At 34.9% G+C, this 72089-nt stretch overlaps 5 protein-coding genes across 5 annotated transcripts; 1 reads left to right on the forward strand and 4 right to left on the reverse strand.

Moving 5' to 3' along the window:
- Positions 1 to 22181: 22181 nt before the first annotated feature.
- On the reverse strand, positions 22182 to 27481 carry LOC110696997 (protein FAR1-RELATED SEQUENCE 7-like). The gene is made up of 15 exons (XM_021874333.1): positions 27443 to 27481; positions 27272 to 27278; positions 26114 to 26506; positions 25399 to 25978; positions 24842 to 25057; positions 24034 to 24748; positions 23810 to 23953; positions 23631 to 23732; positions 23391 to 23537; positions 23218 to 23310; positions 23075 to 23137; positions 22884 to 22991; positions 22724 to 22789; positions 22581 to 22643; positions 22182 to 22295 (listed from the first exon to the last, which is right to left on the reverse strand). The coding sequence occupies exons 1-15, from the start codon at positions 27479 to 27481 to the stop codon at positions 22182 to 22184; spliced, it is 2850 nt and encodes a 949-aa protein (XP_021730025.1).
- Positions 27482 to 31190: 3709 nt separating this feature from the next.
- LOC110697010 lies at positions 31191 to 40056 on the reverse strand. Its single transcript, XM_021874344.1, has 6 exons — positions 39838 to 40056; positions 38441 to 38784; positions 37838 to 38348; positions 37607 to 37713; positions 35128 to 35199; positions 31191 to 31689 (listed from the first exon to the last, which is right to left on the reverse strand). The coding sequence occupies exons 2-6, from the start codon at positions 38766 to 38768 to the stop codon at positions 31313 to 31315; spliced, it is 1395 nt and encodes a 464-aa protein (XP_021730036.1). The 5' UTR covers positions 38769 to 38784; positions 39838 to 40056; the 3' UTR covers positions 31191 to 31312.
- Positions 40057 to 42232: 2176 nt separating this feature from the next.
- LOC110697011 (lysine--tRNA ligase-like) lies at positions 42233 to 49756 on the reverse strand. The gene is made up of 14 exons (XM_021874345.1): positions 48781 to 49756; positions 47878 to 48031; positions 47646 to 47763; positions 47450 to 47535; positions 47178 to 47284; positions 46803 to 46856; positions 45220 to 45345; positions 44818 to 45100; positions 44630 to 44735; positions 44375 to 44531; positions 43983 to 44126; positions 42963 to 43031; positions 42676 to 42813; positions 42233 to 42582 (listed from the first exon to the last, which is right to left on the reverse strand). The coding sequence occupies exons 7-14, from the start codon at positions 45253 to 45255 to the stop codon at positions 42523 to 42525; spliced, it is 993 nt and encodes a 330-aa protein (XP_021730037.1). The 5' UTR covers positions 45256 to 45345; positions 46803 to 46856; positions 47178 to 47284; positions 47450 to 47535; positions 47646 to 47763; positions 47878 to 48031; positions 48781 to 49756; the 3' UTR covers positions 42233 to 42522.
- Positions 46696 to 48798, reverse strand: LOC110696998 (lysine--tRNA ligase, cytoplasmic-like). Its single transcript, XM_021874334.1, has 7 exons — positions 48781 to 48798; positions 47878 to 48031; positions 47667 to 47763; positions 47450 to 47535; positions 47178 to 47284; positions 46803 to 46856; positions 46696 to 46758 (listed from the first exon to the last, which is right to left on the reverse strand). Exons 1-7 carry the CDS (start codon positions 48796 to 48798, stop codon positions 46696 to 46698), a joined length of 579 nt encoding a protein of 192 aa, XP_021730026.1.
- LOC110696999 (endochitinase At2g43590-like) lies at positions 48981 to 50700 on the forward strand. The gene is made up of 2 exons (XM_021874335.1): positions 48981 to 48984; positions 50300 to 50700. The coding sequence occupies exons 1-2, from the start codon at positions 48981 to 48983 to the stop codon at positions 50698 to 50700; spliced, it is 405 nt and encodes a 134-aa protein (XP_021730027.1).
- The last annotated feature ends 21389 nt before the right edge of the window (positions 50701 to 72089 follow it).

The raw sequence follows: 72089 nt of genomic DNA on the forward strand, positions 1-72089 counted from the left end.
AGATAAGAAGAACGGAACCGTTGCTTCTGAATCAGGTATATTCGTTATAGAATTTAACTTCACTAGCTTAACATCATGGGTATTAGATACCGGATGTGGCTCACACCTTTGTTCCAATTCTCAGGGACTAAGGAACGCTAGAAGGCTAGAGAAGGGAGAGATTGAACTCCGGGTTGGCAATGGAGCCAGAATTGGTGTCGTATCCGTAGGAACTCTCAGTTTGTCTTTTGCCCACCAGGCTAGTTTTGGAACTCGATAATGTTTATTATGTTCCTAACATTACCAAAAACATTATTTCAATTTCGGCGTTGGACGCCAAAGGTTTTGAATTTCGAGTAAAGGACAAAGAATGTTCGTTTTATCTCGATAATGTTTTATATGGTATTGCACATTCTGAAAATGGCCTTTATGTGCTTTCTTTAGACAAAAAAGTTTATAATGTGAATAATGATACCAAAAGAGCTAAGACCATAGAGTCAAATCAGACTTAATTGTGGCATTTTCGTCTTGGCCACATCAACATCAAACGCATCAAGAAACTTCTACAAGAAGGTGTTCTTGAATCTTTCGATTTAGAATCGTTTGAGAATTGCGAGGGATGTCTATTAGGCAAGATGATTAAACAACCATTCTCCAAGTTGGGAGAAAGGGCAAGTGACTTATTGGGTCTTATACATACCGATGTATGTGGACCAATGAGCTCAACCACAAGAAATGGACATCGATATTTCATCACTTTCACAGACGACTATATTAGATATGGTTACGTCTACCTCATGTCGCATAAATCTGAATCATTTGAAAAGTTCAAAGAATTTCAGAGTGAAGTTGAAAATCAGCTTGGCAAGAAAATCAAAGCCCTTCGATCGGATCGAGGTGGTGAATACTTGAGCCAAGAATTCGATGACCATCTGAAAGAAAAGGGTATACTTTCATAATTGACACCTCCAGGAACTCCACAATGGAACGGAGTATCCAAAAGGAGAAATTAAACCTTGTTAGACATAATACGATCAACAATGGGTCTTAGTGATCTTCCTATCTCTTTCTGGGGACACGCACTTCTAACTGCGGCACTAACACTGAACCGTGCTCCATCAAAAGCTGTAGAAAATACTCCATATGAATCATGGACAAATAAACCTCCTAGGTTATCTTTTCTAAAGATATGGGGATGCGAAGCATATGTCAAGAAATTGATTTATGACAAACTTCATCCCAAATCTGACAAGGTTTACTTTGTGGGCTACCCAAAAGAAACCAAAGGGTATTACTTCTACAATAAATCGGAGAACAAAGTGTTTGTTGCTCGCGATGGTGTCTTTTTGGAGAAGGAGCACCTTTCCAAAATGACAAGTGGGAGGAAAATCGAACTCGACGAAGTTCGTGAGGATGAGCAACAAAATCATAATGACAGTCAAAGTGCTCAAACAACATCTGTTGACGCAGGTTAAAATGATCAAAATGTGCAAAGTCGAACCGACAATGCAAATGCTCAATCCATTACCCTACGTAGGTCTTAGAGGCCGAGATCTCAACCTGATAGATATCTTGGTTTAGTATTAACCGAGAATCAGGACATCCTGATTATGGATGGAGATGAACCGGCAACCTACAAGCAAGCGATGGCAAGCACCGACTCTGCTAAATGGAAAGAGACCATGAGATCTGAAATGGATTCCATGTTTGAAAATCAAGTTTGGGACTTGGTTGACTTACCCGAAGGTTATACACCTATTGGATGTAAGTGGATTTTCAAGTTGAAAACCGACAAAGATGGAAATGTATTCATTTACAAAGCTAGATTGGTGGCAAAAGGTTACAGACAAGTTCATGGTATTGATTACGATGAAACCTTTTCACCAGTCGCAATGCTTAAATCCGTTCGGATCCTCCTAGCGATTGCTGCATATTACAATTATGAAATATGGCAGATGGACGTCAAAAACACCTTCCTTAATGGTTATTTGGAAGAAACTGTGTATATGACACAGCCTGAAGGTTTTGTCGACCAAAACAATGCTAGGAAAGTTTGTAAGCTTAAGAAGTCCATTTATGGACTAAAGCAAGCAAGCAGAAATTGGAATCTGCGATTCGATGAAGCCATCAGTAAGTTTGGTTTTATCAAGAATCCAGATGAATCTTGTGTTTACAAGAAGGTTAGTGGGAGTGACATCACCTTCCTAGTCTTATATGTCGATGACATATTGCTCATTGGAAACAGCATTCCGTCGTTAGAGTCTATAAAGGCCTGGCTTGGAAAGTGCTTCTCAATGAAAGACTTGGGAGAGGCTCAGTACATACTAGGCATCAAGATCTATAGGGATAGATCGAAAAGGATGATTGAATTGAGTCATAGTATTTATATTGATAAGGTACTTGCTCGATTTGGCATGAAGGAGGCTAACAGAGGTCACCTGCCAATGTCACATGGCATAACCCTAAGAAAGAAGCAGTGTCCACAGACACTTAATGAGCGGGTAAGAATGAATAAGATTCCATATGCTTCGCTTATTGGATTGATCATGTATGCCATGATATGTACTAGGCCAGATGTATCGTATGCCTTGAGTGCTACGAGCCGTTACCAATCAGACCCAGGAGAGGCGCATTGGACTGCGGCCAAAAATATCCTAAAGTACCTGAAAAGGAACAAGGATAAATTCCTGGTGTATGGTGGTGCAGAGGATTTAGTTGTGGAAGGTTATATTGACGCAAGCTTCCAGACAGACAGAGACGATTTCAAATTGCAATCTGGATATGTGTTCTGTCTAAATGGATGGGCGTTTAGTTGGAAGAGCGCAAAGCAGAGTACAACTGCAGATTCTACAACTGAAGCCGAATACTTAGCAGCTGCTGAAGCAGCTAAGGAGGCTGTTTGGATTCGTAAGTTCGTTGGTGAACTTGATGTTGTACCCTCTATAAAGGGTCCAATAGCCCTCTATTGTGACAACAATGGAGCAATTGCTCAGGCCAGAGAGCCTAGGGAACATCAGAAGGTCAAACATGTCAAGAGGCGATTTCACATGATTCGAGAATGGAAATCAGAGGGTGAAATCAGAATTTGCAAAGTTGGAACAGATGAAAATGTAGCCGATCCACTTACTAAACCTTTGCCTCAAGTGAAGCACAACAAGCACGTTGAAGCAATGGAATCAAGCATGTAGGAGACTGGCTTTGATTTCCTTGTTTAGTGTTTTAGTTAATTTTAAGAAAAATTAATGTAAGACGCTAAGGAAAACCATTCAAGTTTTGGAGTAATATAAAATTTCATGCAATATTTTATTACTCCGTTATGCTATTTAATTGTGGTTTAGGATTAAATAATGAGTCCATTCGGTTATGAGAATATTCAAAATAGGGTATCAAGACCAGTCTTGGTAAGGAAACACCTATTAAGTGAACATTGAATATTATAATCGAAAATTATCCCTAATCAAGGTCATTTAAACGATGGACGATTAATAACCGATTGAGATTAGTGTGTAGTTTGATTTATAGCACCGTTTCATGTGCTACAAGGACATGATTGTCATAAATAATTTGCACAGGTATTGGTTTAGAACCATACTGGATCGACCTATGAGAATACTTTAAGAAATTAAAAAATTTGTCATAAGTATACTTCTCATTATGGCTATCGGAACCTATTTCCTCGACCATGAGTATTGTGATTTCTCTTGTTTGAGTACTAGTTCGCTTTGATGTTGTCAAACGTCTACCGTAATAGGGGATTATAACGGCAACACTCGGGCGACTAGGTCCTCTCAGTAAGAGGAGCTACATTACAAGACTGGGAATGTCCCCCCTACTAAAATAGGGAAGATGTCTTTGTTGTATACAAGGCCTCTTGTAGAGCGAGACTGTAAAATGCATGGCCGTGCTCGGATGGATTTTGAAAATCATCTATTTATTGACAGTCGGACTCGGAATCGGGAAACACTTATGGACGTAATAAGGATGACAAAATAAATCTTACCTTATAGTTCATGAAGAGACATTAAGCGACATAGGAAAAAGGTTGTACACAAAATGCGCACTTGTCCGGAAGGACAAGTGGGAGATTGAAAAGAATGGTGTCCTTTGAACAAGTGTACTATTCCGTTAGTGGGTTCAGAATTATTAGAAAGATAATATATTCAGTGAGGTCAAGTGATCGGAATGCCTGGGTGGAGGCCGCTTTCGATCAGTAATATTAATGAATAATTAATATTACAGCTTAATCTTGACTGAACCCTTCGGGTCACACCCAAGCATTCAACAAACCGAACCGACGAATTAATTCGGAAGGAATTAATGAGTCGACTGAGTAATATTTATTTAGACGTCGGAAATTCGAGCTTAGAGCATCGAAACCGAGGGTCGGAAGTCGAGTCGAAAAATAGTGAAAGACGAGACGAGAAATAGTAATAAATCAACAAAAGAACAAAATACCCCTAGCATCGGAATACCCAAGCAAACCGAGTGCTAAGGGTGTATGGCCTAGCATGGTGGCTAGCATGTACACCAAGCCGAGCCAAGGCTGGCTGGTGCGTGCTAGCGCACCCATGCTAGCATCGCAAGGCTAGGCGCTGCCTAGTGCGTGCTAGCATGCTAGGCGCAGCCTTGTGCGCGCAATGGCTAGCAAGATATGCCGCAACAAGCTGCAGCAGCTAGCACGCTAGGCGCGCAAGCTCACCACAACTAGCAGCAGCATGGCTAGGCCATTGCTTGCTGCCTAGCAGCGCTGGCCAAGGCACGAGGCCAGCAGCAGCCCGTACAAGCATGCTGGGCTTGCTGGCCTGTAGCGCCTGGCAGCCCGCATGCGAGTGCTGGGCCTGCTGGGCTTGCAGGGCGTGGCTGCCACGGACAACAGCACATGGCAGCCCACCTTAGCTGCCTTGGTGCCTAAGGGTGGGTGTCATGTGGCTTGTGGTCCTTGAGTGTGTATGGAGTGAGGTGGCCGGTTATGGGAGAGGGAGTGGGGAGCAAGTTTAGCCCCCCTTCTCCTAGTGGTCCTCACCTAACCACTCACATGAGCTTGCCACTTGTTGATTTATTACTAGCTTGATTATTAATTTTATTTTAGCTTTAAAATAAAATGGAAAAATAATACTATCCCACATTGATGGGATAGTAAATGATACTCCCATCATTTCCTATAAATACCCAAGTATGGGCATTGGGAATGATGCTTGAGTAAGAGTTGAAAAGGCATCACAATTAGTGAAAACCTTTGAACTCAATATAATTACTCGGGTTTTATTGGTCGGGTCTTGCTAACCCCAAGACATTGGACCTAGTCGGTTTTGTTGGTGAGGGTGGACTTCATTGGAGGTCTCCGTGTGAGCGGGACTTGAAGCTTTCAAGTAAGTGCTCATTTTGGAGTGAAGCACGCGTCAAAGGTAATTAGCTTATCTTAATCTTGTGATTAATTTAATTATGTTTATCGTTTTATTTATTGCGAGTGCGGTCTTGTTTTTGGGTTTGTTTCCGCGGTGAGTCGGACTCACCAAACCCCAACAAAATTAACCGAATTAAACAGAAAGCTGGTTAGTTAGACCTTGGGTGATGACTCGATAAATATTCCGAACTGTCGGCCAAGCGACAGGACTGGCGTCACACTGTGGAGCTTGGCGCCAGGCGACAGAACTGTCGTCAGGCACTACACTCCATAGTGTGGCGCTACAGCTCAGACCTTGGCGCCAATAGTGGAGCTTCGGTCTGGGACTGTTTTCGGTGTTATTAGTCAACTGGGGTATGCCTAAAGTCGTACTAGGTCAATTCCGATTAAAATATTAGACTTTATTGACTCAAATTAAATAATTAATTAATTAATTAGGCAAAGTTCTTTAAGTCATTAATTTTTATAGTCTCAACACAAGTCAACAGACGGTTAAGAGAAACATATATATGCACAACAAATGATGCACAATTAATCAAGAAGGCACAATATGATGCAATGCGTTCGCAACCTAACCATGGCTCTAGTTCTCTAATTCGGGATATGGTTTAGTCAAAGAGGGTCCATGGTTAATTGTCCGGATGCACCGTGCAGAAGCCTAACCGTGAAGGGTTGGCGCGAGTGGATGAGACACTGCGAGTTTTAGAAAAAACTCGCTTCCATGGTTTGGTGAATTCAACATCTAGAATGTACCCTTTGTTACACGGAGCGTTCAATCGGGCAGATGGAGCATGAATTCCCAGAGGGTTATGTCCATATGTAGAACACATATGGGTTTCAAAAAAGTGAGAAAAAATTCAATCAGGAAGTAGGATCGAGCAAACAATACGAAATACCGGTCGAAATTAGAACGCATATTTCTGGCTCGGTATTGGGGAAAATTGGCGCTAGCAAACAGAGACTGGCGCCTACTTTTAACTGTAGCGCCTGGCGCCAATACTGGCGTCTGGCGCTACGACTAAAATGCTGGCACCAATGCTCTGGCCCCTGACGCCACTTCCCACATGCCTCAGCAGCTTTCTGTGCTCGATAAAATTTTCCAGTTTCGCGCGGTGTTATTTCAGTCCTAGTTGTGAAAGACATTCCTCAAATTTCCTACGTGTAAAATCCTATGTTTTTAAATCATTATGGATGGTCTTTCCAATGAGATCTTTTTTATGCATATGACAATAACGTTAATCAAAATTACGCACATGAAATACTTAGAACTTTTCGAGTCTCATCCACTAATTCTAAATCATTGTCGAAACAAATTCAGGAATTAAAATAGAAATCCTCCCCAGTGGAGTCGCCAAAAACTGTAGGGAATAATTTCAAGCTTTAATCCCACTACCTTGAACCCCACTGTGATCATACACTAAAGTACGGTGGCGTCCAAAAGGAAAGAAGATAGAGCAAAAGAGTCGCCAACAAGTTTTTAAGGAACTTGTAAACCGTTCATAGGATGAAGGTTACACCCCTTAACGATCCAAGAGATCGTCAACTCCATAAGGTCATGAACCAAATAAGGGTTCAGGGATGAAGGTACAAATCCAACCTAAAAGAGATTGAATCTGCCCTAATAATAGGCCTCTACTTTATTCTGACCGTATTCATGTGCGCTTTCTGATTAACATGCAATCATTAGGATTAGCCCTAAACCTGTTAATCTATGTTGGTTGAATATTAATGCACAAATAAATCTATTATTGGCAATCACTTGAATTATAATCACATTAACCCTAAACAAGATTATTAATTATCCTATTAAGCGTGATTACAAGTACCAAATTCCCTTTAAACATGTATAAAAGGTGTGATCAAGCAATAACAATAAAAATCAAGCAACATAATAATAATCAATATCATGAATAACAATTATAATAATATTCATGTTAAACATAATAAAAGTAAGATCTTGGACATGATACTAACAGGATTAATAACAAACCCTAGCATGTCACTAAGCAATAAAAATCAAATCTTTAGCCCTAACATGTTACTAACGTGAATAAAAATTAGGAAGAACATAGGAAGCATCACAGGAATCATATTTAATATTATAAATACCCTAAACATGATACTAGGAATATCATAATAACAATGTAAACATAATATCTACATCATAATATCAATTAATCAATTAAAGTACTTACTTTGATGCCTCGTACCTCTTTCTAATAACAAAATACACACGTTAGTAACTTCAAACTTCAAGGAAAAATATAAACAAAACAATTAAATTAAATAATTGAAAGAGAGAGTTGGGACCAAACCCTCAGAAATTAAACCTTTCACGTCTAGGGCGAAGGCAACTTCGAATATAGCTAGGTGCTTCTAGATCTTGTGAATGCGGAATTTTGTGTGAAAAACAAAGTTTTTGAAAAGAAAAAAAGAAAGAGATGAATGAATTAAAGAATGCTAATTAAAACTTGTGAATGAGGAGAATTGGTGAATGATAGATGTAGATGATGAATGGTGAGAATTGGTGAATGAAAACGGAGTTTTTAATACGATATTTATAGAGAAAATCAGCCAAAAAAGATAAATAAACAAAACAAAGTCTGAAGCTTAGAAAACAGAGCTGGCGCCAACCCTGGCTAGCTGGCGCCAGGCACCAACACTAGCGCCAGGCGCCAATGGCTAGCGCCAGGCGCCAGGCCTGGTTCCAGGCGCCAAGGCCTGGGGTTAGGCGCCAAGCCCGATACCAACGCGTTTTGAAAATCCGATAAGTTTACCGTACTGGAGGATAAAATCATATAATTTCTTCGAAAATGCTATTTGATTTTGATTAAAACTCTGAAAAGTCAACAAAAGTTAATTTATCAATGCTAATTGAATTAGGAATGAAAAGAACCTTATAGAAGATTCTTGAAGACTAAAACCATTCCTAATTGCATTAGGAATGATAAATCATATTAGGCCCTCCCCTAGATCATTGGGCCGCATATAAAGCTCAAACCGGGCCCAGTTTAGTAAATTGGTCATAATTTTCTCAATATTCATCAGAATTGGGCTTATAATATATCGTTGGAAAGCTCTTTGCAAGCCGCATCCAACTACACTACTATTGGACCCATATCATGGACCAAACAAACTATATTGACTGTTTTCTTAAAAATAAGTTTTCAAAAACAGAGAGAAGAGAAAAGAAATAAAAACTATCCGCAACACTAGACTTTCCACACTTTCGCTTCATTCGATTATGATTCGACGTGAAAGGTACTCATCACTGGGTTTGGTTTTGGGGAGACACAAATGGGTGTCTACACCTACAAGTTGCTGCGGTGAGAAAGCTACTAAAGAACGGAACCCGGGAGATACCTCCCCCCCCCCTTGGTAAGCTATCTTTGTTGACTTTAAATGCATTTAATGGTTTGAATCTCACTGATCTGTCATTTTTGTAGAGGACCCAGGGGAAAGTTACCTCGGCTCCGGTGGAGATACCCGGGCAAAGCTCTAGTACGGCTCCTGAAGATTACCAAGCTCTGTCTTCAACAATGCTAGAAGGCAATGACCTGATGGTGCCATCCCTCAGCGTCCACCAAGCCCCAAAAGGAGTAGGCGCAATGACGGGAGTGGCTCATCTAGTATGGCCTCGTTTTGGGACCTCGATGGCTCGGGAAAAGAGGCTCGTGCTGAGTCGGCTTTAGGTCACCATTATTCGACTGTTGATGCGGACCACTTTAAAGGCTTGGATCACGAGGAAGAGTTTAGGATTATGCAGCAATCATGGGCTGAGGTTTGTGACCCTCTTTCTTCTTATTATTACTTTTAATGTTGTGCCGTGATTAACATGCCTTATTCATCATCTTTAGTATTTGGTACGGGCCGCCGCGTTAGCACAGCGAGGGCTTATGGTCGTTGGCCTAGCTAAGGAAAATTATGCACTTGTACAAGAATTCAATTCGCTTAAGGAGCAGGTTGCCAATCTACAGTCGCAGCTCGAAGAGATGACGAGCCTTAAGAAAACTGCTATCGCGAAGAAGATCCGGCTCAAAAAAGAAAATAATCAGGTCAAGGAACAGTTGAAGACGGCTCTAGAGGAGTTGGAGTCCGCAAAGGAAAAGTTGGCAAATGTTGAGGAGCAGTTGAGGGCGGCTGGTGCTACTCAATAAATAATAATAAAAAAAAAACTTAATATACACTTTTTAATTTTTATTATTCTTATAAAATTACCAAAATACCCCATATATATGTAATTCTTTAACAAAAAACAAAATTGTGTATTTTAAGCATTTAATCTATTTTAGCTATATTACGAACCTATACCCAATTAAAATCGATGTACAATTGTGAATTGTGCATGTAATTTAGCACTATTTCATCGAACACATCAATGTATTTGACTTTCAATCATTTGGTCAAACCTCAACCCAATTAAGTAGATTCTATAGAAACTGAATCTGAATCTGAATCTGAATCTTCCCCTGAAATTGACTTTGTTCATTTTTATGTTAAAACACTTAAAACAAATAGATTGTCTCCTATTACGATTCGATGAAATTGAAAAATGAATTAATAAGGGCTTGTTTGGCATCGTTTTTTGTTTTCAGTTTTCTGTTTTTTTGAAAACTAAAAACCAAAAACAGAAAACAAGAAAAAGGTGATTCCACTTTTCTGTTGTCAGTTTTTAAAATTATAAGGATTTTAATAAGTTTGAATAATTTTTGAATCGTTATGTGACATATATTATATGGTTTTAAAAAACAAAAAACCAAAAAACAGAAAACCAAAGTGATGTCAAACGAACCCTAAGATAATAATAATAATAAAATAGAAAAAAAGAAAAGCATAGAAATTTGTTTTATTTACATGTGATGATGAGGAGGGCAAGAAAAGAAAAGACGAATTTGCCCCAATATTTAGTTTTATTATGGGTGGTGGTGTTGGCCAGAAGAGGAGTCGTCTGAGACTGAGTCTGAGTCTCCATGTATGGCAAAAGATCAGTAGCAAAGGAGGTTGTTGTTTCTGTTTCATGAAATTTAAGAGACAGAAAGAGGGAAAATGAGAGAGAGCCTTACATAAAACGTGGAGCTTTATAACTGGCATACACCTACTGTATTTCATTTTTATACTAGTATTTCCATAAAACCCGTTAAAAAAGGCTGGTTTAAATTAATTAATTTATTACGCATTTTACTTATGCCTTCAATTATTAAATACTTAATTAACGAATTAATAAGTGGGTTAGTTGGTGTTTTATTATTATTTATTTGATTTATGGACAACCTTTAGTTGGTACTTGATACAAGTGGGAAAAAGTAATACTCCATCCGTAAAAAATTATGTGCAACTTTGGAATATTTTATATCTCATAAATAATACCCCAAAGTTACACATATTTTTTTACGGGCGGAGTATGTGTAGATTCTTATTTTATTTTTTTCTTTTAAATGTAATACATCATGTAGTATTGTCATGATAATTAGTATAAGTGTATGTTCTATTCACTTGATTTTAACTTATCTGAACTTATTAAAACTTATTTTAATTATAAATTGAACTTGGATAGCTCTGATCAAAACTTATCTGAACTTATCTGAATTTATTGGAACTTATCTGATCTAATATGAATTTATCAGATTTAGAATAAGTGAAAATAAGGTGAACAGAACATGGCCTAAGTGTATAAAAATTCATTAAGTAGTTGGAATTGTTAGAAAAAGCACCCAAAGTTAAGATTTCTAAAAATATCAAATAGTGAGAGTGAGGGATAGCTTAAGTGGTTAGAGCTCCCCTCTCGATTCCAAAAGATCCTAAGATCAAATCTCGTCCCCACCCTCGTGGCTCTCTAAATACCACAAAAAAAAAGTCAAATAGTAACGAATATATAAAGAAAATCGAACAAAGTTTATAACCTATTCTTTACTACTCCCTCCGTTTTCATATGATGGTCTCATATGGAATCAATCAATGAAAATAAGAAAAGGATAATCTTTGAAATTTAACATTAAATTATTGTCATATTATAATTGTTTTTGTGATTTTTGGGAAACAAGCCGCAATAATAATAGAAATATTAGTGAGAGAATTAATTGTTGGCATGTTGTTAGCACTTTTAATGGAATGATGGGGGATATATTAAGAAATAAAAATATGATAAAGATAGGAATATATTCAATATGGGTAGAACTTTTTAAATTTATGCCCAAAATAGTATTTGGGACTAACAAAGTGAAACGAAGGGAGTAATATAAATTACAAGTAGATGTTAATTATTTACTCACAATAGTCACAAATATGAATAAAATTATATCTCAAATAGCTATATTCATGTTCATATAGAGAGACAGAATAAAAAGATTTGTTCAAACTTTCAATAGTCAAAAAATTTCAAATAGAAACATCATTATGAAACAATTTGAATATACATCACCATTGTGTAGTTAAATAGATTTTCATGTCAATAGCATACATCTTCATAATTTGAATATACATCACCATCATGAAGTGTTTGAAACTTCCTCAAAGCGTTGCAAACAAGATTGATTCTTTGATTACTCGTTTTTGGTGGTCTAATAATGGTAACAAAGGTTTACATTGGGTAAGTAAAAGTGTGATACAACTTCCAAAAAGCATGGGTGGTTTAGGGATTAGAGGCTCCTCCTCGCTGAATGATGCTCTCTTGTTCAAGCAAGCAACAAGAATGCACCATAACCCCCAACTTTTACTCTCCAGGGTTCATAAGGGGTTCCAGTTGTGTGGCATTTGCAACATGTCCAGACCTTTGGTTAGGAAAGGAAATCCTTCAATGGGAAGGTCGAGCCTTCAAAATGTCACACAGGTTTTCAAAGATGGTTTTGCTTGGAAGGTTGGAAATGGAATTAATATCAAGGTTATCAGTATGCCTTGGGTTAAAGGGGAAACACCTTTAGTAAATTCTAGTCAAACTCTAAGGGCAGCCTTGGAATGGAGAGTGAAGGATTTTATTAATGAGGAAACGGGCTCTTGGGAGGCAGGGAAGATTAGGAAGTGTTTTGAATGGAATAGTGCTAAGTCCATTCTATCAATGGAGCTCCCTCATTCAAGTGAGGATGATTTCCTCTATTGGAAATATCACCCTCGGGAAGGTACATGATTAAAACTGGCTACTACTATCTGACTAAAAATATGGGGCTAGAAAATGAATCTTTCTTGGCTAGGGACCAGGAATTTATAAAAATAATTTGGAAGATGGCTATTCAACCCAAATGGAAGCTCTTCCTATGGAGACTTTTTCATGATAGTATTGCAGTTAAAGCTAATTTAGCTAGAAGGGGAATTCAAATTGATGAGATGTGTGATCTTTGTGGGGTGGAATCAGAGGACAGCCAACACCTGCTTAAATTAGATTGTGTCTTCTGGCAAAGGAAGTATGGGAGATTGGCTCCCTTACTATTTGCCATGACTCTCCTGAATCCAACTCTTTGAAAGGATGGATTCAGCACTATATCCTGCTCTTTTATAGCGAGGATGGGAAGCGTAGTCACCGTTGTGGTTTGTTTATTGCAACCTTATGGGGACTATAGAAGGCAGGAAATGAAAGATGTTTCAAGGGTGCTATAGGTACGACAGGGCTAGTAGTGGAACTTATTAATTTAGCAATAAAAGAACATGAGGTTTTTACAGAACAGGGGAACTCGACTAATGTAGTGGAAGCCATAAATGAGAATGATCCAATCATCCCTCCTGGGTTCAATTATATTCATCTAGGGAAAGAGAAGGTAGGTTTTGATGACTTCATAGTGGAAGTAGATGGGTCCTGGGATAAAAATCTACAAGAGCAGGGATTGGTTGGGCGGTCAAGGCCAATGCCAAGGGCTACGATATGCAAGAAGGTGGGAGACATGGAGCAACCTCTTCAGCTCTTCATTTTGAAGCTTGGGCTTGTCTAGAAGCATTGAAATGGGCTAAAGCCAAAGGATATCAAGGGATCCTCATTTTATCTAACTCGATATCCCTTATGGATAACTTACAAGATGATCTAGGCAAGGATATTCAGATAACCTGGGTTTTAAAAGAGATAAGGGATATTGGGTTGACGTTCCAAAGATGTACAATATTAAAAGTTCGTAGGGATCAAGTTCAAAGGGCGGATGACATTGCAAGGAAATGTCCGCTAACCCTGTCTGATTATATGTAGTCCTTTCTGTTTTTCCTTTGCTCTTGTCAAAAAAAAAATATATACATCACCATTGTGTAGTTAAATAGATTTTCATGTCAATTGCATACATCACCATATACTTTTGCTAATTTTTTAAATTAACTTTGTCATTCAAATTGACCCTGTAGAACAATTGAGACACTCAAGTCCTAGCAAGTATGCCCACTTGTCACCATATAGACAATGTAGTTTTAATTTGTTTATAATATAAGTAAAATAAGTCTAGGTTTATGAAAATCAAGGGGACAAATAAATCATCATATTCATGGGTTTAAAAGTAAGAATACTTTTACTAGCTTAATCGGTGGTTGATTAGTAAGGAATACAACCGATTACGCAAGTCCTAGCAAGTATCTTTTTTATTGTGAATATGACATGAGTAGTGCTTAGCTTAATTGGTTTCTTTTATTGTACGTGACAAATTTAGATTGGGAGAGAATTATTATCTTTTTTTGGTATTAATAGTACAAATGGGTGAATATTAATGACATCATGATTCTCCTTGATTGGTCTAATTATATGATTTTAACGATGAATAAGCCGCAGATTAGTTGACCAATTACGAAATTAATATAACCAAAAGTGTGGTGAATTTTAAGGTGGTTTGGTGGACCTTCGAGCCGTTTTTTATTCAAATAATTTTGTGAAGTTTCTTGGGTTCCAATGGTGCCAATCTCTTCTAGTTAGCTCTCGAGATCTTTGTTAATTTGGTTTTCACTTCTTGCTTTTTGCTATGTTTGTTTTGTATTATCTTTTAGGGGTAGAGCTGGTCATGTTTTTGCATGCAAGCTAGCTCGACTTTGGGCATAAATTTTGACATGAAGTAATGTTGGACTCGAATTTTTAAAATTTTGGTACGGGCTTTGGACATACATTTTGTAAGATTTTAATTACTTTTTATGGCTCGATCTAATTTTGTGGGTTTAGACAAGTAATTTTAGCCTAAGCATTGGCCCGACCCGACCAGTCAGCCTCATTTTTCTTGCCTTTGCCCACCTCGTCTCGCCCTTTAATCACCTCTTTTTTTTTGGTCAGAAAACGAGCATAATTAAATTAAAATAGGGTCAACATACAAGTTTGCCACAACCCTTTAATCACCTCTTAACTTGGGGTGTTTTGACTTTTTCCCTCACTTTCACCAATAAAAAGGGAAAGATAGTGCTTAGTGGCATTAAAGGCCAAAGTGGTTTTATCAAACTAAAAAGTTATAGGCCTTGATGATTGGGCTTGGACTAGTTTGTAGTGTCCATTGGTATTAGATACACCATAGTGCACCTAGAAATAGGTGCACCAGCCCAATACGTGGCCCAACAAACAGAAGCCAGACACAAAACCCACGCCCAAATAAACAAAACCCGTCCAACTAACATAATACAGTTTTTATTTATTTTTTTTTTAAAAAAATAACCGTTCTAAACCTCAAAGTATAAACCGCCATTTAATTTTTTTAATCGTTTTAAACATTCTCTCTCTTCTCATAAATTATACACTTCCTTCAATTAATTTATTTGCATTTCTCTCTCCTCTTTTCAATTTTCTCAAACAACTTTTAATTTTCTCTCTCTAAAACTGCTGCACTTCCATGGCGAACGACGAAGGAACACCGAAAACACCTTCAAAAAGGTGAACATCACTCCATTTACTTTGATTATGATACGATTTTGTTAAATTGTTGTCGCTTTTAATTTTTTGAAATAGTTAATAATCAATATAATTATGTTTTTTTTTTTTGTAGAAAATCGAAACAATCTCCGTCTACTGAAGAAGATGAAGATATGTAAGTGATTTATTGTTAAAATTCATAAAAAAAATGAGTAATTGAAACCCTAATTTTTAAAATTGAAAATTAATTTGAAACAAAAATATTTTGAACAGGACATTAAGTCAGATGTTCAGACTCAAAACACCAAAAAAGAAGAAATTAGAAGATATAAAAGCAAGTCCAATTGTTGATAAAAATATATTGGAAGAATTAAACAAACAAGTTTCACAAAGTCCATCAAACAGGTATATTTTGATTCATATATTTCCTGTTTAATGTTTATATATGTTGTTTGTATGAACAAAAAATTCTGAAAAAAGCATTGAACATCTATTTTAATCAACTGAAAAACCCACAATTGTGTATTTATGTTTCTATATTTACTTGCATGTTCATTAATTTTAATTATGTATGGATTTCTTTTTTAACAACCCTTAAAAATATTTTGAACAACAACGAATAACCACTAAAAATCTTTTATTTAAGTTTAAATTGATATATATATTGATTAACATTTAAATATTCTATTAGCTGATGAACATCGTTCAGAACATTTTGAACAATAAACAAAAACCACTGAACAACACACAAATTTATATAAATGATTATATACTTGTTTGCAAATTCAATAATTGTGCTTATGTTTTGAATATGTCTTTTGATCAACCCTTAAATTATTTTGAACAACACACAAAAATTACTGAACATTATGTCCTAAATACCCTTTAAAAACTTCTGAACATTTTTTTATATATTTCAGTTTATATTAGAATATATTATGGTTAATATTATATTATTACATTATTACATTATTTTATGAACTCCCTTTTAAAAAGTTTGAACAATAAACAACAACCACTGAACAACACACAATTCTATATTTATCTTAATATATTGTGATTAAGTTTGTATTATTTTTTGAACAACCCATCTAAAACTTTTGAATATCAAAATATAATAAGTGAACATATTCTAAATCAGTTTGCTTTCCATTCATATTTTGGCATGTAAACATATGATTTCAATTTGCTTTATATTCTTAAATTACTTAGATATTTTTATTTTGTTCTTATTATTTTTTTTATTAACAGTCCAACTGCTGGAGAGTCCCCACTTCCATCAGAACACCACCCTGAAAGTTCTGAACTCCCACCTGAAAATTCTGATCAACCTCCACAAATTTCTGATCAACCTCCACAAACTTTTGATCAACCTCCACAAATTTCTGATCAACCTCTACAAATTTCTGATCAACCTCCAAAAACTTCTGATCAAACGGGAAACACTGAACCATCTTCACAATATTTTGATCAACCTATAAAAACTTCTGAACCACAGAAGCCAAAATAAACAGAAAAAAAAAACATGAAAAAGAGAAGCCACAGGAAACTTTTGAACTCAACTCAGGAAATTCTGAACAACATCCTGCAACTTCTGTACCCCCATCAGAAAATTCTGAACCAGAGAACCCAAATGGAACAGAAAAAAACACTGAGAATCAGAACCCACAAGATAGTTCTGAACTCCCACCAGCAAATTCTAAACATCCTAAAGGAACTTCTGATCATCCTCCACAATCTTCTAATCATCCTCCACAAACTTCTGATCAACCTTCACAAAATTCTGATAAACCTATAGAAAATTTTGTACTCCCACCAGAAAATTCTAAACAACCTGAGGAAAAATCTGATACTCCTCCACAAAGTACTGTACCACCTTCAACAACTTCTTATAATGGTGAAGGCGATGGTGACAATACTAACCAGCCCAAGGAAACATCTAAGAGGTAACTTCTTTATATACTATTTACTCATTTTTTTGTAATGTAATGTTCTTTAATTTACATAAATTTTAACATTTTTTAACTATAACTATTTATACGATAAAATCAGTTCTTTCACAAGGAAAAAACACATAGCTACAAAATAGGAAAGAACACAAAAACTACATCAACAAGAGTGTTGCGCAGCCAAAACACCCCAGAAAAAGAGAAACAGCAGCATGATGAAGAACATGAAATTCCATTAGAAGAATTAAACAAAGTTCAGAAATCTGGAAAGGGTGTTCAAAAAAAACAGAAGGGGGTTCAGATTAAGGAAAAAACTGGTCAACAGGAAGGTGGACAATCTTCTAAAAAGGTTGTTAAGAAATCACCTAAGGGAGTTCAGAATAAGGATAAAGAAGTTCAGAAGAAGGAAAAAGAAGTTCAGAAAAAGGAGAAAGGTAAAAAGGTTGAGAAAATTGAGAAAAAAAGAAAGAGAATAATTGAAGAAGATGATGAACTTATTGATCAAGATGTTGTAAGTTTGACTGATGATGATGATGAAGTTATGATGTATGAAGAAGAGAAGCTATGTGTTCGAGTGGGACATGTTAAGTTTATGAAGTTTGTAGCAAACTTAACCCCACAACAAAAACAAGCAGTGGATGAAATGGGTTTTGGGGAAATTCTTTCTGTGAATTTGCCACAAAATGATGCTGTATTTTGTGCTTGGTTGTTGAGGCATTTTGAAGAAAACAGTAGCACTCTATACTTACCATTCAACAAATCAGTAGAGATAAATGAACATGATGTGCAGATTGTATATGGATTGCCTAGAGGTGAAAAGGTTATTTATGAAAAAGAACCAAAGAAGGCAGAGGAGGAAGATGAAGATATGGAGATTGTGACACCTTTAATGAGGTGGAGGGAAAATTGGGGTTGTAAAACTTGTTGCCTTAGAACCCAATGGATATTTGAGAAGTATGAAACTAATGAAGAAAAGAAAAACAAGAAAGATCAGCAAGCATTGCATAAAAGGAAATATGTTGCAACAGAAATTGAATCAAGAGAGAAGAACACAGGAGAAGCAACTGAGATATTCAAAATAGATTTCCTTGTGCTAGCTGTGAATTCAATGATGAAAACAAGCCAAAACCTTCACTGCCACTACAAATTCCTACACACAATTCAAGATTGTGTTGAGATTAAGGAATTGAATTGGTGCAAGTATATCCTACAAAGTCTGATTTCCACAGTACCTGAGTGGAAGAAAAACACAAAGGGCTTTTTTAAGGGATCACTACCTTTCTTGTTGGTATGATTTTCAGTTTTGTTATTATTATTTATTTGTTCATATTTTAATTCATTATGTTCAAATGGTATCCCTAATTGTTCAAAATTAAAATTGCATATGTTCAAAATGTTTTTGCCTTATGTTAATATGAATTATGCCTTGTGTTCATATGTTCAACATTTTTGGTATAACTGTTCAAAATTTTAATGCCTGATGTTCTTGTGTTTATTTAAAGAATTTTGGTTATGTTTGTTGAAAATTTTACAAAATTATATTCATATACCTTATAACTTATATTTAGATGTTCAAAAGTTTTCCTAATTTTGTTCAAGATTTTAATGCATAGGTTTCTTTAATTTTGTTAAAAATTCATAATGGAATAATGTCTTGGTCTGCCTTTTTTATGGGGCAGTTGTTGTATTGTGATTGAGTGCAAAAAAGAGGTATTGAGCAACCGAGAACATACCCAATCATTTCGGCTTGGAATAGAGATATGATTCAAGAGAGAATGAATTTAGAGGCAAAGTCACAATTTAGATTAGGTAGTGTGTTACAAAGAATAGAAATACCTGCACAACATCAAGCAAAAGTTCAACAACAAGTCAGTGAAGCTATGCCAATCAATGAAAATCAGCCATCCAAGGTTCAGTTACTTTTATGTTCAAAGTTTATTTTTATATGTTCATAATTTTATGTAAAATGTGCAAATGTTTTTTTCTAATGTTCAAATAATAAATAATAATTTATTATTTCATTCTAAAATCAGTAAATTATTCAATCTATAAATTTTTATTGTTCATAAACTTTTACTGCATATTCAGAATATTGTAAGCTTATGTTCATTATTTGATGTTGAAATCAGGAGGAATTTATGGATGAATTGATGGAAATTGTCAAGACTTTGGGAAGTTGTATGTCAAAAATGACTGACAAATTGAAGTTAGGAAAAGACTTGTTCTCAAACAACATGATTATCAAAAGTGTTGAAAATCTTATTGGAAAAAAAAGGAATGATGCTTCCAGTTTAAGTGAAGATGAAGCATTCTTTGGAACAGAGTCTTTCTTAAAGGCTATTGATTAGATTGAAAGAGAGTACTTGAAGAAGAAGGAAGCTGAGAAAAAAGAAGCAGAAAGAAGAGAATCTGAAAAAAGAATAGAAAAAGAGAAAGGAAAAGCAAGGAGAGAAGAGAAACTAGGGGGGATTTCAACTTTCAAAGAGCTTGGTCCTTGGAAATTGAGGATCCTCTAACACCACAAGATGCTCAAATTGGAGCAAGTGCGGGTCCTATGGAAAGTGGTGAAAGTGGACATCAAAGGGGAGAAGGTGCTATTACTGAGAAACGTACCCTTGATCTAACACTTACCATAGGTAGAGGAGAGAAAGGTCATGGAAAAGAAGTTGTAGAAGGTGGAGGAACATCAAAGGCAGTGGAGGTGCCTTTACAAATGGGAGAACCTGTTGGAGCTGGAAAATCGTCTGAACTACCTTTTGAAGACATGTTGATACCAGTGAGTTTTCAAACATAATTGGAACCAGTGATGCAACACTTGATGATATTTTGGGCAAGCCAATTTCAAAGGATTTTCAGCATCACGAAGGGTAATGTAATTCTATCCAAACATCACTTATATATGTAGTTTTTTGGGCAATAGGGTAGAAAGGAAAAAGAAGATGATATGTAAATATTTTGGAAGTAATGTGTAACTTTTTGGAATAAAATGGTAATCTGTAATTTTTTGGACAACTAGGTTAGAAGCTAAAAAAGTTAGCATAAATATGTTGAATGAAATCAGAAAAACTACAAATATTTATGTATTTACTAAGTATTGAATGATATAATTACTATATTAATTTTTTGTGTTCAAATATTTTTATTTAAGTACTCAAATGTTTTAACTATATGTTCAAATGTACAGATCTAAAGAAGAAGCAGGAAAACAAAACAAAGTTTGTGAAAAATCAAAGGGGTAACTGTATAATAATATATATATGATAAAGTTCATTAGAAATAAAATTAAAGTTCAGTTACATAAATATATAGTTCAAAAAAACTAACAATACTTTTATATTGTTATATTAGACAAACAACAGTACAGGAAGTTAATGCAAACAAAAGACCAAGAAGAGAAGTGATAAAATTGCCAGCTTGTCTAAAGTCCCCATTCATGATAAAATACAAAGATTTGTTCAAAAATGTTAGTGCAATGCATGCAACCTTGTCTGATTATGCATTCAATGATGGGCCTAATGAGTAAGTTTACTAATTTAAATCTCTTGTTCATAAATTCAATATAATTGTTCAGATAATTATTTACATAGTTCAAATAATAAAATAAATCTTAATTTAATTTTGTTAATTTTTTTCGTTGTATTGACAGTGAATTGATGTACCATGATGGAGATAACAGTGTCAACAGGGAAGAAATGAAGACACTTGGAACAGATGAAGAGATCGATACAGCAGTTATTGATGCTTGGGCTCATATCTTGAACATCAAGGGCAAAAAAAATAGCATATACTTCTCCACAATGCCATACGTAAGAAAATAAATTTTAAACATTTTCAAATAAAAATAAATAATTTTATATAACTTGTTCAATATATTTTTTTTAATGTTCATTATGTTTATAATAAATGTTCATTATTTTGAATTGTTAATTGCAGTTGATTATATGCACAGACAAAGGTGCAAGTGCAAATACTACCACAGAAATAAGACATGAGAAGTTTGCTCAAAGATTGCGCTATGAAATGAATAATAGTGGAATTCAAAACATAAAAAAATTTAGGGAATTCTTGGTTCCAGTGGCTGCATATAAGCACTTTTACTTGATGTGTATCAACATGTACAAAGGTACAATTAATTTGATTGATAACAGAAAGCTTCCAATGAATGTGAAGGCATCTACAAAGTATGAAGATAATCCGATGGTAAGTTACTAAATTATTAAGCTGTGTTCAGTAAATTGTGTTCAGATGTTCAGTAAATTGTGCTCAGATGTTCAAATAATTCATCATTTTGTTTATCAGCTGGAGGCTTTTATTTCATGCGAACAAAAGATTATGCGAGAAGTGATGTTGCAAGAATCTTAAGTTTCAAAACTGACTTGATCAAGATGAAATGGAGAAGCAATTTGGATCATAAGAATTGTGGTGTTTACGTGATGAAACATATGGAAACATACACAACAGAACCTTTGCTAGAATGGAAATGTGATTTAAAAGCAAATGATGTGAGTTTCAACAATAGTGTTCATATTATTTCTTTATTTGTTCAAAACATTTAACACTTTATTCATAATTATATGTTTTCTTTACATGTTCAGGTTGATCAAATCAGAAAGCTTAGGGTGCAGTATTGTGCAGAAATAATTTTAAGCCCCACCAATAGAGAAGGGTACAGAGTGAAAATGGCAGCAAGAAGAAGACTTGAGGAGAATTAATATTTAAATTTAATGACATTTCAAGAAAATGTGATTTTATTTGGTGTGTTAAAATTTTTAGTTTGAAAGACAAATGTTGTTTGAATTTTCAATTTGAATTAAGATTGACTTAAATATGTAATATTTGTAGTATAGTTGTTGATATTAAAATTATGTTCAAATATTGAAGTGTAGTTGTTCATTTTATAAAATATGTTTGTCAATATTTTTTTGTATAATAAAAAATAAAAAAATAATAACAAACAATTTAAAAGTAATGATAAAAATATTCGTCTGTATTGAAAATTAATAAGAATTTGAATATTCTTACAAATTGAAAACCTATGAAAATATATTCATATATTAATGAACTAAGAATTACTTGTCTTGTCAAACATTGATAACATTTCATCATAATTTGAAACATTAGAAGATCCAACACCACGAGACCCTTCATTCTTTGCATTGCGACCAGCATCAAAATACTAAAAACACAAAAATTAAACGAAAAAATGATAAAAATAAAAATAAAAAACAAAAATACAAAAACAAAAACAAAAACAAAAATATTCAGAATAGAGAAACAGAATGTCCATACTTACTTGAAACCATTTACTAGTCTCATATCAAAAACCTCTGTTATGGTTCACTTCAGATGATTTCCTTTTTTTACCTTGAGAGCCACTTAAAACCTAACAAAAGTTAAAAGTTCACATTATAATATTAGAAGTTCAAAAAAAAAATCTAAAACAGTTCAGTTAAAAAGTTACATTTCTTGTAGAGGACTGAGAACCAGTTGATGGAAAGTAAGTTGAAGATTGACGACCAATAACCTACAGAAAATTCAGATTAATTCATAATATAAAATTTAAAGTTCAAAATAAAAAATTAAAAAGTTCAATATTATCAATACATTTGATAGAGGTGGCTGAGAAGCTCTTAAGAAAGTTTTTGTATTTTTAGCTTGAGATCCACATACCTACAAAACATATAGTATATACATAAAAATATTTATATTAATAAATTATTTTTTAAAATATAAAAAATATTAAGAGTAAAGAAGTTAAATTTACAGAGGAAGGCTGGGCATTAGTTCTTGGAAATGTATTTGAAGCTTTTGATGGGGATGGCTGAGAAGAATTAGGTACTGGAATATTATCGGATGATTGACCTTCAAAAACCTACAAAATTATCAAAAGATCAGAAAAAAAAAAAAAAAAACAAAAGTTCAAAATATATTAAAGTAAAATAAGTAAAAAGATACATTTCTTGAAGAAGACTGAGAAACGGTCGCTGGAAAATTAGTTGAAGCTTGATGAGCAAAAACCTACAGAAAATTCAAGATAGTTCAGAATATAAACAAAAAAGTTCAACAAAAACAAAACATAGTTCAGTAACAAAAATTACATTTGATAAAGGTGGCTTAGATGTTGAAAAAGAATTTGAAGCTTTTGATGAGGATGGCTGAGAAGAATTAGTTGAAGCTTGATGACCAAAAACCTACAAAAAAATCCAAGTTAGTTCAGAACTTAAAAACACAAATTCAAGAAAAACTTGAAAAAGTTCAATAAAAAAATTACATTTGAAAAAGTTGGATGAGAATCACTTGAGAAATTTCCAGAGGAAGACTGAACATTAGTTGTTGAAAAGGTATTTGAACCTTTAGATGAGCATGGCTGAGAATAATTAGGTCTTGGAAAATTGTTGGATGAATAACCTTCAAAAACCTACAAAATTAACAAGTTCAAAAGTTAATATCAAAAGTTCAATACTAAAAGAATTAAGTTCAAAAAAATAAAAAAATTTGGAAAAATAATTACATTAGATGAAGATTGCTGAGTAAATTTAGTTGAAGGGTTAGTATTTTTGAATCCTTTTCCATTTGAAGATTGGAAACCAGTTCTAACACCATCACCAAAAACCTAAAAATAAAAATGAAATTAAACATATATAATAGAAAAGTATAAAAAAACAATTGAAATGTTCAACAAATACTTACATTTGTCGATGACGAATGAGAAGCATTGGTTGAAGATTTACTATTTTTACTTTGAACATTCTTTCTCTTTGGAAGAACAGAGAGATTTGAACCTTGTGTTGTTGGATGTGAATAAATCAAAGGATCTCCATCATCATCTAAAACCTGCAAATAAAATAAAATTATAAGTTGTTCAATAAAAAATAACAGAAGTTCAGATAAAAAGAAAAGGGGTTCAAAAGTACCTCAACAACCAATTTTTTTTGGACAGTAGCTCTGGCTTCATCTTTATATTTATCTACTTTATTTTTCCAACACTTAGCTTTATTAAACGCTTTCTCAACAGTACTTTTTGGCCTGTAGTTTCTTTCACCCTTTTTCCTAGTTATTTTTGGATTATTTATGAACCCTTCTTCATCAACTTCTTCATTAGCTTCTTCACCAACTTCAACATCTTCAATATCAATTGGACCCAGCACACTTTCGACCTTTTCACGTAACATTTGAAAAGTATACTCAACTTCAGTTCTTGCTAAAAGATCTTCTTGACATGATGTCACTAACTGAACATACTTCCTAACCATTTGAACTCTCCAAACAGCAGAAGGAACAACTTTAACATCTTGACATGTATCTTCATCAGAAACATGACTACACATAGCCTTCTTAGTCCACCTCTTCACTATGTACTGTTCTGGCATCTTTTGAACACAATGAATATTATATATACGAAGAGAGTGTCCACATAACAACCCCATTTCACTCCAATACTTACATGTGCAATTGATATTGAAAGTAAATTTTTCATAAGTAACTTCATGCCTAATAATGTCCTTATTTGGCCTCCAAACATAATAACAAATAGTCTCGTCATCTTCATGCTTCCGCTCTTGACAACATGCAATTCCTTTAGCAAATTGATCCTCAAAAACAACATACACAGAAATAGTATAAATTTCCCTAGCGTGTATGAGTAAACGAACATTAGCTACTGCAAGATGACGGTTACCCCTCAAAAAACGGAAATCTTGCTTACTTTCTTTACTCCTCTACTCTGATATAACATCAAGAAAAGTACTATAAAAGTCACTCAAACCATCTGTTTTATTCAATCTATTAGAAACAGAATGATTTGTTGTTTCACTCCTTTGGGATGACAAAACTCCACCCGAAAAATAATCTTTTGAATAAGCAGGACACCATTTCTCTTTGATATCATACAAGTGATTTAACCAATCATTTTCTGAACACTTGTATTTTGTCATCATTCTATTAAAAACAAAAAACAACAAATCAATAAACAAAATGATAATATAGTTGTTCAAATTACACCAACAAAAGTTCAAACATAAATAATACTATTCATATGCACTTGTTAAACATGAAAAGTAAAAATGTTGAAAATAAATAATAAATTGTTCATATTTAAAGAAGGTTCAAAACTTAATACATTTAATTCAAATATATATAATTAATGTTCAAAAAGAAACAAATCAGGTTAAATTCAATAAAATTAAGTCCGCAAATATGTAAATGCAATAGTTCAGATATCAAACAAAAAAGTTTAAAACATAAACTAAAAGGTTCAAATAATATTAAAGAAAGCTTACCTTGGCCAATAATGTTCAAATTCAGCAGGACTTTCACAGTACTTAAGCAAATTATCGAATACTTCTGGAAACCCTTTTAATATTCTGAGTCCTCCTATATTGGTCTTTGAATTCTCACCAAGGTGCCAAGTGCACAAACGGTGCCGGATGCTTGGAAATATTTGTCGAATTGCTGCAACAATTGAAGGGGCTTGATCAGTCATTAAGGTTATGGGATCTCGACATCCTCCCATAGATCTCATAAAAGCCTCAAACAACCATACAAAACTGCTGGTCTTTTCATCAAGAACAAAACCCATTCCAAACATGACATTATTACAATGATGATTCATACCAACAAAAGGGGCACAAATCATGCCATATTTGTTAGTTCTATAGGTGGTATCGAACACCATCAAATCACCAAAAGCTTCATAATCCCTTCGCATTATTCCATCCCTCCAAAATACACTACAAAGGGCATGATTTCCATCAACCTCAAACTCATAATAAAAGTCACTCTCCTTGGCTTGTCTTGCATCAAAAAACTTGATCAAAGCATTACAATCACCACCTTCTAATCTGCTGGCTTTTTCAGTAGCTAAAGCGATGTAAACATCAGTAACAGTGTAGCATAGATTAGGAGATCCACCAACTTATTTCCTTAAAGCACGAAGAGAATCCGTAACCCTAACCCCACTAGCCTTCATAGTACTTATGAACTTCAAATGCTCACCTTGAATTTTCCTTTGAGACCTAAGGAGATGTCTTTTCTCAACAGGTATCATAGCATGATTATGATCCATATTGTGTTTAACAGCAGTCCAAACACCTTTCTCATCAATAACAAAATCAATGTAAGCTTCACAACATGTACGGTAATCCAACTTAGAATACTTCCTAGGCACCTTGGAAGAAGTATCCTTCAAACCAGCATTTGAACATAAATAATTTCTGCCTCTCCAAACACTTGAACTACCAACATATCGAACTTTCCCTTTCCTAATACTAAATCCATGCCGAAATTCATAATCATTATACATTTCATATGCCTCCGCATCACTGTTGACTTGTTTCCACTGCAATTCAGACTTTTCACTTTCCTTATAAACAACTTCATACTTATAAACTGCAATAAACAAACAAAATGCATAACAAAAATTATTATAGTTGAAAAATAAAAGAACAAAGTTCAAATAAAAGGATAAGATGTTCATAATTACTTGTACAATTCTATATTAAAATATATATCGGATCAAAGGTTCAATAAAATAAAATAAAGATTCAATAAATAACATGACAGTGTTCATAATATATTTAAAATACTAATAATACGACTAATACGAATTATAAACAAATAATATTCATTAAATTCATCAAAAAAATGATAAAATTCATCACAAATTAATAAAATACAATAAGAAATCAAAATATCTTAAACAAATTCCAGAAGCTAATCGTAAATTGATCAATAATTTAATTAGTTCATCAACTAATAAATTGAATAATACAACTAATTAAACCTAAATATTATGCAATGTTCAAAATAATATTAAAATTCATAAATCAGAAATCAAGTTCAAAACACTTTGAACAAAACATACATATATCTATCAAATTCTGGACATAAATTGTTCAACAAGAAATCAAAAGAGGCGAAAAGTTCAAAATCAAGAATTAATGAACAGATTAATCAACAAATGATGAAAATCAACACAAATTATTATAATACTACTGCAGAATCATATTAATCAAAATCTAATCAAAAATTACAGAAGATTAAAAATAATAGATCAATAATGTGATTAGTTCATCAATAAATCAATAGAAAATACAACTAATTAAAACTAAAAATTATTCAATGTTCAGAATAATATTCAAGAAAATAACAAACCTAATAACTATAAAAGAAAAAATCACAATCTCATCTCAAATATAAGCAACTAAATAAAACCTAATTATACAATGAATTAAAAACAAACGATAATTATAACTTCAAATAATTAGCAATAATTAAAAGTTGCTCAAAAATCACATTGAAAAAACCTAATTTCAGAAATCTTACCTCCACTATCAAGACTTCAGGCACATAAATCAAATCCATGGCAAAAACAAGATTGAAGAACAACAAGGATGAACAGAGCAATCAACAGTGGTGAGAAGAGCACTGAATTAATCGAAAAGAGAAAGTAAATGAGAGAGAAAATTGATGAGAGAAAACTAGAGGAGAGAGAAAATCGACGAGAGAAAAATTTCGAATGATAATTGAAAAGGAAAATTGGAGAAATAATGAAAGGATTGAAAAAGGAAAGAACGCGGGAAATTCGTTGCAAAAATAAGGAAAGAAACAGCTAGGAAAGAAGCAGCTACGTGTCAGCGTCCTATTGGTGGTGCACGTAGTTCTGTGTGCACGTAAAAGGAGCTATGTGTCAGCGTCTTATTAATGGTGCACGTAGTTCTGTGTGCACAAGGGTGCATATTATAATTTGCGTTGTAGTGTGTCAGTGTATGGTGACATAAATGGGCCAAATTTTATATACTCGTAGTATTTCTTTAGTTGAAAATCTTCAATTCTTAATTTTTCTGATGCAAGGTGCATGATATGGTGATTGGCTGCTTGCTTTGTGTAACAGCCCAAGTGGGAAAGTCATTTAGAGCGCCTACGTGTCTCCATCGACGTTGTTGTTAACTTGTTTTGCATTAACAATTTGATAAACAAATAAAACAAAAACAAAAAAAACCATGTAGGCATGCCCGCGTATAGTTTGTTTGGGCCAGGGTAGCTTGCAAGTTGCTCATTTCTTTTCTCCAATGATAAATATATAGCTACTTGTATATAGTTAGTCCGTAATTTAGTATGTTTCAGATTTACCATTTGAGATACTCTTAGGCAACCAATCATTTGGTATATAACAATTTATCTAAGAGATGACATTATTGTTAATTTATTATGCACATTTAGGGCAATTCATTAGTCCAAGACCGGACTAGGAAGACCGAACTTGAGGTCCTTGACTGATGGCCAATTTGATTAAGGAGAAACATCCCTCAAAGACAGAAAAGTTCATTCCATTAATTACTGACTTGTCCAACTTCACTTTTTGAATGCCTCCTTCTCCAACCTTATAAAAGTTAAAGATCAAATAAATTGTTTTTTCAATGGCATGACAATGCGCTTACTAAGGTACTTGTATAGTTGTATACTCCCTTTATTTTTATAAAATGCATTACTTTTCATTTATAGGGTTTTTAAATTCGTCACTTTAAATCAATAGGCTCTTTGAATTCAATAATTATGATTTGTGGAACTACAATGAGATACCGAGTAGAGGCCGCTACACGCGGGAGGATTGGGTCAAAGATCTGGTCCGTACCATGTCCCCGAACCCACGATCTGGTTACTGGACCTAACAGTGGGGCCATTAGTTTGGCACAAACGTTTCGGGCATCCGTGATTAACCTGTATAGGCACGGTGGCGATCCCCTCAATTCGACAACACACCCCAATGTCACGTGCGGTATCTGTGGCTCAAGCCCACCAACACAATCGACGTAGGCCCAAGCCCCGCAAGGGACCACGGTCTACAATGATCATTAAAAGACCAAAATAGGCTACAATTGAGGGGTAAATGAGTAGATTAAGTGGCCCTAAAAGCCACTTATCAAACTCTCCCCAAACTGAACCTTTGCTCATCCCGAGGCAAGAAAACTCAAAACCAAACTAACAACAGAGAATTATTCAACTAAATCAAAACACACATATATACACTAACTCACTTTCATAGGAATCACAGTCACTTTAAGCAACTAGTGACAAGCCATTTAAACCCCAAAGTCGCCAATGGGGACAAGTATGCTCTCTTAAGGGTTTCCAAAGAGTTAACCCAACAACTCTCATTCAATCAAAGCAGAGGTTTTCGAAAATCCACAAGTCTCGACCAAAAGCCTAAAGGAGCTCTTAAAGACACGAATGTGCGCTCAACCCTCAACCCTCTAAGGGGGAAGCAAGCTAACTCATGCTAGTGGTCACAAATGGGAGTTTGAGGGCCCAATCAATCATGACTAAACATCTGTTACTCCTCACCAAGACATCCCTCCCCAACCTCAAAGGCACAAAACCAAGTGGTGTCTCATAGCTCAAATGAATGAGCTCAAGGAAAAATCAAGGTGAAAGAAATCAAGCAAAACTAGCACATGTCTCAAATAAGGCATTCATTGCTTCCTCCATCATGCGACTTAACCGTCTAGAGTGAGAAGGACTTGAAGGTTGTAATGTTAGGCTAGCTTAAGGTTGGTCGGGAAAGTAATTTGGCTATGTTGGTCTTCCTAATCAAGCGAAACAATACAATTCAAGAACTAACACAAACCAAACCGAGGGAGAAATTTCCTCCCCCAAACTCAATCACTACACACAACCTAGGAGCCAAACATCTATTTTCAATCCCCTTTGTTTCAAACTTCAACACTAACTTTGGGAGAATTTGGACTTTTTTTTGAACTATAATGGACTAATGTATTTAGGGGGGGTTTAGGCTCCAAACAAAAGCACTAATCATAACTTAGCCATTTATCAACATGATATGGAGGCTTACAACTTTACAAACTTAGCTCTATTTCACTTGTCACTAAGGGTGAATAAAATAAAATTTGGCTAAGGCTCATATAGTTGGCTAACAAGAAGTGGAAGCTCAAATTGGTTGCAATTGTTAACAAAAACCCCAAATCCCAATTTATTTGAAAAGAAGTAAAACAAAAAGGTGAATGCAAAACAAAAATATTTTGTGTCCCAAAAACCCCCAAATGATTGCCTTCATCATTCCCTAAATCGGTTTGGTCAAACCCTCGGAAGACCATGAGTATGCAAATAGCTCAATAATGACATATGCTAGACCCTCAAGTGTGTTTATGACCTTGAAGTGCTCTCGGTGATGACTTTGGTTTTGCTAGAATTGAATTCTTGCTTTTGCATAGTGTGAGTATGTCTGGAGTTGTGTGTATTATACTCTGAAAAAGAACGAGTAGAGGAAGTCGCCACCGCACTCCTTCAGGGAGCTACGGAACCCGGTTTAAGCCTTGCCGAGACATAAGCAAGGCGAAAGACTCCATAGTCTGGTCGTGCACCAAAGGTCATAGATTAGGGGACAAGGGTAAGGGCGAAGTAGTGCACAATCCCCCCTCCCCGCGCATCTAGCGGCCTCTACTCGGTCATTGCGAGTCCATTGTCGAAAAGACAATAACAAACATATTTTCGTTTTAAACCCTAAGCATGCAAGATTACTAGGCGGTTGGTCAACAGAAATACATGCAAATCGGACTAATTTTTTTGGTGATATGTGCGCTTAATTTCATATTCCAGAAGCTTAATGTCGGTTGTCCATAGTTATCTTACTAGTCGTGAGAACATGAAATTAAGTCGGTCTTGTTTAAGGAATAATAGTGGTGATGACAAGCAGACATGAGGTTGCGGGATCGAATCCCAACCTCTTTGTGTTTTTTCGTTCTTTATTTTTTTTTTTCCATTCCTTTTGTTTCATTCTTTTTCCCCATTTTCTAATTCAGATTTTTTGGGTTTTTTCCAATTACTTTTACTTTTGTGCTATAATTCTACGTCCCTATTTTCTAAATAATTTCCTTCTTTACAAATAATTACAAATATTTCATTACCAAAATTCTCTTTTGCTTAATATTTCGCAGCGCGCTTTGTGTGCTTATTATAAGACAAATTTTGATTCTATGTATTAACAACTTCGAACCCACACGGTTCAATTCCTGGATCCGTCACTGGGCATAACAATCATCCACAAATATAAATATTATGTAATAAATCAAAATATATATTCCAAAATATTGTATTCCCAGAATAATGTAGTTGCTAAATAGAGATGAAAGAATATGAAGATAAGAATAAGGCTAATCCGTCAAAAAAATACGTAATCTACTCCGTGTAATTAAAGGTTTTGAAAGTAATGTTTTTTTGCATTGCAAAAGATGAGCCATCATTGCTGCTAAATAATAAATGCTCCTCTTCAAGGGAGGCTTCATTGTCATTGATTGAAACCCAAGTTTCAGCTACCTTGGCTATTTTACCATCACTGAACTCAACCACAGTGAAGGCCCGAAGGGAAGCTCCAGAGCTTGCACATTTTACTCTAGGAACAATCGCTGCATTTAGATACATGGTGTTATTTTCATCCATGGCTATCATCTTCCGGGAACCTCCACATGCCAAATCTTTATGCATGTGTCCAAAAACTACCAAAGGAATGCTATAATTTGTGCTCTCTTTTAGTTGCAAAATTGCTTGGGCTAAATCTGTATAATAACACAAATGATTGTCAATCTCAAGAATTTACTACAGATAACAATCAATCAATCAATCAATAAGCATATATAAAGATTACCCATTATACTTAAGACTGAAAAAAGGGGAGGGAATTTCCCATCAAAGGAAGAAAAAAAGAAACTGTTAGTGGGGCCCACACTTAGGTTCGATTTGGCATACCCTCATATTTACTCCCTTTCACCTTGAGAAGAATGTGATTAGTCAGTTCTATTTCTCGACAGGGGCAGGTAATAAGGACATACACTATGTTTGAATGTGACAATGTGTGTATATATAATGCTGGAAAAAAGTGAATTTGCATTGCTATAATCATATATATTTATATTACATTGCACATCCTAACCAACTAATTGCAGATATATATAATCCTAATCTAACTAGACTAGCACTAGGATATCGAACTTAGGCGCTTTTTGCAGCACAAAGCTATAACAAAGCTTGTCAGTCCAAACAGCTAATACGAAGTAATTCCTAACATCCTATGAAACAAGCTAAAATTTTACTAAAAATTTTAGGATTAAGTTAATGGACCCAAATAACTTAAACTGAATCAATAAACCGGCGGCAAACCAGCAAAATCAAATCAATCTTACATGGAAAGATGACTGCCTTAGCTGATTATCAAAGACTAACTTAGTAAGGCCCTGTTCTTTTGAGCTTCTGGGCAGAGCAGAGCAGATTTCAGCAAAGCAAAGCAAAGCAGAGCAGATTTCAGCCGAGCCGAACCGAGCAGATTTTATTATTATTATTATTATTATTATTATTATTATTATTATTTTTATTATCATTATTATTATTATTATTATGCTGCTGCTACTGCTGCACTACTACTACTACTACTACTACTACTACTACTACTACCACTACCACTACCACTACCACTACCACTACCACTACCACTACCACTACCACTACCACTACTACACTACTACTACTACTACCACTACTACCACTACTACCACTACTACTACTACCACCACCACTACCACTACTACCACTACTACCACCACCACTACCACTACCACTACTACCACCACCACCACCACCACCACCACCAACACCACTACCACCGCTGCCGCCGCCGCCGCCGCTACTACTACTACTACTACTACTACTACTACTACTACTACTGCTGCACTACTACCACTACTACCACTACTACTACTACTACCACTACCACTACTACTACTACTACTACCACTACTACTACCACTACCACTACCACTACCACTACCACTACCACTACTACTACACTACCACTACCACTACCACTACCACTACCACTACCACTACCACTACCACTACTACCACTATTAAATATTAATTATTATTATTATTATTAAATATTAATTATTATTATTATTATTACTACTACTACTAATATTATCGCATTATTATTATAATCATTAAATTTTTAAAGTTAAATATTAATTATTATTATATTAATTATAATTATTATTAAATATTATTTAATTATTATTATTAAAAATTAATAATTAGTATTATCTTTAAATATTAGTCATTATCTTAATATTAATTGCTATTATAAAAATCAATTATTGTTATTATAATTAATATTATTAGTTACAAATATTATAATTACTGTTAGTATAATTACTATTATTATTAAATATTAATTATTATTGTTATTATTATTATTATTATTATTATTATTATTATTTTTATTAATAATTATTAATAATTTATTATTATTAAATATTAATAATTATTTATTATTATTTTTTTATTTTTTTATTAAATATCAATAATTAATTATTGTTATTATTATTATTAAGTATTAATTATTATTATAATTAAATATTAATTATTTATTATTATTATTAAATATTATTTATTTATTATTATTATTATTATTATTATAAAATATTAATTATTATTATTATTAAATATTAAATATTAATTATTTATTAAATATTAAATATTAATTATTTATTATTATTAAATATTAATTATTATTATAATAATTTAATATTAAGTATTAATTTTAAGTAGAGCAGAGTAGGGCAGGGCAGGGTAGGGTAGGGCAGGGCAGATTGAAGCAGAGCAGAGCAGATTTCAGCAAAGCACAGCAGAGCAAAGCAGATTTCAGCAGAACAGAGCAAAGCAGCTTTAAAGAACGGGGCCTAAGGATGCTTCTAATCTTTTCTTTTTCAGGTACAGAAACTGCAAAAAATGTCCAATGGAGGACGAAGATTCATGGTTTGTGAACAGAGAGAAGGTAAGGACCAGAGAGGAGTTTTAATAAAAGCTTTACTCAATGCTCATAAGGATGCAGTGGAGAAGAAGCTCTGAAGCTCTATCACATTAGGGTTTGGACGACTGACCAATGGCTTAAGCGTGTGCTGGTGGGAGACGAGCATGTGCTCACTGAACAGTGAACACAGGAGGGTTTGCAAGAAGCTGCTTGATTTACTACTAATGTTTTCATTGTTTTTCAATTTCTACATTAACTGTTAGGTCTAGTGTCAGGCATTAATCCTAACAATTGCCTTTGTCAAAGAAAAATAAATATATCAATCAATCAATCAAAGCCTTAATCCCCAAAAAAGGAAAAAATTAAATTTCAATTTTAATTTTTTTTTAATTTAGAAAAAAGAAACGACTAACGTAGCTAATTACCAAAGAAACTAAGACAAATGACAAATTTTTGTTACTTGGCTACAACTTCAAATCATCTTAAATGAGCAAATTCATGAATTAAAAGTCAGCAATTGCCTTCAAGTCCTGATCACCAGTCCATTGCACAAACCAGTTCACACAAATTGTCCTAACCACAACCCCCATCACAAACAAACCTCTGAACCAAAGATGAGAGTTCTCCTCATCTCGAAGCTTCTCTCTCAAAGTTCAACTCGTAGATGACAATAATGATCATTACTTCAGGGACTCACACATGTTTGATTCTTTGAAATTTCTACCGAGATTCAAACGTTGAAAGAATAATTTTCAATCAGTCGGGTTGGGGAAAATTAAAAAGTTAGGGAAAAAAAAGAGTTTGGATCAACGTCAACCTTGTTCTTCTCAGTAAGATTTCAATTATTTTATTATCAATCAGACATGTTTGCAATTTGGCGAGAATAAAAATGGAGAAAAACAAATGTGGAGAAGATAAAAATAGAGGCTGACTTAAGGGGTGAACCCTCTGCAAATGGAGGAAAATTTTCACCTCAAAATGCATTTCACATTATCTAACGGCCCAAGTAAATGATTGCACCTGGGATTGCTTGTGTGTAGCTTCTACAGCAAGGGGTGCAGCATCACAGAGCAGAAAACCAAAACATAAGGGATACTATGTGAAATATCCACCCCTCACACATACACACACACACACACAAATAAAAAAATAAAAAATAAAAAATAAAAGAGAGAGACAGCAATCAAGATACCTCGATCCCCAAAATCTCCTCCTTCAGGCTCCCAATCTACACCGCATATGTCATCATTACCAGAACCAAGACCTGCACCAAACGACAATTGCAAAGGATTAGAATTTGGAATTTACTCTTTCACTAGTAAAAATAACAGCTATTCAATTATTGCTATTTAATCAGAGAAATTTGTGCAAAGAATGTATCCACACTGTACCAAACTTGTTACCATTATACAAATTTAATGTTGTACAATATAAGGGACTTAGTATAAAAGTTTTAGTGATCCATAATGCCATCTTCTCATAATAAATATGCATATATACATTACTAGATTTTGGAATTCAAAAGACAGTGCGTTCAAACAAGTATTAGGAATGTAACATGTTGACTTTTGGCACTTCTTCTAACTCGGATCCGATCCTAGTCTGCTCCAATTCGAGGGAAAAAATCCGTTCTGAATCCAAGATAAATAAAGTCCGAGTCCGGTTCCGTTAAAAAAATCCGACTCCGAGTCGAGGGTGGGTCGGAGTCGGATCTCTCAAAAATTCCGACTATCCGATCTGACTCCGACTTTTATACAATTACTATCATTTAATTTTTATATTTATTTGGCTATTCATGTATAGTATATAGTAAAAAACTTTATTTCATTTAAAAAAAAGACTAAATATAAGAAAGATAATAGGAAAAAAAACACCACTTAAAAGTAGAGATTTTTTCTATAAAAACATAAATAAGGGAAAAAACTCGAACTCAGGTCGGATCGGAATCGGATGTCGGATTTAAAAGTCGGATCTGAGTCGATTCTCGGAGTCAGATGCTGATTTAAAATCTGAATTCCTGTAGGGTAGGAGTTGGATTATGCATAATCCGCTCCGAATCCGGTCTGTTGCCATTCCTAGATCCAACTCAATTTGATTATCAATTACAATTTATATACAAGGAAAATTATAGTCATGTAATATCTTGTTGAATTAATCTTAATGACTCAGTACACACTTTCCAATAATATAATTTTTTCATAATTTACATAGGAAAAAATTTAGAGAGATTATTGGTCACAGTTGTGTTTCATGTGTGAAAAGTGAAATGTTACATCTACTACAAATACTGTGTGTACATAGAATATTTAAAAAAAAAAAAAAAAAAAAAAAAAAAAAAAAAAAAAAAAAAACTATATCTCTATTATATAAGGGGAAAGCAATGGTGTCTCCCTTTGAAATTCCAAATTTACCCTTCAAACTTAGGATTATTACACAACACACCATTAATGTACGCATAAATTTACCAAATTAGCCATTCAATCAATTCAAATACTCCGTACATAGGAGAGATAATTAGATTGTCAATCAATGATCGATCAACAAAGGGAAAAAAAGGGAAGGTTTCAGCAATTAGTAAAAAATTAAATCAAAAAAATTTAGACCAATTAATACTCACTTTAGTTAATTTATTTTAATAAATCAATCAATTAATACAATAACATATAAATTTCAAAACTTAACAGTCAAATCACAATCTCTAATTTAATTTAAAAGTGATAAACTTTTTACGGGAAAATGTCATTTTTTAATCTTTATAAAAACAACTTAAACTATTTTGTAATATCGTTATTTATTAACATTAAGGTTCATATGTCAATGAAAATAATGAGTCAATCAAAACCATTACATTTTTTTTTAATTCGAGAGTTAATCACAAAGAGAAAAGCATAGTAATTGAAAAATCATATACAAATACAACAGTTTTATAATTACACCATAATTGAGCCGCCACGATCAAGAATGACCCCCAAAACCCCCAAAAATGAGCCACCAAATATCACATCATTCTCTCACCATTTCACGTCTCGTGCATCTTGCAACCACCATTTATAGGTTTGAATGAAGGAGTTCTCAACATTTCTAGGTTCAAACGAAGGAATTGTTAGTAGTTGTAGGTTTGATTTTGTTTTTTTTGGTGCTAAGAGAGCCACAAGGGCGGGGATGAGAATCGATCCCACGATCTGGTGGAATCGGGAGGGAAGCTTTAACCACTTGAGCTACCCCTCACTTTGTAGGTTTAATTTTGTTGGTGGTGGTTGTTTTTGGTTGTCAAGAAAGGTTTGAGTTTGGATATGGTTGGTGGTGATGGGATGAAGTGATGGAGGTGGGGCGATTTGAATGGTAGATGTGGTGCGGTGTATGGCGGTTGTTATGGTGGTGGTGCGGTGATTTGCGAAGGTGAGGTGGTGGTCTGGATAAAAATGCCAAAAACAGGAGTCATGTACCCCACAAGTGTTTTTTACTTGCCTAAAGACAATGGTCAAATTCTTGAAAAAATGTCAAGATAGTAGTCAACAGTAACATATGGTATTTAAGGTAGTTTCTTGCGATGTGACCTAAAATTGAGATAGTTTGGGACAAATAAAACCTAAAATTCATAAATTTTGAAACAGAGACACAAATACATAATATTAAGAATTCACACAAATGATTTTAAGCTCAATAACTACCTGTTGGACCATTATGTGAGAGAAGTACAATAGAATTCTCTTTTGGAGTCCGTAAAGCAGCCTTGTAGATTTGATCAGCACTTTCTTCCATGTTATGAATACCATATCTGAAAAAACATGAATCAATTGCTGGCATGTTAAGGCCAAATAGAAGCAAAGAAATAAATGATTGCATGAATGACTGATTGTCAAAAGGAAAACAATCACAAAGGATTAAGGTAATTGTTCTACCTAGAAGTTATGAGCTTTTTCCTGAATAGATTATCACCTCCACAAGAAAAGGGTCTACCGCCCACAACACTTAGCTTTAATGAAGGGAAGTCCAAGTGGTCATATCCAACATGAGTTTCACCAAGACATTCCAGCTGAAGCTGAACTCCATCTTTCACCTTCTTGGTGAACTTACTTGTAGACCAGGCATCATGATTTCCAAGTATTGCTCCTTTAGGAATGTTAAGCTCTGTGATACCCTTAACAAGCTCAACATTCTCATTGCCAAAGTCACCTGTGAACAACACCAAATCTGGCCGTAGAAAATGGAGTGCTTTGCAGTCATGCTCTAATTTCCAATCTTCATGAATGTCTCCAACGACAACAATACGGAAAGAGGAAGACAGAGATGATGATACACCATGGTTCTGTGGGAGTGAAGAGGGACAGTCACAGTGCTGTTCTTGAGAAGCTGTCTCATACTGAGGCTTGATGGCTGGATGTACGCTTAGGGAATCTGTGAGCAACTTTGCTACATGATTGACACTCGGTTCATGAAGGCCATGTGATAAAAACAGCAAAAAACTTCGGAAAAAATACTTAATTCCTCTCTTTTAGTTTTACCTGGGAACCCAGTTACACCAACAATATCGAACTGTTTGACAGAAGAATGGAACTTGATAAATTCAGAACCTTCCAACTCAGAAATCCTAGCATCAGCAACAACCTGGACTTTGGCACCACCATCTTCCAAATCATAGAAGAGAAGCTTCGAAGAACGTGGACACTTTCTCGTGATCCTTCCAGCCACTGAAACTTGTACCTCCTTCAGGTACTCCTCATTGTTCAACTCACCATATTTCACCATGAAATCAGCTATAGAAATTACAGCCTCAAAGTTTTGAGGATACAGATTGATTCCAGCATCCTTCTGAACGTCCAAGAATTCCATCCTACTCAAGGTGTTGCTGCAGCAAAAACAAAAGGGGATGAGAACAAAATTGTAATACAGCCAGAGAAAAGTTGAGAACAACAGGGAAATTAAGGAATAGACAACAAAAGAAAAGACAATCAATTCCCAAGCATATATAACTACAAATCATAATTTCTGTAGCATTATTATTATTAAAAAAAAAAAAAAAAAAAAAAAGAAGAAAAATGACTTCATAATACTCTTTTGAAAATTAGCAAGTGTAAGATTCAGCAACTTTGAAGTAAATGAAAGCCAAATAAATGTGACTATATTGGCAGGAAAAGCTACTAATTTAAGTTTCAACACCTCCTCTAGAAACACCCGGCAATCCACCATGATGAAGCGCCAAAACCTCCTTCAATCCTTGACCCACTACTACCCCCTTCACTATCCTCTCTTACACCATCTCTGATCACCATCAATACCACCAGTACCAGACTCTCCTCTCTAAGTTCATCTATAGTCTATAAGTTCATCTATAGTCTATAAGTTCATCTAAGCTTATTCCACTCTACCTCTCCCTAGAATTCCTCTTCAGTATTTCAATAGTCATTGCTCTATTTTGGCCGGCCCACGGGGCTGGTCACATGAGAAAGAGTATGGGGATACCTTAGAAGTGGTAACCAAGGTGCTGCTCAAATTCAGAGATGCTCAAATTAAATGTTTAGCATTATAGCAGCAATAATTTGATAGAAGAATTTGATGGTTAAAGGGTCTTAATCCAACAAAATTAACAAGTCTACCCTTACAAGTTACAACCTTAAATTGGAATAGAAACAAATTGAAACAACACAGTAGCAACTGCATGCAGTCTAACGCCGCTAAACACAGCAACAACCACCGCCCAAATTCAGCCCCAAAACACAAAATTCACTCAGGATTTCAACACAAATTTGAAACAAAACTCATTAATTCCAACAAAATTCAATCAAAATTACGAAAAATAATAATTCAAACAAAACTCTATCAATATTTGAACAAAATTATAAATACACAAACAATTCTACAGAAAATTCGTGTGAGGGAGAGAGAAGAAGAAGAAGAATACCTTATAAAACCGAAACTCTAACAGTGGCAACAACAACAACCGAAACTCTAACAGTGGCAGCAACGACAACAACAACCGAACGCAACAGCAGCAGCAGCGCAAGCAATAATTCTATTGCATGAAACGATTAAAACGCTTTTATAAGCTCCTGGATTTCTTTTTCTTTTAGTATAAATGTCTGTTAAGATTAGGAAATATTGTATGAGATATAGTTTAGGAAATATTAGGAAATATATCTTTTGTTTCCTAATTATAATCTTATTGTATGAGATATAGTTTAGGAAATATTAGGAAATAGGAAAAATTACCCGGAATAATCCCACCTTTGGGCTGTCCGCCCAAAATAATCCCACATTTGGATTATTTTTAAATAATCCAACCTTTATAGCTAATCCGCTCTCAATGGTCCCAAGTGACCTGTAACCGGTTGAGGAAGTATTTTTTTTTTAAGTTTTATTTACACGTGTCACACCAAAGACCCCCGCGCGCCGTTCTCCGACCCTCCCTACCCCTTTCCATCGCCACTAATCCACCACAACCGTAAATCGAGGGTCGAAATTGGGGCGTGGGGAAGGGAGGTAGCCGGAAAAGGGACGGAAAAGGGCAAAGGGGCTGAGATCGAGGGTTTTAGAGAGTTTGCAAGGTGTTGGGTTCAGAGTCGGTGCTGGGGTTGGAGTCGCGCTGGAGTGGGTTGGTGGTTCGGGGGAGGGGGAAGGAGGTCGTCGGCGCTGCGGTGGGATTGGAGTCGTGCTGGGGTTGGGTTTGGGTTGGGGCTGGAGTCGGGGGTTGGAGTCGCGCTGGAGTGGGTTGGGGTTGGACCCCGATGCCGGCGCTGGGGTGGGTTCTGGTGACCGGAGCCGCGGAGGTGGGGACTCAGGCGGTGCTGGGGTGGGGTTTTTTTTTTTTTGTTTTTGAATTTTTTCTATAAAAAATATTAATTTTTTGTTATAAATTTATTTTATTTTATTTTATTTTTATTTTTTAGACCAATCACAGGCCACCACGTGTCAAGTAACTTGATATAACAGGTTACATGACCGGTTGGGACCATTTATAGCGGAGTGGGTATAAAGGTGGGATTATTTTAAAATAATTCATAGGTGGGATTGTTTTCAGCGGACGGCCAAAAGGTCGGATTATTGCGGGCAATTTTTCCTAGAAAATATATCTTTTGTTTCCTAATTATAATCCTATTGTGATTCTATCTTTTAGGTAGATTATTCCCAAGGTAAAATACTTTGTATAAATACACTTTGATGTTAAATGAAAGGGATTGAGACCTTGTGATTAATTTGACAATGTCAGCAATACCCCAGTTTTGTACCGTGACTTCCTCCCATAAAACAACAAAGATCCCCTAAAAACAAAGATATTTGTAGCCTTTTTTTTTAACGATATATCCTTATTTTTAGTATCAAATCTTTTTATGACAACATATAGATATACTTCATATATAGAATTTTTTTTGTTGAATAATGCTTTTTAGATCAAAAATTACGTATTTGCTTTGGTTTTGAAAGAATTTACCAAACTACCGTCACGTAGGATCGGTAGTTTGATCTGAATATTTTTCTAAAAATTTTATTACTAGTTACTAGTATATAAAAAGGAGTATAAAATGACATGTGTCATCTCCTCAACAAGTAATTTTTCTAAAGTGTTTAATCTTAAAGCGACATGTGTCTTGCCTTTTAGAGCATGTTTAGCCCAAAGTCTTAAGACTCGAGATGACATCGTCAAATTGAGTCTTAAGACTTTGGCTTAATACTTCCCCCATTTTTCTTAAACAATCTCAACCAAGTCTCAACTTGAGTCTTGAAATTTCAAGACTCAACTTAACACTTGAAATTAGGACCCACTTACATTTTTTTTTTCTTTTTTTTTAAAATACTTTTCTTAACACAAGAGAAACAAGCGCTTAAACTTCACAAATCATCAGCTAAAAACAAATATCAATGGAAGCAACAATTATACAACGACAAACCAATAATGGCAAACAAATTTACATCAAAATTTACGAGGGGAGGGGAGGGGGGATAACAAGAATTCAATTCAATTACCTGACCACAAACATCAGCACAAATGGAATCAGTTTTCTTAATAACCTTCAGCCATAACATAAACTCAACCCAAAATCAAAACAGAAAAAACTTTGGAAAGTTTTGGGGGTGATTCACAAAATTTCCTAATAATATAAATGAACATGACATCCAACAAATTAATGTCAAGTCAATAACATATTAAACTAATTTTGGTGACATATAAACTCGACTGCTTCCCATATCTCTATAACAGTTTTAGTACGACAAAGAAATTTATGAACACCATCAGATAATGCAATTAATTGTTTCATCTTTAAATGAAACCATCAGATAGTTTAATAAACACAATGAGATAATGCAATAAACGATACCATTAGATCATGACATGAAATATCTCTGCCATTAGGATCATCTTTACCAGGGGTTTCAAACATGTTCTTAAATTCGTATGTCTTAACCATCTAGACATTATAGCAGTTAGCAGCGTCAGAAGGCAATATTAACTCTAAACTTTTGGTGGCTGGTACTTTTACATACAATTTGGAGAATATATGTACTATTGATGCCTCGACTCTAAGTTTTATCTATACTCAATCTGTGCTGAAGAAATAATAGCAGATGGCATGCAAAGATTTGATTAGAATTAAACGTGCTGGCCATCGCTCCTCGGCTTTTTGATGGATTTTGGGAACAGCAAAACTTCCTGCAATAAGATTTGGATACACATACTCAGTTACATTACATACAACAACATCCTCAGTTACATTACATATAAACAACAAACATAATAGAATACCTTAATTGTCTGAGAATCGGTAACTAGCATGACCAACCGGTCAATCCCTATCCCCCAACCTGCTGTCGGAGGCAGTGCATAATCCAAAGAAACACAAAAAGGATCATCCTTCATATCTTCATTACCATGCTGAAGATCCTGGAAATCAAAAGCACAAAAGGTCTCATAGGTACACATTGTACGTTTGGCAACATAGTTTTACTTACCGAAAAAAGAAGCAAAAAATTCAAACTTATGAAATTCAAGTCATTAGAAGGTTTACACAAACAGAAGCAGGACAATTATACCTTCAATAGCTCCTCAAATTGTTTTCGTTGTAGTAGAGGATCATTCATCTCCGTGTATGCATTTATGAGCTGTCATAAAAAATTATCCAGAATTGTTAGACTCGAAATAACAGCTTTTGCTGATGATATTTTGATTTTCTGGTAAAAGAGAATTTGACTCTGCTAGTATGCTACTCAGTGGGTTTAAAGTGTTCGCTGACACTACTGGCTTATGCATTAATGCTGGGAAATCTGAAGTTTACTATGTTGGTATGAAGCAGCAGGAGATTGATAGAATTCAGGCTTCTTCTCAGTTAAGAACAGGCCATCTGCCTTTTCAGTAGCTGGGAGTGCCTATGAGTCATCTTAAGCTTAAAGCACACGAGTATGATCTTCTAGTGAACAAAATGTAAGACTTGAAGCAGTGGCAGAATTTAGCTCATTTACTCTGTTTTAATATCTATTTGCTCATATTGGTGTCAAATCTTCATTTTGCCTTCTATCTTGCATAAGATCAATAACGTCTGCAGACAATTCCTCTGGCATGGGAACTATATGTCTAGCCAGCCTGGTTTAGTCAATTGGGATTCAGTTTGTTCCTAAAAAAGCATTGGTGGTCTGAGGATCAGAAACTTGATTGCTAGGAACAAAGCAGCTGTTGCAAAGCACATATGGGCTATTGAGCAAAAGGAAGGTAACTTGAGGGTTAAATGGGTCCACAGTGTCTGCATTAAGGATTGTTCTACGAGACATTATCAGCCTAAGACTACTGCAAGATGGCTTTGGAAGAGTCTGTGCAGAATTAAAGATGAGCTGTTTAGCTTAATTGATACACTAACTCAAGGCAAGTTCAGCATAGCTAAAATTTCTAAGGCTATGACTGTTATTGATCACCATGTGTACTGGGATAAGGTGATCCGGAATAGGTTCTTAGTGCCTAAACACAGAATCTTCTATTGGCTGCTTATGGGAAGCAGATCTTAAACCAGGCTAGCAAGTCAACAATAATAAAAACAAATAAATGAAATTATGAGTATATACCTCACGCTTGTTCACAAATAGCTCAAATCTCTCAGTCATTCCATCCATTGACTTGTCATGCTTAGCTAACGGACTCATTAATATGGGGTAGTTCATTATAAATGTTGGATTGACACAATTTTTAACAAGATAATGATCTGCAAGCTGCAAATACAAGGGCAAAATAAGTTTATGCAGATAAAAGGGGGGAAGGGAAAAAAAGGTGGTACATAACATCTAATGCTGCAGTATGCAACCAGCTTATTGAAAAGATGACTAGGGGGTCAGCTTGTGCTTAGCCACACCTCAAACGCGCTTTTTGAAACTGAGTTGCTAATTGAGTTACACATTAAGTGAAAGGTAGTGCACAAACACATAAAATACACATACGATCACCACACACATATACTTACTTTATCTAACAAGCGAGCTGTTCTCAGTGAAGGCTCACACGTCACACCTGCTTTTTGACATGCTTCAAGCAAACACTTGTGCGCTTCATCACTATACAAATCCTTTGGAATGATGATACCTGCCTGTTTCTCCAATTCTTTTATGAAGTCTATTCTCCTACAGTTTAGTATTTAGCAATTAAGGGATGAGTGTATGTACGCCGTAATTGTGATATGGAATGTATATAAGAAAGACATCCACCAGATATAAACTACCTGAAGGGTGGAGTGAAGTCTATCTCAATAGTTTCGTTCTCATTCTTTTTTTGTCCAGCACAATGACATTTTATTTTTGTACTTCCAGTCAATCTCTGCATCATTCCTGTTCAAAAACACCTTACTAAGTAAACTCCAGGTGATGTGTTAGGTCTATCATTTCCTAAATGTAGCCTATCAATCCTTACCACTTAGCAATGTTTCTGTTAGGACTATCAGATCATTGTAGTCTGCATAAGCCATATAGAATTCACAGCTAGTAAACTCCGGGTGATGTGTCAAATCAACATTCTCAGATCTGAACTGCTTTCCGATTTCATACACGCGCTCTAGACCTCCAACCACCAACTGCTTTAACATTAATTCAGGTGCAATGCGCATGAAAAACTTCACTTTTAATTCATCACTTGATGCAGTGAAGTGACGCGCAGCGCCAATGCTAGGACAAGCATTCATAATAGGTGTTTCAACCTAACATCAAACAAAATAATCAGTATTGAATAAACCACGGTTTATTACATGAAACGTTGGACTATTAGATATAACAGTCTTGCAGGTTACTTTAATACAAATTATATATGAAGTTATACCTCTATAAAGCCTTTTTCATCCAAGAATGATCTCATATAGGCAATCACTTTTGACCGGGTTTTGAAAACCTCTAAAACCTCATCATTTACAATGAGATCAAGATATCATTTAGCATAACGAATTTCCTAAAACAAAAACCAAAAACAAAGAAAGAAAGTAAGATAAAGCTTCACATCAGTAAAATAATTAAAACATAAAAATCATTTGAATATTTCAGATACCTAAGTACCTAATCTGGGATCGCAATAAAGAATTGAATCATATTTAGATCACAAATAGTGGGAACTGAATAAGACCTTCGATGATGAGAGACAAATTGTAGCAGAAAATGATCATGTTAAAACAAAGAGGAAAATGCAGTGAGTCAAAAAGAAAGTACTCAGAATACTGCTGACCTACAGACTAGAATATGTCAAAAAGTAGGTAACCTGGTAAGCTTGAGAAACTGTATTGCTGGCTTGCAGATGGTAGGTAAAATCCAGTTTGGACACTTAGAAAAAGTAATATCCCCAAAAAGGGGAAAAGGAGTAGATACTAATGGATAAAATACTTTGCTAGACCATAATGGGGTTGGACCACCCTAATAAGCAAAAGGACCTTTAAAAAGTTTATCTATGAGCAAAAAGCAAGTTTGTGTTGTCTCTTAGAAACAAAAGTTAAGGATGAGAAATTTGGAGATGTCTAAGGAAATATGTAAACAGATTGGTGGAGGGTCTCGATATATTCATATTCAGATCAAGAAAATAGCTATAAACTTTCAGTTTCAGTGTATTTTTGTATATGGTTTCATTGACCACCATGAAAGAGAGGGGTTATGGAAGGATATAAAGGGGATGAGTGAACAAATCCGAGACCCTCGGATAGTTATGGGTACTTTAACAGTCCTCTTCATTTCAAGAACAGAATAGGAAGACCTGTTTCCCACCATGAAGTAGAAGATTTTAGGGAGTATGAGTATAGTGCTTTATAGGACCTCAAAAATGAGGGATGCAAGTACACAAAGATGTTCTGTGTGGTTAAAAATACTCAAACTATTGACAAGAGAGCTCGGACATTTCATATTGAACTGAAATTTTACAAGTTGGAGCATGATTTACAAATTACAAGGTATTCAGGAGAGAATTCAGCAGGACCTAGATGATAAAGATCTGCAACATCAGGAATTTGAATTACTTCAAGAACTCAAACAACAGCGCAGGCTACTACTCCTTCCTCCAACAAAAAGCAAAAATTAAATGGCTCCAGGTGGAATGAAAACACAGCCTATTTCTACAAAAGTTTGAGATTCCAGAATCACAGAGAAAACATTATTAAGGTACAGGACATGGAGGGTACATGGTGTGAGGTTTCTGATGGGGTTTCCAAAGCTTTTATTCAGTTCTATCAGCTACTACTAGGTACAATTATAGGGGATAGAACAGTCAAGCAGGATATTACAAAACCTATAGCATGTTGCAATGTTATTTACAAAACCATTACAAAACTGATCTGCCAGAAACTAAAACAGATTCTGCCATACCTAATGTCCCAAAAACAGGCTAAGAGCAGACAAGTTATCCAAAATAAAATAAAATAAAAATACCTGATCCTTCAGCGAATATGATTCAGGTTGCCTTGAACATCCAGGTACCCATTTCTGCAACCGAAAAAAATAAATAATGAAGCTTGTAAATAGTGCAAAAATTTTATACATTAAAAAAAAAATGAAAATGAAAATGAAAAATGAGGAGATCTTAAATTGTATCAAATTGTGAATTTATCAGATAAGATCTTTATTACTAGGCAGATATCAACTTAGAAATACCTTGGCCTAGAAGCATTTAGTTGTTAATAGCTATAGCATATGCACGAACTAAACATAATTACCAAAATATTCGAATGAAGAGAACAAGCCTGAAATAACCCTAAAAACCTAGGGAAAAAAATTACCAACTAATGGAAGCAAAAATTCAATTACCTCGACATTAGCATTAGCTTTACGAACATCAGGCAGCATGTGGAGACAAGGAGACAGTACCTTGAAAGTCTTGGGACAAAATAAAAGTTCTCCTTTCTTATTGAAACCTACAAAGACAGCAGATAGAATAACACATGTCATTTTCCATGATATTCAAACACCCTATCTACCCTCAAAATGCCTCCATCTAAATAAAGATCTAACGATTCTTGTCAACTGAACCTAACAAGAACAATTATACATTTATACATCACATACTACGATTCGCATACCTGGATATCCGCTCACACCGACAATGTCCCCACGTTTCACAGAATCATGTAGGTTGGAGAATTCCGTTTCATCCAGCTCAAAATTACTGACAGAGTTGAAGGAAATTGAAATTAAAACGAAAGGTTTTAATGGCACATAGGTCAAAAGAGAATGGGAGGACAGCAAGAAACAGTGCTCAAATAGAATATACTGAACTTGGCAATGTTATATAATTACTCAGCAAAGACCATCAATTGGATTTTGTGACCATCACTACACAAATCGTAGAATATGAGCTTCGACTTCGATTTGCCTCGCTTGTTCATGATCCTCCCTAATACAACCAAATGCACAATGTATCAAAACTGAAACTGCTAGTCTTTAGACAAGAAAAAAAAAAAAAAAAAAAAAAAAAAAAAAAAAAAAAAAAAAAAACTATCTTTAATACCAGCTATAGCTTCAACCACATGTTTTAGGTCTTCCTTTGCCGACTTATAACTCTCTACAAACTCAGCAATATTCTTTGTGACAGAGAATTTAGGATAAGGATCAGTTCCGGAATCCTTCTGCTTAGCAACAAATTTGCACCTATTATCATAGTACTGTTACATCCACAACAGCAACGAGTTACATCGCTATGTGAAATGGCATATAAATTGTAAGAAATTCTAACTAGGTCACGATGAACAAACATTCGACAATATCGACTTAGTTTCTTCATCACAGTCAGTTCAAATGTAGATGCATTATTCATACTTAGATTATTATTTTATTTTGATCGGAAACTATTTTGTACAGTATATTCAAACTTCAGTAAATAGAAATTTTCTGACAACTTGAATTATCATAATAATTATTAACAAACAACAATTATAACTTAAATTAAATGCTCAGATGATTCACAAATATAACTTAATGCGACATTAATTAGTAGCGAAAACGCTTTTCATCGCAATGAAGATAATAGGCAGTAAAAAAACTAAAAAAAAATAAAATAAAATAAACGCATAATGCATTTAATACATGCGATCACTAGCAGAAAAAAAGAATTCAAAGCGAAAATTAGCTGAAATCAAGCATTTCATGCCATAGGTAGCAATAAACAAAGAATTCAACGCAATAAGTAGCAGTAACAAAGAATTTAATGCTGTAATTAGTAGATAACTAGCAATAAACAAGCAAATCAAGCGAAAAATTAATGAGCTCAAAAAGAAATTTCATGCATAGCAGAATCTAAGAATTTAATGAGTTCTAATAGAAAAATTAGCAGAATCTGAGAAATAGAAAAATTAGCAGAAACAGAAAAAAATCATGCGATAATTAGCTAGAATAAGATCATTTAGATTTATACCTGAATTGAAGACTCCATTGAACTGATTAAAAGAAGAAGAAAATCAAAGAGCAATTGACGAAAATAAGAAGAAGAAGAAGAAGAGGAAGCGTTTATGTGATCAAATTTGTGCGATTTGAAAAGAAAAATTGGAGAGAGAAAAAATGATTGAGTGGGTTTGTGTATATATATATTGAGAGTGTTGAAATTGAAGGGAAAAAATGGGTATAAAAAAGTTTCCCGCCACAGAATTTCTACATACCTTCTAGAAACTTGTTTAAGGCGGTGCAGTAGGAAGGAATGGCTCAATGGCTGAATGAAATTAGAAATAATGGGACCTCTAGCTTGGGGCATCCTCTAACAAGTTCCGCAAATAATCCCATTGACAATGGAAAAGCTGGGTATAGGACGAGGATGGATTTTCTTTTGTAAGAAATTTCTTGCAATTTGCAAATATGTAAGATTTTAGGCTTTTAGCATAAACCATAGTTGCGAGATGGAGTGAGTGAGGAAGATGGGGTGAGGACTGAAGAGTGAGTAGATTTTTTTTTTTTTTTTTTTTTTTTTTTGAAGGCAGGAGTGAGTAGATAAGAGTAAGACACTATACTTATTTACTCTTTTTTTTTCTTACTCCCTATTTTTTTCTAAGCGCTTATTATAGAATAGATTATAAGATTTCATGAAATCGCGAGGGGAGCTTCTTTACTTTTTGTTCATTATAGAATAGATTATAAGATGCCGGGTGCTTTTCCCTCAAAAATTGTCCAAAAAGCGTGGATTATAGAATTCAGTTTTGGTTAAATTTATACTATTACGGACCTAGAGAATAAATATGACGGGGTTGCTCCCATACAATCCACAACAACATAGGAGTTCATTTGAATGGTTAGAACTGCCTTATTTGTCTTTTTTTTATAGCTAATTTAGTCGTTTGCGGCATAGACTTCAGTATTCATCCCAATGCAAAAAAATGGATTTTAAGAGATATAATATTGATCAGATATGATTCCAAACAACATAATATGACCCTAGGATGCATCCTCAAAAATCTCGAGATTTTTCAAAACCGAGTCCCTCCGCTTCAAAAATTGGTCAAAAAGCGTGGATTATAGTCTTTATTTTTAGTCAAATTTAGACTATTACGGAACTGGAGAGAAAATATGTCGGGGTTGCTCTCATACACTCCATAACACCATAGGTGTTAATTTGAGTGGTTGGAACTGTCATATTTGTCTTTTTTAGCTAATTTAGTCGTTTACGGCAAACACCTCACTATTCATCCGAATGCCAAAAAAGGGACTTCAAGTGATAGAATATTGATCAAATATTGTTCTAAAAAATATAATATGACCCTAGGATGCATCCTTATAAATCTCATGATTTTCCGACACCGGGTCCCTTGGCCTCTACTCTCAAATGTCTGACCCGTTAATACTAGACCAAACAAAACCATGAGGGTTAAACTCAGGTAAGGGTCCTCCTTACCATTTAAAATAAAAGTGTATAAGTTTACAAAAATGTTTTCTTCTTTGCATTGTAGATTTTTGCTACATAGATGAGATTGGTGCATCATCTAAACCATATTGTGACCACTCTTGTACAAAGTATCCTTGCAAAGCAAAAAGCTACCACGGAAGAGGGCCGATTCAATTGACATGGAACTGCAACTACGGAGCTGCTGGGAAATACCTTGGCCTTGACTTGTTGAAGCATCCCGAACTCGCATCGACAAGCCCTGGTGTGTCCTTCAAGACAGCACTTTGGTACTGGAACACTAGGGTTCATTCTAAAGTGAGCAAAGGATTTGGAGCTACTATCCGTGCTATAAACGGAGGCGAATGCAATGGTGGAAGCCCTGCCGCGGTCAAAAACCGTGTTAAGTACTATAAGAGCTATTGCAAGAAGTTCAAAATTACTCCTGGTCCTAACGTTTCTTGCTAAAAAAATTTATAAACCCTAATTGTATGCATGCATGGTTTCTACCCTATGATTGGGAGAGAAATGATATATACGTAGCACTCTCAATACTATTGTTTATGTATTAAGGTGTTGTAAACAATTACGTGTCGAACTTGAGAAATAAGTGATTTACACATGAAGATAATAATGTAACTTTAGTGTTTCAAGTAATATATGTGTGCTTCTAATTATTATATACGGGTATTATTTTGAAAAATGCTAGTATTTAATTGGACTTTTTTTGTGAAAAACTACCTTATATACATCAAATTTTGTGAAAAACTACCTTATAAAAAAATTGTTGTAAGAAACTACCTTACAAAATTAAATGTTGTTATTTGCTACTATGTATGTGCTTAATTTAACAATGAAAGAGAAGAGGTATTAGAGCATCTCCAATGGCAAGCTACAATGCTTTGTAGCTTGCTTTTCCACATCAATTTCAAAGCTACAACACTTTTAAGCAACAAACTATTCCAATGGTAAGCCACAACATATTATTGTTAGCAAAAAATAAAATTTTAAAAAATAAATAATTAATTATACACATGTTACAATATGAGTGGAGCTTATTAGTCTCTTTTTCAATCAAACATGTAGTTTGTTTGGTCTTCAGTTGCTTGCATGTTGCTCAATTTTTTGTTCTCTACTGCTAAGCACGTAGCTAGAAAGTTTATTTAAATTGCAAACAAGTCCTTATAATTGAACCATTGGAGATGCTCTTAGGGGTTATAAGGGGGGCTATGGGGAAATTGGGTGGAAAAAGGAGAAAAAAATGATTGACATGGGTCATTAAACATCTCTTATTCAATGCAGTAATTCGGCAAAAGGTAGTTTTTTACAACATTAATTATTTTATAAGGTAGTTTTCTACAACATTTATTGTTTAAAAGGCAGTTTCTTAAGAGCATCTCCAATGGTTTAATTGTAAGAACTTGCTTGCAATATAAATAAAGTTCTTAGATACATGCTTACCATTGGAGAACAAACAAAAAATTGAGCAACATGTAAGTTATTGTAGCCCAAACAAGCTACATGCTTGATTGAAAAAAAAAAAAAAAAAAAAAAAAAAGAAACTCCACTCATATTGTAACATGTCTATAATTATTTTCTTTTTAATTTTATTTTTTGCGAACTAAAAGATGTTGTAGTTTACCACTAGAAAAATTTGTTGCTAAAAAGTTTTGTAGCTTTAAAATTGATGTAGAAAAGCGATCTACAAAGCATTGTAGCTTGCTATTGGAGATGCTATTATAATATATAAGGTAGTTTTTTCACAAAAATTGACTTGTATAAGGTAGCTCTTCATAAAAAGCCTTATTTAATTTTGTGATAATGTATTTGCTAATTAACATACGTATATTATTGGTATAATAAAATATATTCATGTGTAAAATTCACTATAAGAAAAATCTCTTTTCGTAGCAATTATTTCGTAGCGATTGTACATTCGCTACAATATGCAAGTATGTTTGTGAACTAATTAAGGATGTCGTATCATTTTTACAATCGCCATGGTTTTCCCATATAAAATCGATACGGAAAAACATAATAATACATATCCACACTATTTTTACACATTTATATAATTTTGAGAAATTGTATCATTTACAATGGCCACTAAATCCTAAAAATCGATACGAAAAACCTTTTCAATACTAGATATATAAATATTGTTTGACAAAGAATACATAAAATATGTCATAGCTTATTGGTGAAACATTTAATATAAGAGTTTGAGGTTGCATGTTTGAATCTTGTAAAGATCATACGCATGTTTTTTTTTTTTTGAAGAAAATAAGTTAAACATTTATAGCGATTGTAATCGCTACAATAATCACCACGATTGGAGATAGTTTTTCGTATCGATTATTGAGGCCAACCCCAGCAATATTGAAAACTACTACTAAAGGCTAAGGCAACGGGGATATTGTATATCGAATGACCATTCGTTGGGAAAGCTTTTTGTTGCAATTACAATCGATACTAAAGGTTAAAATAATCGCTACGAAAAGGTTATTTTCTTGTAGTGATTTAACAATAGGAGCTTATTTGATGGCTTGATGGCAGTGTTGTTTTGTGAAGTTCATGAAAACAAGAGTATCAGTTAAGATTGATTAATAATTTAAGCAATATATATAGTTATTTACCAATGTGAAAAAAATAACTTACACTATTTTGTTTTGGATGGAGTGAAATGGAGGAAAAGGAAGGGAAGAAAAATGGAGAGATGAATTACTTTTATTTGCAAAACAAATGAGGAGGGAAGAGAAATAGAGAATTTATCATTAATTCCTTCCCCTTCCTCTTCCCCTCCCTACCTCACCTTCTTTTCTTTCATTCCCATTCCTCTATCCAAACACACCGTTCATTTAGAACATTGTTAATTCACTGCGCTATTGAAGACTTGAAGGGTAATGTTTCTGTGTTTTTTGAATTATATATTTAGCTTTGGTCCTTGCACAGTTGCACTTACTAAAATTATAACTAGTTATTACGATTCATTTATTTATTTAACAATTATTTAAGCAAAAATGTATTATAAATGAAATAAAATAAATCAAATTATTGATCTTGATTATTTAATGTTAGATGTGTTATATGATGTTGTATAACACTCATTTCTAAGTGACAACTTTGTGATCAACCAACGCGTGGTGATGCATGATCCTCATGGTGCATCCCTTCCAAAAAAAAAATGGAAAGAACATTGTATAGAAATGTAAAGAACATTTAATTAAAGTAAAAAGAACATGCTATAGAATTGTGAATAATTTAACATAACATGATGTTAAATAATATTTTTTATATCCATGTGCTTTGATTATCAGTATAATGTACTTTTGTTTGTGACATAATGTTAATTGTTTATTTTGAAATTTTATTTGAATTTTGTCTTTAGATTATGGTGGTTGAATAAAAATAATGTTTATTACATTATATTATCATGTTTTTTATTAATATTACGAATGCTCATTAGATATATATAAAGAACATAAAGCTAGATTTTTTTTACAAAATAGCTATACGTTCTTTATAAAACAACTATATGTGATGTTCTTTATAAAATATCTATATGTTCTTTACAAAACAACTATATGTTTTTTTACAAAACAACTATATGTTCTTTATTGAACAACTATATGTTCATTCTGCCTTATTTAAAAAAAGAAAAAACGGGATGCACGAAACATCGTGCATCCGCCTCCATGGAAAAAAATTTCAGTGATCAACTAGAGTTGTAATTTGTAACCCGACCTATGAACATTTTCGTTCCAAAAAATGAACTAATAGAAAGGAACCAAACCATTAAGAACTTGCTTTTTGAAAACTGAAAAATTGACGCAAATCGATTTATTTCACAATTAATAGATACTTTAATTTCTAAAGTCATAGGTCAAAATCACATGAATATTTATAATCTTTCACACACTAACCCCACACACATCGATCGATTGCTACTGAGCCTTTCCTTATTTACATTGTTTGGTTTGGGCCGGATACGAGAAAGAAAATTTGGGTTGAAATGCTATTGTTCTTTATACAAGAAAACGTTTTTCCCCAAATTAGAAGGGAAGCTGTGTTTCCACTCCCTTCCATCCTTCCCCTCCAAAGCTGCAAACTCCGGAATCTTCCTCACTCGAATCTTGCTGCAAATTGAGAATGACTTTTTCTCTTCTTGACTTGATTTTTAATCTAGGGTTTAATTTGATTTAAAATTATATTATTTTAGGATATTTTTTGTACATATTTTAAATTATTTTAGGGTTTTTTTTGAGTAAATTTTGTTAATTCAATTCGAAATTACTTTTCCGATGTGATTAAATTTTCTATAGATGCTTATAATTTGGGAATCTGTTATTTGATGCATTCTACTTGCTGCAAGTTTTATTTTCATTCCTATATTTTACATGTTTTTATTATGCCCACAAAGTGTTTGATAAGTTGCCTCACCTAAAATTTGCTTTATTTTATTGATTTTAATTTATTATTATTATTATTTTTTAAAATAAAGATTATAAGCTAGTATAATGTCAGATCAAAGAGTATATCTCAAAAATCACTTCAGGTATAAATGTATAATACACCTCTAATGGTCTAATTTTACTTCATTATACTGATAATTTCTCTTGAAGTGTATGAAGCTTAATCTGAGTATCATTTTCATGAATAAATATAGAAGTTTGTATACTAGTAGTCTAATATATTCTTTTTGTAATATTTCCTTGATAAACCAATTTAATTGGTGATAGTATCTATTTTACAGTAGGAATAGGGAAATTAATTAAATTTTTAATCATAGTTTGTTAAAGGAAAATTTGTTAGAAATGTACTCATATGCTCACATTTTTACGAAGAAATACCTTATATGTTCAAATTGGTGAAAAAGATCCCTATAAATCATATTTGTTATGAGGAGGGACCTTGACGTCGGAATATGGTCAATGACTTTACTTTTCCGGCGCTGACCATCACGCACGTGGCATGTGATGTTTTTAATAGTAGGGCCTTTCGTTCATTTTTTTCCCCCACGTTTTCACATTCTCCCTCTTACTATTCCCAAATTTTATCTCAAAATTCTTTCTCTTTCCTCAAAATCACGAGGAAAAAAATATTTTTTAAAGGAAAAATTAACAAAAATAATCCAAACTATATTGACTCCCTTCTCATTTTAATCTCAATCACTATTTAAATTAGAATAATCCCAACTATAAGAGTCCCTTCTCAAATTAGTTTCAAACTTTTGTTAACCAGGTAATCTGGTAAATTGAGCCATTTTTCTACATATTATTTGTTTTATTATCTTCACATTATTATAATTTATTTATTTATTTTAAAAACCCACATGCTCTTAAATCTAAATTCATACCACCACCTTTTGAATGTTCTGATCTCACCACCTACCTATAGACACCCATTTGTGTCTCCCCAAAACCAAACCCAGTGATGAATACCTTTCACGTCGAACCATAATCGAATGAGGTGAAAGTGTGAAAAGTCTAGTGTTGCGGTTAGTTTTTGTTAAAATTATTTCTTTCTGTTTTCGAAAACCCACTCTATTTTATGAAAACGTCCATTCCAGTTTAGTTTGGTCCATTATAAGGGTCCAATAATGGTGTAGTTGGATGGGTCTTGAAAAGACCTTTCCAACAATATATTATAAGCCCAATTTCGATGGATAATGAGGAAGTTATGGCCAAAATACTAAACTGGGCCCAAACCGGATTTTGCCTAGCTACAACCCAATGATCATGAGGAGGGTCCAAAGGTTTAATCCTATTCCTAAACTAATTAGGATTGATTAGAATCTTCTATAAGTTTCTAAAATATCTTAATTATCCTTTTTTGAAAAGATAAGATTAAGGAATTTGATTTAAATATAAACTTTCCTTTTTTTATAAAACTTTCCTTTTTTAAAGTCCTAATTCTATTCGAATTTAAACATGCTCAAAGACAGTCAGATATTATTTTCGTGCCTCATATTTTTTATCCAAATTTTATATGGTTGGATAGATCTTGAAATTATCTTTCCAATGATATATTATAATAATAATTCCGAGCTATAACGGAAAAGATATGAATAAGATATCAAACTCTATCCAAAACTGACACCGTCTCACTATTTCGTTCATATCTTTTATTCTACAACATAATTTAATCTGATTTTAATTGGATTAGAAAGTATACTTCAATATCTTTCCAACGATATCTTATTCATCTTATTCCGATTCCTAGATCAAAAGATATGATAAAAACAAAATCCGCAAAAACTACTGTCTACGAGTTTTATTTCGATTCGAATTTGGATTCTTTTCTTAATTCTTCGACCCTCTTTTTCCTATAAATAGAGGTCATATCTCCCCTTTTTCAATGACCAACTCTCATCAAGATTTTCTTGATTATTCTCTCTCTCTCTTTTTCTAAACTAGCCTTTTCTCAAATACATAATTCCGCATTCATTAGATCTAGAAACACCTAGCCATATTCGAAGTTGCCTTCGCCCTAGACGTGAAAGGTTTTAATTTCTGAGGGTTTGGTCCCAAATCTCTCTTTCACTTATTTAATTTAATTGCTTTGATTATTATTTTTCCTTGAAGTTACTAATGTGTGTATTTTGTTATTAGAAAGAGGTACGAAGCATCAAAGTAAGTACTTTAATTGATTTATTGATATTATGATGTAGAAATCATGTTTACATTGTTATTATGATATTCCTAGTATCATGTCTAGGGTATTTTTAATATTAAATGTGATTCCTGCGATGCTTCCTATTCTCTTCCTAATATTTATTCATGTTAGTATCATGTTAGGGTTAAAGATTTGATTTTTATTGTTTAGTGACATGCTAGGGTTTGTTATTAATCTTGTTAGTATCATGTCTAGGATCTTGCTATTTTTATTATGCTTTAATAATAACATGAACATGATAATGATTATAATTGTTATAATTTATGATGATTATGATTATGAATATTATTATTATTATTATTATTATTATTATTATTATTATTATTTTGATAATGATTATTTTATTTATGATTATTATTGTTTTGATCATGATATTCGTTATTGTTCATGATTATTTTAATTTTAATTATAATTATTATTGATTATTATTATGTTGCTTGATACATATTATATTTATTCTTTATTGCTTGATCACACCTTTTTATGCATGTTAAAGGGAATTTGTACTTGTAATCACGCTTAATAAGATAATTAATAATCTTGTTTAGGGTTAATTGTGATTATAATTCAAGTGATCACCAATAATAGTTTGTTTGTGCATTAAATTCAACCAACATAGATAAACAAGTTTAGGGTTAACCTATTGATTGCATGTTAATTAAAAAGCGCACATGAATACGAGCAGAATAAAGTAGAGGCCTATTATTAGGGCAGGTTTAATCTCTTTTAGGTTGGATTTGTACCATCATCCCCGAACCCTTATTTGGTTCATGACCTTATGGAGTTGACGAACTCTTGGATCGTTAAGGGGTGTAACCTTCACCTCGTGAACGGTTTACAAGTTCCTTAAAAACTTGTTGGCGACTCTTTTGCTCTATCTTCTTCCCTTTTGGACGCCACCGTACTTTAGTGTATGATCACAGTGGGGTTCGAGCTAGTGGGATTAAGGCTTGAAATTATTCCCTACAGTTTTTGGCGACTCCACTGGGGAGGATTTCTATTTTAATTTCTGAATTTGTTTCGGCAATGATTTAGAATGAGTGGATGAGACTCGAAAAGTTCTAAGTATTTCATGTGCGTAATTTTGATTAACATTATTGTCATATGCATAAAAAAGATCTCATTGGAAAGACCATCCGTAATGAGTTAAAAATATATGATATTTCACGTAGGAAATTTGAGGAATGTCTTTCACAACTAGGACCGAAATAACACCGCGCGAAACTGGAAGATTTTATCGAGCACAGAAAGCTGCTGAGGCATGTGGGAAGTAGCGTCAGGGGCCAGAGCTTGGCGCCAGACTTTTAGCCGTAGCGCCAGACGCCAGCATTGGCGCCTGGCGCTACAGTTAAAATCTGGCGCCAGTCTCTGTTTGCTAGCGCCAATTTCTCCCAATACCGAGCCAGAAATATGCGTTCTAATTTCGACCGGTTTTTCGTATTGTTTGCTCGATCCTACTTCCTGATTGAAGTTTTTCTAACTTTTCTGAAACCCTTATGTGTTCTACATATGGACATAACCCTTTGGGACTTCATGCTCCATCTACCCGATTGAACGCTCCATGCAACAAAGGGTACATCCGAGATGTTGAATTCACCAAACCATGGAAGCGAGTTTTTCTAAATTCGCGGTGTCCCATCCACTCGTGCCAACCCTTCACGGTTAGGCTTTCACGCGGTGCATCCGGACTATTAACCATGGACCCTCTATTGACTAACCCATATCCCGAACTTTAGAGAAATAGAGCCATGGTTAGGTTGCAAACTCATTGCATCATATTGTGCCTACTTGACTAATTGTACATTATTTGTTGTGCATACTCTATGTGATTTTTCCTAACCGTTTGTTTAACTTGTGTTAAGACTAAATAAACTGATTAATAACTAAAGGACTTTGTTTAATTAATTAATTAATTAATTTGAGCTAATAAATAAACATAAAATCGAGTCATAGTTCCTTTAAGTCAACCCGGATTTTTATTCTCGTATACTGCACAAACGTCAACTTGTTTTGGTCATATCTGGAGTTTTAGAAATAAATACGAGTTTTACAACCTATGGATCTGTAGCACCGAGTTTTATCTTTAATTCGGCGTTGGTTTCATCCTAATCAGAGTCGCAGATAAAAAGTTATGACTAAAATAGCACAGTCTGTCCAGTTTAATGCATATACGTGAAGTCTTTACTTAGTCTTTGTTTGAGTCTAGTCACATAGTCTAGCCACATGGTCATGACAAAAGTCTCAACATGTCACCTACACTCACTAGTCTTAGCACACACTTTGAGTACACATCACCATGGCCATGTCTTAGGTTCATGCATGAGTCGGTCTTTTCCGTCGTTTAAGTTGGGGGTACATTCTATTCCTAATTCTTCATATTTCTCCATCTAAATCTTCTTTCGCATTCTTCCATTTTTCTTCACTTCCTCCATCAATCGCATGTTGAATAAAGTTTGAGTCAAATAATTAACAATAAGTATCCCCAAATTCCTTTCCCACAGTACTTGGTCGAGGAGAGAAGGGCGATTAATCAAGGACAACCGCTTTATTCAAGTCTCGCTTTTTGATAAACTGATTCGTCAAAAGAGGAAGGCTAAGAAGATAATGGCAACTCAAGAAGAAGTCAATGATCTTAAGAATCAACTGGCTACTGTGACTGAGACACTAAAACTTCTCGCACTTAGAGTCGATGACCCCGTGAAGCAACAACAGATGAACCTCATGCAAGAGAGTCTAAGCAAGCTATCTAGTGACTATAAATTTCAGGGCATGAGTTCGCAAGGGGTCTCGCTGGACAAAGAACTTCTTCCGCATAAGTTCAATGCCACTGACATCCCTAAATTCAAGGCAATATATAACCCTTACTTCCACTTAAGATCTTTTGAAACTATATTGAGCATTAAGGGTATCGATAAGAAGGTTTTCCCCTCTCTGTTCCCACTATCTCTCGAAACCGTTTGTCAACAATGGTTCTTTTCTCTCGAGAAAGAAAAAACCTCTTCTTGGGAGTCGATAACAAACGCTTTCATAGATAGATATAAGTGCAACATCCAAGACGAGACAGACCACAGACAACTTGAGATGTTAAAACAAAAGGAAAACGAAGGGTTCACTTCTTTCTTCAATAAATGGAGGGAAACTTCTGCTAATATGGTCAAGGCTCCTACCGAAAAAGAATCCGTGAGGATGTTTATCAAGAATCTCCAAGAGAAGTATTCAAAGCACTTAAAGTACCAACACAACTTGAATACTTTCTAAGCTGTCTATAATATAGGCATTGACATTGAAGATGATCTTCTGAAAGATAATAGTGCGAGAGGAAAGAAGAGCGACCATCCTTCTTCTTCCTCTAATGAGGTACATGCTACAAACACCTCTAAACCACGAATCCAAAGATCAAAAAGGGTGTTCACTCCACTTGGTATAAGTTATGAAACGACTTTCGAGAAGCTACATCACAAAGGATTATTCATGCCCATAGGGCCCATCAAAGATCTGGTTCCAGAAGCTAGGCCACCTAAGTGGGACCCTAATAAGCACTGCAAATATCATCAAGGAAAGGGTCACGACACTGAAGAGTGTTGGAAACTCAAAGAAGCTATTCAAGATCTGATCGATGACAATGAAACTTCCGAGATTCTAGCCATCGAAGATGACCAAGCATCCTTTGATCCATCACTTCTTATCACACCTGTAGGAGAGCCCGTGATCGAGACAGCTTATATGACCTCTCCCGATGAAGTGGCCATAATTGAGGAGGATGAAAGTCTTTTCTTAGATAATACCAAGGAAGACTCGTCAAGTCTAAAAGAGGAAATTTGAAAACTGTAAGATGTCATTGCCATGCTCTTGAATGTGGTAGAAGGATTAGCAAATCGGGGGATGGCCATCAAACAAAATTCTCACCAAAAGTTTAATGAATAACTCAATGCTCCTAAGCCATAGGAAAAACGGACTATTGTAGAATACACACCAATAGGAATGACTTCTAATGAAGCTTTTGACTGTCTTCACGATCAAGGTCTCATTCACTCCATCGGTCCCAGTCAAGACCCTCCATTTGAAAAACGTTCTCCTAATTGGGATCCAAATTCCTATTGTCGATACCATAAAGGTCGCGGTCACACTACTGAAAAGTGTCTCGCCCTCAAGGATCGTGTTCAAGACTTCATTGATTCAAATCTCCTTCATGTTCCTCTACGCGACAAGAAGGCCAAGATTAGTAACAATGGTAACAGTGGCTGTAAAGGGAAGAAGAACGATTATCCTTCTTCTTCCGAAAACACCTACTCTAGTAATAGTGTTGGTACTTTCGACCTTAGTGAGATCCTAGCCATGGGTAATCGAAAGCAACCGAAAAGGGAATTTACCCCTATTGGAACTAGCTACGATGATGCTTTCAATCGACTCCATGCCAAGGGAATCATTACTCCCATAGGACCTATTAAAGATCCCCCACTTAAGAAAAGATTTCCTAGTTGGCATCCAGACGAACACTGCAAGTACCACCAAGGTAGGGGTCATACTACTAAGAGCTGTTGGAAGCTAAAGGAGGCCATCCAACATTTGATTGTTAACAACAAGCTTCCCATACCTCCAGTTAACAAGAAGAGCGAGTAATGATAAGGGAAGCAACACAAGACAAGAGACGAGCTTCAACGACAAGATTTTATGACCTCTTTTTCTATTTATTTTTCATTTTACCCCTTCCCCAATAAGTCTAGAATGGTGTAGGGAATAATTTCAAGCCTTAAAAATCCCACTAGCTTGAACCCCACTGTGATCATACACTAAAGTACGATGGCTTCCAAAAGGGAAGAAGATAGAGCAAAAGAGTCGCCAACAAGTTTTTAAGGAACTTGTAAACCATCACGAGGTGAAGGTTACACCCCTTAACGATCCAAGAGATCGTCAACTCCATAAGGTCATGAACCAAATAAGGGTTCGGGGATGAAGGTACAAATCCAACCTAAAAGAGATTGAACCTGCCCTAATAATAGGCCTCTACTTTATTTTGCTCGTATTCATGTGCGCTTTCTGACTAACATGCAATCCATAGGATCAACCCTAAACCTGTTTAATCTATGTTGGTTGAATTTAATGCACAAATAAACTATCATTGGAGATCACTTGAATTATAATCACAATAACCCTAACAAGATTATTAATTATCTTATTAAGCGTGATTGCAAGTACAAATTCCCTTTAAACATGCAATAAAAGTGATCAAGCAATAACAATATAAAATATGATACATATCAAGCAACATAAATAAATAATCAATATCATTAATAATAATAATATCAATCATAAATCAATAATAATCATAAATAAAATAATCATTATCAAAATAATAATAATAATAATAATAATAATAATAATAATAATAATAATAATAATAATAATAATAATAATATTCACAATCATCATAAATTATAACAATTATAATCATTATCATGTTCATGTTGATATTAAAGCATAATAATAATAGCAAGATCCTAGGCATGATACTAACAAGATTAATAACAAACCCTAGCATGTCACTAAGCAATAAAAATCAAAGTTTTAGCCCTAACATGATACTAACAATCATAAATATCAGGAAGAGAATAAAAGGCATCATAGCAACCATATTTAATATTAAAGTTACCTTAGACATGATACTAGGAATATCATAATAACAATATAAACATGATGTCTACATCATAAATCAATTAATCAATTAAAGTACTTACTTGGATGCCTCGTACCTCTTTCTAATAACAAAATACACGCATTAGTAACTTCAAGGAAAAATAATAATCAAAACAATTAAATTAAATAATTGAAATAGAGATTTGGGACCAAACCCTCAGAAATTAAAACCTTTCACGTCTAGGGCGAAGACAACTTCGAATATGGCTAGGTGTTTCTAGATCTTGTGAATGCGGAATTTTGTATTTGAGAAAAGGCTAGTTTAGAAAAAGAGAGAGAGAGAATAATCAAGAAAATCTTGATGAGAGTTGGTGAATGATTAAGAGAGAGTTAGAGAATTAATGATTGCGAAAGAAAACTGTATGTTGATGAGAACTCGTGAATGAAGAAAGTTGATTAAAACGGAATTTATTAAAACTTAAGAATAAAGAGAATTTGTGAATGAAAACGGAGTTTTTGATACGATATTTATAGAGAAAATCATCCAAAAAAGATAATTTATCAAAAGAGAGTCTGAAGACCACAAAAACACCTTGGCGCCAGAACCAGTGGCTAGCGCCAGGCGCCAATGCTGGCGTCTGGCGCCAATGCTGACGTCTGGCGCCAATCCCGATTCCAGGCGCCAAGGCCTGGGTTTGGACGCCAAACTGACTTTTAACACGTTTTCCAAAATCTGATAAATTTCCGTGCTGGAAGATAAAGTAATATAATTCCCATCGAAAATACTATTTGATCTAATTAAAACTCTGAAGAGTCCTAATTGAATTAGGAATGAAAAGAACCTTCTAGAATGTTCTAGAAGACTAAAACCATTCCTAATTGCATTAGGAATGATAAATCATATTAGGCCCTCCCCTAGATCATTGGGCCGTACATAAAGTTCAAACCGGGCCCAGTTTAGTAAATTGGCCATAAATTCCTCAATATTCATCGGAATTGGGTTTATAATATATCGTTGGAAAGGTCTTTGCAAGCCCCATCCAACTATACCATTATTGGACCCATATCATGGACCAACCAAACTGGATTGGCTGTTTAAAATAAAGTTTTCAAAAACAGAGAGAAGAGAAAAGAAATAAAACTTTCCGCAACACTAGACCTTTCCACACTTTCGTTTCATTCGATTATGATTCGACGTGAAAGGCACTCATCACCGGGTTTGGTTTTGGGGAGACAAAAATGGGTGTCTACAGAAGCCCCCACTTTGACTGAGTTTGGAGAAACGCAAGTTTCAAAAACGAAAGTCAAAGTAACGATAGGGACGGAGAATGATTCAGAACGTTTTGCAGTCCTAAATCACTCTTATAACGCCGATACCTGCAAAACTAGCGTTAGTTAAACAGATAAAAGAGTTAAGAAACGCGTATCTTGCACCGTTGAGCACACGTCTCTGAAAGTAACCGATTTGTTGCCATACTGCCGCTGTTTTGATGACCCCCTGCAAGCTAGAGAATGTCATCCCGCTTGAAAACCGCTACGCCTTGTAACTGCTTCCAAATTAGAAGATTGTTTCGCCTGAAACTATCCTCCCCGCTATGATAATATTCCACGTCCAAGGGAATATCATCGAAAATTATTTCTATTGAAATAATTCTCATCCGCATTATGATCATCTTCCATGCCTCAGAAATTATGATCGAAGACAACTTCGCCCGAAATTACCTTCAGCTGTTCATGACAACTTTCCGCAAGCCAGGGAATGATGCCGAAGACATCTTCTCTTGAAATCATCCTCATTTGATGCGATAATTTCCCAAAGGAAAATACCGAAGATCCACACATGTCGATCCTTAAAAGTTCGCCTGAACTTTGCTCGTGTTATGCCTGTACGTCGGCGCTCTTTTGCTTTGAACCTATACGTCGGTGCTTTTGCTGTGATGACAATCCTCTTTTCTTTGGGAATAGTTTCCAACACAACTCTTGTATGATGTATGACAATCCGATTTAGGGAAAGTTGTCAATGTCACGTAACAATCCATCCTTGGAAATGTTTGTCACGATGAAGCGACAATCTGTACCTCGGAAAATTTGCCAAAATCCAATTTTTGGAAAAGTTGCCAATGCTTCGTAACAATATTTCATAAGAACTTTGCTACGATCGACAATCCACATCTTGGAATATAACTCTTGAAAGCAATCCACCTTGGAAATTTGCCAACGGTATGCGACAATCCTTTTGGGAAAATATTGCCACTATTGACAATCCGCGTCTTAGAACATTTGCAAAAAAGAGTCGACCGACAATCCACTTCGGGAAAATTTGCCACTTTCTGAAATGAATGACAATCCACGTTGAGGAACTTTTGCCGAAATTTATGATGAGTAGAGACCTACGACAATCCTTTGGGAAATTTTGCCATAGGAAACTGGGTGTATGACAATCCAATCTCGGAAAACTTGCCAGCGATGTATGAATGTATGACAATCCGAACTTGGAAAAACTTGCCAATAAAGAAGGAGCACGACAATCCACGCTTGGAAACTTTGCTAGAGATGACAATCCAATCTTGGAAAAATTGTCGTTGAAGAAGATGCACGACAATCCATTTTTGGAAATATTGTCAGTTGGGGATGACAATCCAATTTTTGGAAAACTTTGTCGTTTAATAGGAATGCGCGACAATCCATATTTGGAAATATTGTCGTTTAAGTGCTTGCTTTTGAACCGATTGTAATGAGCCAGTGTTTTAGGCGCTTAAGCTAAGTGAGACGATTTTTTTGTCAGGTCAATCACTTACTACGGTTGTAATCGAGCCGACTACTAATCATGTCAAATTGCTTATAGGGCTAACTGGCGTACCAAGGAACCCGAAATTGATGTATGAGGTCGAAATCACCTTTCTGAGAGGCTTCGAGCTCTGTCGTTGCTGAGATATCTCTGGCGCCAAGAATTGGAGTAGGGTCTTCCCTATTCTGCTGCACCTGTATTTATTTTTGACTATAGAACTTTGCCAATTTCTTTAATTATCTTAGGGTTGACCTAAGGTTTAATGTTGCTTGACTCATCGACTTGACACGACTCAAGGTATAAACTGGACTCGATATGTTTGACTGACTCGAGGTTGACTCGACTCGAAGTGAAATGACATGTGTGACTCAAATCAAAGTGATATGACACGACATGACTCAATGTGTACATGACTCGTGTGTGCATTGTAATGTGATTGTGCGACTCGAAAAAATGCAAAAAAGCAAAAAATTTTCCGTCAATTTTGTGGAGGGTACCGACTTTCTCCCGAAAAGGAAAGACGTGAAAAAGAAAATCAAGGGTTTGAAGATGCATGTTGAATGAGCTTAGTCAAATTTTGTTTGATACTATCTCTCAAGGTGCAAGGATTAATCCATCCTAGGCTATCTCAACTGTGGACTCAATGATGAAAGCATTTGGGTAACTTAGGCACGGAGGCTAAGCACTTCATACTTCGTGATGCAATGACAATTATGAGTGATGAGTGATTTTGATATGACAAGGTATGCTTCAATGTTAAGATTTCATGACAAAGGGTTCCTAAGAGAAATATATTTGGTCATGTATGCGTGTAGTGTGTGATAGTGACACTAAAGCTAGGCTGCAAGAGCTAAGTGTGTGGAAAAATATATTATTGAAAAGAGTCAAATGGTGGTTCTTAGGCTAGGTAAGCTAATAATGTAGGGATCAAGCCCCCAAGTCTAGCTCTAAGTGAATAGGGATGAGCATTGGAGATCCCTTGATATGATCATGGTGTAAGTGTGTGAATGTGAATATGAATGCATTTTTATTACGGCCGCACCTCGATGTGAGGTTGTCTACGTATCCGTTAGGAATCAGGCCAAACGTAGCTCTAGCCGAACCTCGCACAAGTGTGTATACCTCAAAAAAGGTCTTTTTAAGGGTTGTAACGTGGTTAGGATAAAGGTTTAAAGAAGAAGGGGATAAAGGCTCAAGACCCTAGATAAGCCCCCAAGGTGTGCAACCTTGATTTTGAATCTTTGTATTTTTATACTTGAGTTTCTACTCTTTTTTTAGCTCTCTTTTATCTTTTGCTTTAGCATTTATTTTATTCTTATTAGTGTGGACAATCCCGATTATGCGGTCTATCACTCACTTGGCATTCATGTTTCTCAGGCACGGTACCGAGCACTCGATAAGAGACGCAATCTGAGACGTGTTCTTATCGAAGATATTTGCATATCAAAGACATTGGAACACTTGCCCTTTTGTACACTTTTATTTATTTATTTTTCTTTTTTACTTATTTTTGCTATTTTGATTTTTTGAAATCACTCAAGCTTTGTTCTTTGAAAATTGCATAAGTTGTACACCATCCCATCCCAAGGTTAGATAGATGTAGGTTGAAAAAAGAAAGGTCTATCGTTAGACGAGGCTCAAAGTGGTTTATGAAGAAAGGATTTGTAAATTAGAAAGGCGAAAGGAGATATGATATGGCTACAAGGAGTGCCTCAAATCATTGGTATACCTTGGCTTAATTTGACATGGATTTTTTTTTTTTTTTTGGCAATGCAATGTGATGATCATATGCAAGGAAATAAATGCTCATTTTATTAAAAAGGGAAAAGAAAAGAAAAATTACAAACATAATCTAAAGGAAAAGAAAAGGTGCCTATGCTAGACTTATTGGGGAAAGGAAAAAATGAAAAAGAAATAGAGAAAGAGGTCATGAAATTTTTTCGTTGAAACTCGCCTCTTGTCTTGTGTTGTTTCATCATCACCCAGTCTTCTCGCTAGCTAGAGGCAATAGGACCTTGTTTGCTTCTATGAGGTCTTGAATGAGATTTTGAAACCTGTAGCATTCATCAGTGGTATGACCGTTTCCTCGATGGTACTTGCAATAGGAATTTGGATTCCATCTCGAAGATCGATTTTCTGGTGTTGGATCCTCGGTAGGGCCAATAGGTTTGATTAATCCTCGTTCATAAAGAAGATCGAAAGCAGCATCGTAGGTCATTCCAATGGGTGTGAACTCTCGCCTGGGTTTCCTTTTAGATCCTTGATTGTCCATGGCTAAGACATCATTATGGTCAAAGGTACTAACATTATTACTAGAGTGGGCGTTTTCGGAAGAAGAAGGATTGTCGCTCTTCTTTCCTTTCCAGCCACCGTGGTTGCTATTATTAGTAGCTTTTTGCTCTGCAAGGTCATCTTCGATTTCAATTCCGATGTCATAAACGGCCTTGAAAGTATTCAAGTTGTGTTGATATTTTAAGTGCTTTGAATACTTTTCTTTGAGATTCTTGATAAACATCCTCACGGATTCTTTTTCAGTGGGGACCTCGATCATCTTGGCGGAAGTTTCCCTCCATTTATTAAAGAAAAAAGTAAAGCCTTCATTCTCTTTTTGTCTTAGCATCTCAAGTTATCTATGGTCGGTTTCAACTTGGATATTGCACTTGTACCTATCAACGAAAGCGTTCACTATCAATTCTTAGGTAGAGGTTTTCTCCTTGTCAAGGGAGAAGAACCATTGTTGGCAAACGGTCTCAAGAGATAGTGGGAACAGAGAGGGGAAAACCTTCTTATCGATACCCTTAATGCTCATTATAGTTTCAAAAGCTCTTAGATGGAAGTAAGGGTTATTTTGTTGCCTTGAATTTAGGGATGTCAGCGATGTTGAACTTATGCGGAAGAAGTTCCTTGTCCAGCGAGACCCCTTGCGAACTCATGCCCTGAAATTTATAGTCACTAGATAGCTTGCTTAGACTCTCTTGCATGAGATCCATCCGTTGTTGCTTTACGGGATCATCGATCTTGAGTGCGAGTAGCTTCAGTGTTTCAGTCATGGTAACCAATTGGTTCCTAAGCTCATTGACTTCTTCTTGGGTTGCCATTACCTTTTTAGCCTTCCTCTTTTGACGAATCGGTTTATCAAAAAGTAAGACTTGAACAAAGGTGTTGTCCTTGATTAATCGCCCTTCTCTCCTCGACCAAGTACTGTGGAAAAGGAAATTGGGGATATTTATTGTTAATTATTTGACTCAAACTTTATTCAACATGCAATGGATGGAGGAGGTGAAGAAAGATGGAAGAATGTGAAGAAAGATTTAGATGGAGGGATATGAAGAATTAGGAATAGAATGTACCCCCCAACTCAAATGACGGAAAGACCGACTCATGCATGGACCTACGAAATGGTCATGGTGATGTGTACTCAAAGTGTGTGCTAAGACTAGTGAGTGTAGATGGTGCATTAAGACTCGTGTCATGACCATGTGGCTAGACTGTGTGACTAAGACTCGATTAATAACTCGACAAGGTGTTATTGACAGCGGAAATTAACCGAATTAATTAGTAAACTGGTTAATTAGACCCTAGGTGATGACTCAACAAATAATCCGAACTGTCGGCCAAGCGACAGAACTGGCGTCACAATATGGTGATTGGCGCCAGACTTTTTAGTAAATGTCTGGCGCTACACACCATACAGTGGCGCTACAGTTCAGATTTTGGCACCAATATTGGAGCCTCGGTCTGGGACTGTTTTCGGTATTATTAGTCAACTGGGGTATGCCTAAAGTCGTACTAGGTCGATTCCGATTAAAAGAAGAAAAACTTTATTGACTCAAATTAATTAATTAATTAATTAAATAGGCAAAGTTCTTTTAAGTCATTAATTTTAGTCTCAACACAAATCAACAAACGGTTAAGAGGAGCATAGAATATATATGCACAACAAATAATGCACAATTAGTCAAGTAGGCACAATATGATGCAATGAGTTCGCAACCTAACCATGGCTCTAGTTCTCTAAAGTTCGGGATATGGTTTAGTCAAATAGGGTCCATGGTTAATTGGGTCCATGTTTAATTGTCCAGATGCACCGCGTAGAAGCCTAACCGTGAAGGGTTAACGCGTGTGGATAGGACACCGCGAGTTTTTTTTAGAAAAAACTTACTTCCATGGTTTGGTGAATTCAACCTCTCAAATGTACCCTTTGTTGCCAGGAGCGTTCAATCAGGTAGATAGAGCATGAATTCCCAGAGGGTTATGTCCATATGTAGAACACATATAGGTTTCAGAAAAGTGAGAAAAAATTCAATCAGGAAGTAGGATCGAGCAAACAATACGAAAAACCGGTCGAAATTAGAACGCATATTTCTGGCTCGGTATTGGGGGAAATTGGCGCCAGCAAACAGAGACTGGCGCCAACTTTTAACTGTAGCGCCTGGCGCTAATACTGGCGTCTGGCGCTACGGCTAAAAGTTTGGCGCCAAGCTCTAGCGCCTGACGCTACTTCCCACATGCCTCAGCAGCTTTCTGTGCTAAATAAAATCATCCTGTTTCGCGCGGTGTTATTTCAGTCCTAGTTGTGAAAGACATTTCTCAAATTTCCTACGTGTAAAAATCCTATGTTTTTGACTCATTACGGATGGTATTTCCAATGAGAACCTTTTTATGCATATGCCACAATGTTAATCAAAATTACGCACATGAAATACTTAGAACTTTTCGAGTCTCATCCACTCATTCTAAATCATTGCCGAAACAAATTCAGGAATTAAAATAGAAATCCTCCCCAGTGGAGTCGCCAAAAACTGTAGGGAATAAGTTCAAGCCTTAAAAATCTCACTAGCTTGAAATTTAGGGTGGGTCCCCAGTGGAGTTGACGATCTCTTGGATCGTTAAGGGGTGTAACCTTCACCTCGTGATGGTTTACAAGTTCCTTAAAAACTTGTTGGCGGCTCTTTTGCTCTATCTTCTTCTTTTTTGGACGCCACCGTACTTTAGTGTATGATCACAGTGGGATTCAAGCTAGTGGGATTTTTAAGGGTTGAAATTATTCCATACACTGCCCAACGTAGTCCTTCCACTAAAACCACCTCAACATCCTCCCCCAGCAACTTAAAGAATCTTTCCAGCCAAGCCCATCCATCAAAACCATCATTTCTACCACCGCAGTCATGAATCACCATCAAGCAATACTAACCACCGATATCAATCACACCAACGACTGCTGAACAGGAAGAAGAGATTAGAGAGAGAATGGAGGCGATTAGAGAGAGGGAAGAGGAACACAACGGTTGAACAAGGAAGAGATGAAATGGGATGCGCAGAAGGGGGAGGAGATGCGGTTGATGGTGGATTGGCGAGGTAGAAAATGGGATATAGGTGGGGTTAGGTGGTTGAGGTGGGGACGCCACTGGTTGAGGGAGGGAAGAAGTGGGTAATACGGAGGTAGTAGATGGGGTTATTGTTGTGGTATACGGTGGTGCCGTGGTGGTGGTCTGGCATTGTGGCTGTGAGGAGGTGGTGGGTCCCTGGTGGTTGCAAGATTTGGGGTTGGTGAATGCTGATTGTGGCTATAGTTGGGTTGAGGGTTTTAGGTGAATGCTGGTGGGTGACAGTAATAAATCTTATATATAATTGTAGAGTCAATTCACCACAACTCTCAAAATTACCAATACTCAAATCTCATGCATTTGAGTTTTTTTTTTCTTTCTTTTTTTTTTAATTAAAATTTTTTACAAACCAATAACTACCCAAGTACTCATCCCACTATATTATTTATTTATATTTTAACTTAAAAAAAATCAATAAGGATAATAACTACCCTTCCCACTGCACCTTTTTTTTCAAGGAATTGCAATAATTAATAAAAATTTACCTTTTTTTTAAACGGTACTAACATTTCACTTTGTTTTATTTTCTTTCGTGTATAATACATGTCGTGCATTAATACGGGATATACAATTCTTTTATCAACAATTCATCATAGCACTCTGAATCCCTAACCCTTCAATTATATGCATATTTTTTGGGGACTATCCTACAAACAATTTCCACTCCCCTAATCATCAAAAAAAAAAAAAAAATGTACAGCACGCTATTTGTGCGACTGGCCTCACCGAATAGCTACTTGCAAAAGATCAAAAACAAACCTATGACACTAACTACGTAACCCCTATAACACAGAACATGTAACCTCTATAGATTTAACACACCCATACTTCCCTAATCATCAAAACAAAAAATAAATGTACATCACGCTATTTGCGCAACTGGCCTCACCGAATAGCTACTTGCAAAAGATAAAAAATAGTGGTTACAAAAGAACAATCACTCCTATAACCCTCATGGTGTAACCCTTATAACACTAACATGGTTACCTCTATAACATTGAATGGATAACCCTTATAGGACTGATAAAATAACTCTCATAATAGCTGCACACATGTTATAACAGTTAGTTATCATATCAAAATCAACTTTCCGTATTTTTTGAAATAAAAATTATGTTATTAGATTTATTTTTAATTTCATTCTGTAAAATAAATAACCCATGCATTGCACGGGTACACTCTAGTAAATAAATAATTAAAAAGTTAATTATTCTCTAATAAAAGATATTAAAAAAAAAATTACCGATATTACAGGTTATAGGTAAGAGGGACTAGTTTGAGAAGGGACCCCTATAGTTGGGATTATTCTGATTTAAACATTAGTTGAGATTAAAATGAAAAGGGGGCTAATAGTTTGGATTATTTATGTTAAT

This window comes from Chenopodium quinoa, unplaced genomic scaffold (genome assembly GCF_001683475.1).
Source record: "Chenopodium quinoa cultivar QQ74 unplaced genomic scaffold, ASM168347v1, whole genome shotgun sequence".
Lineage (NCBI taxonomy): Eukaryota > Viridiplantae > Streptophyta > Magnoliopsida > Caryophyllales > Amaranthaceae > Chenopodium > Chenopodium quinoa.

What these genes read in the sequence shown, in the direction of transcription:
- LOC110696997 (XM_021874333.1), bottom strand. Translation starts at nt 27,481, where the DNA reads ATGGATTTGATTTATGTGCCTGAAGTCTTGATAGTGGAG. An exon ending in CTCATTCGTCATCGACAAAT is followed by an intron (nt 23,733 to 23,809) that starts GTAAGTATTTGT and finishes TTTTATTTTTAG; the next exon opens with GTTTTTGGTGATGGTGTTAG. An exon ending in CTCAGTCCTCTACAAGAAAT is followed by an intron (nt 22,296 to 22,580) that starts GTAACTTTTTAA and finishes TTGTGTTTTTAG; the next exon opens with TATTTTGATGCTGGTCGCAA.
- LOC110697010 (XM_021874344.1), bottom strand. Translation starts at nt 38,768, where the DNA reads ATGGAATTCTTGGACGTTCAGAAGGATGCTGGAATCAATCTGTATCCT. An exon ending in CTCACATAATGGTCCAACAG is followed by an intron (nt 35,200 to 37,606) that starts GTAGTTATTGAG and finishes CGTTTGGTGCAG; the next exon opens with GTCTTGGTTCTGGTAATGAT. An exon ending in AGGAGATTTTGGGGATCGAG is followed by an intron (nt 31,690 to 35,127) that starts GTATCTTGATTG and finishes GTTATTATACAG; the next exon opens with ATTTAGCCCAAGCAATTTTG.
- LOC110697011 (XM_021874345.1), bottom strand. Translation starts at nt 45,255, where the DNA reads ATGAGATCATTCTTGGATGAAAAAGGCTTTATAGAG. An exon ending in ATGAAAAAGGCTTTATAGAG is followed by an intron (nt 45,101 to 45,219) that starts GTATAACTTCAT and finishes GTTTGATGTTAG; the next exon opens with GTTGAAACACCTATTATGAA. An exon ending in AATTTGAGGAGCTATTGAAG is followed by an intron (nt 42,814 to 42,962) that starts GTATAATTGTCC and finishes TTTGATTTCCAG; the next exon opens with GATCTTCAGCATGGTAATGA.
- LOC110696998 (XM_021874334.1), bottom strand. An exon ending in CAATTGATGGTCTTTGCTGA is followed by an intron (nt 47,536 to 47,666) that starts GTAATTATATAA and finishes CAACTCTGTCAG; the next exon opens with TAATTTTGAGCTGGATGAAA. An exon ending in AAGCTAATGCTAATGTCGAG is followed by an intron (nt 46,857 to 47,177) that starts GTAATTGAATTT and finishes TTTCGGTTGCAG; the next exon opens with AAATGGGTACCTGGATGTTC.